Here is a 72089-nt window from a genome sequence, read left to right as displayed (position 1 = left end):
CGTGCTTCATGTGTAGCGGCAGCGGTCGGTTACTAGAGTTGACGTCACGAGGCGCACCGACCAATCACAGCCAGAAACGCGACGCGCGAGCTGGGCGGGTCCGCTTCTGCACTTTTCGTGGAAATAAAATATATTTGCGCTTTCTTTCGCTCAATTTCGATACGATATTCGAATTCGGAGGGTTGAAAACCATTATGTACAGATGTTCACTCATTTTTTCTGGAAAACCTTTCAGCTTCCCTTTAAAGTCACTTTCCCTGTGGTGCATACTTAGTCACCCAAACTGGCGTAAAAGACGTTTATTGAAGTGGCGCAGACAACCACGAGCACAAACCTAGTGACCCAAGAAAAGAACTACGCCTATAGCTCGTTAATAAATTGGCGCATGTATGCCCATTCACTTCAACGGAAAGTGCAGGTTTCGTGCCTACACTATTCTCTATGATAATGCAAGTGCTGACGCCGATTTACGAGGTGAATAAACGGATATGTGCAGATTGGATTTTCCAAAGAAAAGAAACACCTAAACCATTAACATCTCAACCCACGATAGGTCTATTCACGTCAACGGAAAGCGGTGGTTTGGCGCACACACCAACCACCACGCACGTCCTGACGTCTATTTACGTCATTAATAATCGGATAAGTGCGAATTGCCACAATGTTACTACAGATACATTTTACGCACCTTTGGGCGACTATTTCTTAATGCCCATTTGCAGCCACGTCACATCAGCTTCATAGAACTCATAACTCCACTGCTAACTCACTGACACAACCATGGCGCTCTTTGGCCACACCTGGCCCTTGCGCCACTAGATAACACACATTCATTACCCTGTGTCAGCAGGCGTTTGGTGTATTGCGACACCACGTACCAGAGCACACGAGGGTTGGCCCCTCCCGCGTGTAGCTGTGCGCGGGTCAGCCGTTGGTCCAACACTCAACCGATGCTGAGTGTTTGGACCTTTAAGGGCCCCCAGTGGAGGCAAGACACCCCTTCGGCCTCCGCTTCACATAGACGGCACCTCCAGAATGACCCAACGGGGGAAATCGGCAGTCACCTTTTCCATTTCTTGGCTCTCTCTACTCAAATCTTCGTCTTTATCTCTCACTTTTTGACCATTTCTGTCTTCTGCCTTTTGTTTACTTCCTTTCTCCACGGCGGCAAGGGTTAACCTTGTGTGGCTATCCTACCTTGGGTACACCATATTTGGTTGCAGTGACGGCGTACGACTGGCGTCGTGCGGACTTGTACACAAGCTCTGCCACGTCCACGTTTTGGGCTCCGTGGTGGGCGGTCGGCGCTGTTGCCGAACATACACATTTTTCTCATGTCAGCGCAAGCCTCTATTCTCTATGATCGGCGTCTGAAAAGATGCCGCACCGAAGCAACGTTCCAGTTCTCTTTTCGGAGCAATGCTCCATCATTTTTCAAGTTGTATGTACTGCACAGCGAAAACAACGTGCCAGTGAGAAAGCTCTCCCCATTCCTAGTGGCGAAGTGTCTAAAAGAAAAACTCGGACCTACATACAAACTTCAAAAATGTCTAGCGGGGACTTCCTCCTAGAACTAAATGACAAATATCAAGCGCAAAAACTCACAGAACTTACCAGTATTGGTAATGCAACAGTGACAATTTCACCACATAAAACACTAAATACAAGCAGGGGTGTGATATCAGAGGAAGACTTTATTGGCTTGAGCGACCAAGAACTGCTGGAAGGTTTCCAGGAACAAAATGTTACCAAAGTCCAAAGAATTGTCATCCGCAGGAACGACCGAGAAATGCCCACAAAACATGTTATACTCACCTTCGGAACAAGTGCAATGCCTACATCGCTGGATGCAGGTTATGTAAAGGTAAACGTTAGAGCATATATCCCGAAGCCCAGACGATGTTTCAAATGCCAAAGGTTTGGACATGCTTCACATGCATGTCGAGGACGAACAAATTGTGCTAAATGCAGCTTCAACGATCACTAAACTGACAAGTGCACCTCTTGCCCACTTTGTGTTAACTGCAAGGGAGATCATCCTGCTTATTCGCGGTCCTGCCCTTGCTGGAAAAAGAAAAAAGAAGTAATTGCTCCAACTACCAAAGAAAAAATCTCGTTCTATGAAGCCAGAAAGCGGCTATCGTACCTTCCGCGAATAAGTTACGCCGGTGTGACGCAGATGGGGGCAGCGTCACAGAGGTCTCTGGAGTCCTCTGAGCCCACGCGCAGTGGTCCCATAGTGACCCCTCCCGCCCCCGTGATGGAAGCAGCCGACGCTGCTCCATCCTCTTCTAAGGCCCTGCAGACACCAGTCCCGCAGGGCCCTAAGATCAAGCGAACTCCAAGGCCCGAGACACGCGTCTCGGCGCCAAACTCTCGGTCCTCCAGCGCCTCAGAGAAATCGATGGAGGTCGACACAAAAACCCAGGTGTCATTGACACCGAAAGACATGCGCTCTCTCGAGCGTGGTAAGAGGGACAAAATCCCAATAGCCACTCAAAACGAGAAAGCGATAACCTAAAGGTTGTCGTTCATTTGTACAAGTCTTTTAAATCCACGTCACCTAACATCTCACCTCTTATTCTTTCCGTAGTGCCATTTCTTACCTTTTGATTTCAAAATGGCTTTTATTATTCATTGGAATTGTAGAGGTCTCATACACAATCTAGATGATATCAAAGGTATCATCAACAGCTTTTCACCAGTTGCAGTATGTCTTCAGGAAACAAATCTTGGTCCAAAAAATAGTGAAGTTCTCAAAGGTTTCACCGTTGTCCGAAGGGACCGCGAATTTTCCAGCCGTTTGTAAGGTGGAGTGGCTATAGTCGTGCAGGGCGGCACGCCTACCCAAAATGTCCAATTGAATACATCTTTAGAAGCCCTAGCTGTCACCATTCTATCTTACAAAACCATCACAATTTGCTCACTGTATATTCCACCCCACACCCACCTCACTAATAAACAATTAGAAAATTTAATAGATCAATTACCGGAACCATTTGTTTTAGTAGCGGATTTTAATTCTCATTGTACTCTTTGGGGCAGCGTCAAAACTGACCAAAGAGGACAGCTGGTTGAAGATTTTATCTTATCCAATGATATCTGCCTTAAACACTCAGGTGTCTCGACGTACTTTTCACCATCTTCCCGCAGTTTTAGTTGTTTAGATTTAGCTTTTTGCTCACCATCTCTTTTTAATGATATTAAGTGGGAGGCCCTCGACACGTCATATCGTAGCGATCACTTACCAGCAGTCATTACACTCTTATCATCACCACCAACCAACCTTAACCACTAGGCCACGCCGACGGAAATTAAAGCTCGCTAACTGGCCGTTCTTTACGGAGAATTAGAAACTGGAAGATGTCTTTTCGCCAGACCTAAGCGTTCATGAACCTAACAAAAAATTCACCGAAGTAATAATCTCAGTGGCAGAAAAGGCGATACTCCAGTCATCGGGTATTGTGGGCAAAAAGCTAAGCCCCTGGTGGACGAAGGAGCGTACCAACGCTAAAAAATAACAGAATAGGGCCTGGGGAATCCTAAGGAGGTACCCCACCTATTGCAACCTCTTAAACTTCAAACAAGCCAAAGCCAAAGCACGATTCATTCGAAGACAGGCTGAAAAATAATCATGGCAAAAATATATATCTTCAATTAATAGTACGGTCACATCGAAACGAATGTGGGACCAGGTGAGGAAATTTAGAGGAGAGTACTCATCTTACACAATACCACTAACATGTCCAGGCACAGAAACACTACAGGACCAGGCCAACTCATTGGGTGAACACTTTTACATCTCCAGCTCAGCACACTACTCAAATTCGTTCTTAAAATGTGAATAATCGGCGGAGAAACAGACTTCCCACCACTGGGGCGTTAGCTAAAATGTACAATAATCCCCTCACAATACATGAACTGAACAGAGTTCTCTCTGCCGGTAAAAAAACGGCAACAGGTCTTGACCGAGTCCGCTACACAATGCTGGCACACCTATCTCAAGCATCGGTAGGGGCACTTCTTAAGTTTTTCAATAAGATATGGGAGTCTGGGGTAATGCCCACAAATTGGAAAAATGCGATAGTAGTGCATTTTCTAAAATCTGGTAACCCCGCAACATCCCCTAGCAGCTACCGACCCATTGCATTAACAAGCTGTCTAGCCAAATCCTATGAGAGCATCATAAACATCAGACTCGCATTCATCCTTGAAACAACACACCTAATAGACATGCACCAGTGCGGATAGAAAAAGGGCTGCTCCACCACTGACCACCTCGTGCGACTAGAACAGGAAATACGTGACGCGTTTCTACACAAACAATACTGTCTCACGGTTTTCTTCGATTTAGAAAAGGCGTATGATACGACGTGGCGATATGGAATCTTGAGGGACCTGGCTGACCTGGGGATCCGTGGCAGAATTCTAAACTGTCTATGTGATTTCATGTCAAATAGAACGTTTCAAGTTCGTCTCCGCACAATACTTTCACGCACATTTACACAAGAAAATGGCGTCCCACAAGGTTGCATTTTAAGCACGACACTTTTCATAGTCAAAATGAATTCTGTTAATAAGATCGTCCCATCCTCTGTTATGCGCTCATTATATGTCGAAGATTAGCAAGTGGATTGTCGTGCTTCAAATCTACTCACCTGCGAAAGACAACTACAAATAACTATAAATAATCTGACACAATGGACTGGGAAAAATGGTTTCCGTTTTTCAATACACAAAACTGTTACAGTTCTCTTTTCCCAGAAGCGTGGGTTACACTGCACTCCAGTTCTCACATCGCATGGTAGAACGCTGCCGGTCAAAGAAGTCTGCAAATGTTTAGGCGTAACTTCTGACAGAAAACTGAATTTCCTTGCCCACATTAACGCAACTAAAATAAAAGCAAATAAAGCACTAAATATCCTCAAGATCTTCCAGCAGATCCCCAGCACAAGCACCGGGGATCTGACCGAACATGTCTATTACGTATATGCCAGTCTCTTGTGCGTAGCATCCTCGACTACGGTAGTGTAGCTTATGGCGCAGCGAGGCAGTCCTACATTAAACGACTTGATCCAGTTCACAATCTTGGCCTACGACTGGCGAGCGGTGCCTACAGAACATCACCTGTCCAAAGTTTATACGTTGACTGCAATGAGCCGTCCTTACAGCACCGCAGAGCACCACTCACACTTTCCTACATTTCGCACTTTCTTAACACAGTGCAAATCACGGATACACTATACAAACAAACCGAACATGATTCGGCCACTGATCTTAGGACACGAAGAATACTGCAAGACTTATGAAGTGCCCATGAGCTCCTGCAGGTTGCTGAAAGGCCACCAAGATTGCCCTCATGGTACAGCTTTTCCCAGCTATGTGACTGGACACTAACACATCTAAAGAAAAAGACATTCCACAAGAACGCATAATACAAGAGTTCCGAGCTATTCAAACAAAATATAAAAAATTTACAATGACGGCTCCAAAACACAAGAATACGTAGGTGTCAGAATAAGGAAAACAGGCAAAATAGCATTCGGATAAATAATTTTTCTTCGGTGTTTATTGCCGAACCTTACGATTCTGCTGGGTCCCAAGTCATGTTGGGATACCAGGGAACGAAGCAGCAGATACATGCGCGTTCATGGCAGCGCATAACAACACTTCTATACAAAGACAGTATCCGAGCGTTTCATAAGGCCCTGACATCAAAGCGGCAACTAGAATGGGACTCTTGCATAAATAACAAGTTACCCACAATAAAACCCCTGCTTTCTGAGTGGAAGTCGTGCAGTCACCAGCAACGCTTGTATGAGGTGATCCTATGTCGATTTCGAATAGGGCATACGCACCTGACACACAATTTTCTACTTCAAAACGAAAACCCGCCAACTTGCGAAAAGTGCCATAAGCCACTTATGCACATTATGACATGTCCAAACACTGAAACACAGAGACGGAAGCTTTTACACAATCTCTACAATTTACACATACCTTTACACCCCGCCTTAATACTCGGGGATGAACTGCTAGTGCCCTTCACTGACTTGTTGAGCTTTTTAGATGAGACCAGTTTCTTGCACAGACTATAAATAATGCAGCTTTCGAGGCTGTAACTTTGATTTCTTAGTATATTGTGGCTGGCGCAGCATGGCCTTAGTAGCTTTTGCGCCATTAAACCCAAATTAACTAACTTACACATTCAGTCATTCATTTCTAGCTCGACTACTGATGCACACTGTACAGACAAGAACAATTTATTTCTGCGGCTTTACGTGCCAAAACCACTATCTGGCACGCCGCAGTGGGGGACTTCGGATTGACCATCTTGGGTTCTTTAACGTGCGCCTAAATCTAACTACACGAGCCATTTTAGCATTTCACTCTCGCCGAAATACGACCGGCGTTTCCGGGATTTGATCCGGTGACCACGTGGTTGGCAGCGTAACGCCATAGCCATGCGCCACGGAACCATGACGCGATCCCACTACATACATCGCGATACACAAAAAGCACGAAAGCAAGGTTGCGTACATCTTGCGCCTTTCGACCTTCTTTCCATAATGATAAAACCTCTATCCACGCTGATCTCATGGTCCAGCGTGCTTACCAGATGGCCAACGCACGTAGGGCGTCAGAAAATTTGGTTCTGTAGCCTAATGCTATTTCGTACCACGTGTTTTGTTCTAAAGACAGCTGGTCACCTTGCGCTGTTGCAAAACTCACCTTCTCGGCTGCTAAAAGGTGGCCCAAGTCAAAATTCGGCACCTCCAAGTGACTGGACAACACGAAAATCGTTCCGTGGCTACAGTTGGGTGCCAAATATGCGGAAGTACTCACGCGAAGTGCGTGAGTGTTCCTTTCTCCAATTTCCCGGAATTTCTACGTTTTAAGCAATACGCCAGAAAACATAATTTAATGGCACTTTTATTGTGGCGTCGCATAACGTTCTTCACAGCTCAGTTCTGAGTGCAAAACGCGGAAAGCAAGCGCGCACAAAACAGGTGGCGATTACTGTCCGAAGTCAAGATATGCCGCCGAGATTGTAAAGTTTAAAATTTCACTATACGATGCACATACATTCAAAACATCCCAGCTTCAATTTCGCTACTAGAGAACCTTCTGTAGTGTTGGCATTGTTAGACCGCTATAGAGGTGTTTGGTTACCTCGCGATAATCGAGTTCTTTATGTCAACCACTCGTATGAATATCCGAAAGAAAGTTTCGAAAGAGCGTCCGAAAGTTTTCACGTTGCCTGGAAACACTCCCCCGCGGCAGTTGGACGCAATCGTCGCAGAAAGAAAGAGTCAAAATCAAAAAGCTGGTTCCCAAGAACTATCCACCGAATATCGCGGTTCTGACTATTACCATATAATTTCCTTGATCTCCATCGCCAATCAAATTCCGCACCTTTTCTAACTCCGTTTCGGTACCCTTCCCAGTGTGTCCTTGCGATGTTGTTATCGATAACGTTTAAATCTTGACTTCTCAATGTGCACAGGTGAGCATAACGGAGCAACAACACAGCATCCCCAGGCACCAACGCAGCCTCCAGAGATGCCACCGAATCCAGTACAGTCAGCGCATGCGAATTGCCGTGGTTCACGTCATTGCTCACCGTTACCTCGATGTTCACCGGGAAGTGACGCGTCACCGACAGCGCCGGGATGCAGACCTGGCCTCCCAGACCGACCCTTTCCCCCAACAGGACCAGGACAAACGCCGACGGCCAGTATTCGAGGACCAGGAGGCGGGCCAGAGGCAGCAAGTTGCCTTGGCAGGCCAGCTGCAAGGCCACCTCGAACACAGGAACCCACAGGTTTGCCGGCATGGATCTATTTCCGTGACGTTCCCAAGTCCAGCAACCGTGCGGAATCGGGATCTTTTGTAGAGGACGCTTGGCCACTTTCTTGTGGCGCTACTGACACGTAGGCTCCAGCATCTGAGTGATGCATACTTTTTAGAGACAATCTTGGTGATGTTGCGCAATATGTGTGTTAGTATCATGACTCTCACCGGGGTTGTCATAGTAACGGTGTGTGCGTACTAAATAGGAGAAAAATACATCATACTTTGGCGAGCTCCTTCAGCTATGAACTTATTTACTGAGACCCATTTTATCACATTCACTATATAGTGCGCTTATAGCCCATTAGAAGGTCGGTGCAGCCAGATCCAACTCGGAAAGCGCTGGTTCGGCGCACACATCACTCCTCTCGGTAATCTTCGGGCTGACGCTGACTTACGCGATAAATGAAAGGATATGTGGTGACGCGATTTCCGGCGAGAATAGATAACCCACTACAATGTCGGCCCAACCAAGTCCACTCACTTCTGTCGAGAGTATTCGTTCGGCGTACGTAGCCTCGATTTCTACTGGGCTCCACCCTGGCGCTTCCTTCTGAACGCGTTGCGCCATCCAGTGGCGCCGCCGAAAAGCTCATGCGTGGCCTCCGAGACGATGTGCGTTCCGCGCCGTTGGGTGCGAAGGGGGAAAATTGTTCCCTCCCTTTTCGCACACCAAGGGGCCCATATTCAGCGACTACTAGCTGGCGAGAGAATAACTGAAGAGCGGAACAAAACCTTATGCATTCATGGCGCAGCTCGCTAAGCTACTGGCGTGAAAGACTTTCATAGAAGAGCGGCACATGGCAGTGCATTTGTCGCACAGGCTGCAAAAGCGGCGGGTTGTCATGTTTTGAGGTGCCCTTGTGACGAGCGATCAATTCCGCTCAGCATGCATCGGAAAAAGTTAAGCGATCCTATTTTTTGCCATTTTAAAGTCATTTTCTCTGTGATACATATGTAGTTACCAAAATTGGCATAACAGACGTTTATTGAAGTGGCGCAGGTCGTGCGGGGGCCTAGGAGCCTGCGTGCTCCAAACTCCTAAGTCTTACAATAAAGTTTTTATGATGATGATGACAACCACGAGCACGAACTTAGTGACCGAAGAAAAAAATAAGTAAGCCTATAGCTCAATAACAATTGGCACATGTAGGCCCATTCACTTCAACGGAAAGTTCAGGTTTCGTGCCTACACTATTATCTATTATAATGCACGTGCTGACGCCGATTGACGAGATGAATAAACGGATATGTGCAGATTGGATTTTACAAAGAAAAGATACACCTATTGTCATTAACATGTCAACCGATGATAGGTCTATTCACTTCAACGGAAAGCGGTGGTTTGGCGCACACACCAATCACCATGCACTTCTGACGGCGATTTACGTCATTAATATTCGGATAAGTGCGAATCGCCACAATGTAGCTACACGTAGATTTTACGCACCTTACAGCGATTATTTTTAGGGCCTGTTTACAGCCACGTCACATCAACTTCATAGAACTCATCACTACACTGCGAAGTCACTGACACTACCATGGCGCGCTAAATTTGGCCACAACCTGCCCTTGCGCCACTAGATAACAGACATTCATTCATTCATCTCTAGCTCGACTACTGGTGCACGCTGTACAGAGAAGAACAATTTATTTCTGCGGCTTTTCGAGCCGGAACCACTATCTTGCACACCGCAGTGGGTGACTTCGGATTGACCGTCTAGGCTTCTTTAACGTGCACCTAGATCTAACTACACGAGAGAGTAAAACATCTTTATTATTATTATTATTTGAATGGCGAGAGCATTGTGGGAGAAACACTCAGTCCAGGGTCCCTAAGACGATTCCGGCGATGTTTCGAGCCCAGTTGTATCACAGCTCGGAGGACCTCGGGAGGTCCGTCGCGGAGGGCACCGTCCCACAGCTCTTTGTTGCGTAGGGGGTAAAGGAGAGTTGGCAAGGGAGGAAATAGGTTTGCAGGCACTCAATCGTGACGTGGAAGATTGTGGCGAGCTGCCACAGCCAGGGCAACGATCTGCTTAACAGTGTGGGTAGAATTTATTGAGAGAGACAAGATTTGGAAAAGTTGCGGTTTGTAACTGGCGTAATGCCACTGCTTCCTCCCGCGAGAAGGACGGCGTTGGTGCGACGTACGTGCGACGAATGCGTGTATAATGACGGTGTATGTCTTTGTAACGGAGCAAGGGATCCCCCCACTCTGAACTAGTCGCCTCACCACGCCGAGTGCCCAGAGGGAAATTTCTCGCGCAACCGCATGTGCGCGTTCGTTACCCGGCAGCGAGGTATGACCAGGGGTCCAGATTAAGTGGATGCGGGGAGGTGCGGTTGGCGTATTTCGCGGGATCTGTTTGAGAAATTGGTGCGCCGCTCTCGGGATGCCATGTCCCGTAGGAACGTCCGGCATGCCTGTTGCGAGTCCGTCAATATATACACTTCCTCAGGAACACGGATGGCGTATCTCCGTAAGCGCCATTTGTTCCGCGCATTGCAGCAGAGTCTCTCAGGGATTCGGTGTCATCCAAAACTACCGAGGTATAGCCCTCTAGAGTGCGTGATGTGTCCGTGTATAAAGTGTGTGTTTCCGGGATGTTTGCAGGCATGCCGCCAATGTATCGTACACGTGCTTTGCACCGCCCTTTGTCATGCTCGGGGTAAATATTACGTGGCAATGGATGAATACTTAGTGCTTGGCGTATCGCTGATGACAGGATCGTTGGACGTGTTTCAGACTCAAAGGGTGGGACAGAGTATCCTGGCCGTGTGAGAAGATGGTGGCCAGTAGGAGTGAGTAGGAAGTGCTGGCGATTGCTTACCCAATGTGCCTCTAGCAGCTCGCCCAGTGTGTTATGTGTCCCTAAGTTAAGGAGACGGCGTGTGGAAGTATAATTCGGGATGCCGTGGGCCAGCTTCGTCGCGTTGCGAATCGTTGCGTCTATGCGAAGTTGTTGCGCTTGGGTCAACCGCTGAAATGGAAGATGGTATGTAAGGCGGCTGATCACGCATGCCTCCACCAAGCGCAGCAGGTCCCCTTCTCGAAGGCCCGAGCGCCTGCTGGAGACCCTCCGGATCATGGCTAGAATTTGCTCAATCTGTCTGGATAGAAGGGAAACAGTGTAGTTTGACCTGCCATCCGCTTGGACGTGTAGGCCGAGCATACGAGCACGATTAACCTGTGGTATCGGTGTGCCTTCCGCGTGCACAGTGATAGGGGGAGTAGAGGAACGGCTCCGGGGGCGAATGATTATGAGCTCCGACTTTTTCGAAGCAAATCTTAAGCCGCATTTTCACGCGTACTCGGAAACTGTATCGACTGCTTGCTGCAGTCGGTCCTGAATGGCTCCGTCGGAACCCCGTGTCGACCAGATAGTAATGTCGTGCGCATAAATAGCGTGGGCGATATCAGGGGTAGTCGAGTAGCCGGGGGAGTCCTGGGAGCGCGATATTGAATATAATTGGGGAAAGAACTGAGCCCTGGGGTGTCCCACGTCCTACAAGGCGAATCGTACCGGATCGATGCGGTCCCATTCCTACGGTGGCTGTGCGATCTCGAAGAAATGCGCGGATATAGTTGTACATACGAATTCCACAGTGTGAATGTGCAACATTGCCAAGGATGAGGTCATGTTCAACATTATCGAATGCCCCTTTTAGGTCTAAGGCGATGAGTGCTCTCGTTTCGGCGGACGATGGATGTCCTATGACCTCCTCCTGCAATTGTAAAAGCACATCTTTGGCAGACAGATGAGCCCGATATCCGAATTGAGACTTAGAAAAGAATGATTTTTCTTCGAGGAAGGGCTGCAGACGCCGCAAGAGTACATGCTCCATGAGCTTACCTATGCATGATGTTAGGGAGATGGGTCCTATGTTTTCAACCTTAACAGGCTTGCCCGGCTTGGGGATCAGTGTGATGTTGGTGTGTCGCCATGCTTGGGGAAGCAATCCTTGCGCCAGCAATCATTGAAGATATGGGTGAGATGGTTAATATCCGCGTCACTGAGGTTACGAAGGGTGGCGAATCGGATGTGGTCGGCTCCCGGTGCAGTGTTGCGGCGTAGGTCTTGTAGGACCACCCGCACCTCGTCAGATGTGATGTCTGCATTGAGCAATTTGTTCGCCTCGCCTACATAAGGATAGTCAGGGTACTGCGGCGGCGGGCCTGTGGATGTGAAATGCTTCTCTAGCTCTCTGAGGAGTGTCGAGACATCGTTCCTGTACTCGTGCATTAGGATGTGCAGCTGTTGAAATGTTTTTCTTTTTGTTGTGGTGGGATCTGTGAGTGAACGAAGAATCGACCACGTTTTTGCTGTGCTCAATGTGCCTGAGAGGCGATCGCAAAATCCTCGCCAGTTATTCCTCGTAAGGATCTCTGCATACTCCTGGGATTCCCGTGTAATTTGATCTATACGTTTCCTAAATGCGGTTGAGGCGTTGCCGTTTCCATCGTCGTGTCAACCCTCTGCGGGCGTTCCAAAGATGAAGTAAATGCGGGTCTATGTCTGGTGTCTCGGTTGTGGTGCGCAGTGTGCTCGTAGTCGCCTCTAGATCTTGTGCGAGAGAGTCAAGCCAGCGTTCGTACCCTTGGCGCTCAGGTGGGTCCTGGTGACGTTCCCTGAATTTCGCCCAATCCGTTATACGCACATTTCGCTCGGGCCTGCGTGCACTCTGTAATGACAAGGTGGTCGCCACAATGAAGTGGTCATTACCAAGGTGCTCCTCTAAAGGCCGTGCGCAACGACTGGGCCAGTATTGCGCACGAAGGTATGGTCAGGGCAGGTGTCACGAGATACGCTGTTGCCTATCCGAGTGTGGTGCTCTGGGTCGGTAAGCAGTGTGTATCTCATGTTACAGATGACATTCCATAAGCGGGTCCCTTTAGCCTGCAATTTAACGTAACCGCATGCAGTATGCGGAGCGTTAATGTCGCCGGCCACCACACAAACCCGTCCAAACCTACCAAATTCTGTTAGTAGGTGCTGAAAACAGTGCGTTCACGAACGGGGGGAACTGAATGCATTGAGTGTAAACAGACTCTCGCTGTGGTTACTTTGTGCAATTATTTCCAATATTTGGTGAGGAATGTCAATGTTAGTGGTATGCATGCGACATGTAACATGTTTCGAAACTAAAGCTCCCACAAGAGGAGAGACACCCGAGAGCGTGGTGTAGCCGGATAAAGAAAGGGTGCAATTGACTTCCTGTAAGAGGATGACATCGGGAGGGTTCGTGGATGTGGCGATATACTGCTGTAGGGAACCTCGTTTTCGGCGGAATCCCCTACAATTCCACTGCCACCCAACTAGTTGCTCCGCGTTACGCGGCGCCATCATTATCGCGAGAGGAAGCAGGCGGTCATGCATAGGGATGCGGGCGCCGGGTGCCCACATATGAAGGTTGCGGCCGAGAGCCTTGGTCGGAAAGCGCGCTGTCGTTGTTACCGCTACGCTCAGGAATTTGCATGCGTGCGAAAGTGCACTCTATACATGATTTCACTTGCTCCGTAATCTCTATTTGAAGGGCCTCCATTTGGCGTTCTATATATCCTGTCCAGAGCCGCCTGCATACTAGTGCTCATGTCGGCCACCAGCGCGCCCATTTGTTTTTGCAGGGGCTCACAGCGCGCCTCCATGTCACGACGTAGGCGGGCTATTTCTATTAGAGGATCGGGATTTGATAACGAATTGGTAAGGGGGGAAGGGGTAGGGAGAGGTTAACGGGGCGGAGCAAGCTGTGGGGGACCCTCCTCCCGACCTACCTCCCGAGGCGTCTCCATTGCTGTTTTCTTCTCCAGGGTCCGCTGCACCCCTGAAGGGACCAGGGTCACCTTGGCTGGGGTGTTGGTCTGCAGGGCCTTCTTGTAGGGTTGTTGGGAAGATGGGCAATGAGGGCGCCTCTCTGGGATGCGCACCGATGCCTCGCGGCATCAGGACCGAGACTTGGAGCGGGTCCGGAACTTGCGACGGTATCTCGAACGGGTCTCCGACCGGACTTGTCTGGTCTCCTTCGTTGGGGCGCGCGACGTTCGGGTCTCCGCCATATCTGTCGTAGTGGTCGGGTCGATGGGGGGTTTGCGTTCACGCTGCTCCTTCTCGAGAGCTTTCCGCACCCAAGCTTTGTTCAGTGTCTGCCTTGCACGCCGTGGGCAGTTTGGATCCGCTGTAGGGTGGGTCCCGTCACAGGATCTGCATTGTGGGGTGCATGGATGTGATGGCGTGGGGTTGTCAGTCCCGCACGTCGCGCAAATGACCCCTTGCGGCTTAGGACAGTAATCAGCCCTATGGCCGAGCTTGTGGCATATATTTCATACCAGTTGGCGGGGTCGATGGGGGTAGCGGCGGCGTTCTGCAACCTAGAAACGCACGTAGCGAGGCACTTTAAGACCTTCCAATGTTACCAACGCAACGTTGGTTTGACCCATCATTCATGCTTGAAGTATTTGAGTTCCAGGAGCCAAAAGCTCATCCACTAGCTCGGAAGACGGTGTACCGGGCAAAAGACCAGGAACAATTCCCTTGCACGAGTTGTCTAGGGCCGCAAAATATGTTGTGACGGGATAGACCCGCTGACCAAGGTTCAGCTCCCTCAACTTCTACAATGCGTCGGCTACGTGTGACTGGAGTGTGCTGATGATTGCCAAGTTCTGCTGAGGTCGCAGTCGGAATATGATGTCCTGACGATCGTCGGTGGTCAAGCCGGCTACATTCCATAGAGCACTGGCGAGTTCTGGGCGCGTCCACTTATAGAGGCAAAGTCCTCCATCACGCCGAAGAATTATCTTTTCGAGTAGAGTTGACTGTTGGGCTAGTTGGTCGTCCATATTTGAAGTAGTAGCTTAGCGCAAATAAAACCACGAACACAAGGGAGCGCTTGTCCTTGTCTGTCTCCCTTGTGTTCGTGGTTTTATTTGCGCTAAGCTACTACTTCAATTATCTTTTCATCGTGCAAAGGAAGTTGAGGCAGGTTCTGATTCCGATGGCGCTTGCGTACTGTAGACTGGGAGGCGTCCCGAATGCCCAAGATATTCTCGGAGTGTTGCGTCTTAGCGTGCGCTTGACGGATGCGTCACTTACGTATGACTGTCTTCCAACAGCCACTTGTGTCGTCGTCAGTTTTGTCGTCGTAAATGTTCGGGGTAGCGTCTTCCTCCATCCTTTCCCCGGTCGGAGTGTCTACCTTTCGTTGTTAGGAGGGAAAATTGGCGACGATGGGGTCGGCGGCCACACCCGCAGTATCCACCTCTGGCGTCTTCATTGTTGTCAAGGAACGAGCGGCGGCGTTCTCTGTCGTCGATTGCGTCTTCTGCTCGTTGGAAATTGACGTTGCGGTAGATAAATGCTCCATCGAGAGAGAGCGGTGAATTGGCCGAAGGCCCTTTGCACGCCCGTTTAGAACATGGGCCTCGGAAGAGCTGGTCGCTTGTCGCTCTTGGTTCATGGTGTAGAAAACACGCAAAAGCAGCTATGGCCCCGGCAGGGGCAGCCGCGTTGGAACCGCTGCAGAGCTGTAGAGGCGCGGGGAGCGGCAAAAATGTCCCGGGAAGGTCAAAAGTGTGGCAGTTTGGGCGAGTTGGTATGTCATGACTGTTTTAGGCTTGTAGCGCAGCTCGGAAGAGCAAAAAAGGAAGGAGGTAGAGGTAATCAAAGGGAACGGAAAACAGAGTGAGCGCTAACTTCCAACTGACAATTATTTCGTGCTAACAAGCTAATGAGGATTTGCAAACTCACTAATCCCAATAAGGTAGCTCCTCTTTCCTGTGACAAGAACCACAAAAATAAGTTTGTTAATTGCACACATTGTGTTGCTTATTGCTTTCCACTCAAGTGCGGAAAACGTTACGTTGGTCAAACTGGCCGATGTCTGAATGACAGGCTGCGCGAACATGGTTACAATGCCAAGAATTGTATTACAGCTGGGGGGTTTCTTGCGCAGCACTGCAAAACGTGTGGTTGCGAACCTGTCTTAGAGGAATGCGTCATTCTTGGTCGCAGTCGTAATCAGCTCACAAGAGAAATCATCGAAGCAAAGGCTATCATTGGTCTCGGCCATGCATGTGTAAGCTCACCTTCATTATCATTATCAAGCAATGAATTGGCGTTTCTCCGACTGTAGCCACAGGCTGTCTGAATATGTTACCACTTGTTTAATATCGGTTTTGTTGCTTCATTTCTTTGTTATCTCCTGATGTCATATGGTTTGCCGAGTGTATAAGTAGTCTTGTGTCACAAAATAAACTGTCAGTTGGAAGTTAGCGCTCACTGTTTTCCGTTCCCTTTGATTACCCCTACCTCCTTCCTTTTTTGCTCTTCCGAGCTGCGCTACAAGCCTAAAAACGTCCCGGGAAGGAAAGGCGGTCGGTGGGAAACGGCGAGAAAGACGCTTCCCATATAACTCCCGCCGAAAGCGGCCCGGGCAAGGGCGGTCGGTGAAGGTCGCGTAGTCTCGGTGGTTGCGGAGTGCGCCGACGACACGTCCGTTCACTTCCGCCGACTAATTGGAACTCCTACACGAGCATTTTCGCATTTCACTCCCGCCGAAATACGGCCCGCGTGGCAGGGATTCAATCCGTTCACCTCGTGCTCAGAAGAGTAACGCCATAGCCATGCGCTACGCAACCATGCAGCAAGCTCACGAGATATATCGAGATAGACAACAAGCACGAAGACAAGGTTGCGTGCATCTTGCTTGATTCGACCTTCTTTCAACAATGATAATAAAACCTCTATCCACGCTGATCTCACGGTCCCACGTGCTTACCAGATGGCCAACGCACGCAGGGCGTCAGGAAATTTGGTTCTGTAGCCTAATGCTATTTCGTATAACGCATTTTGTTCTAAAGACAGCTGGTCACCTTGCGCTGTTGCAAAACTCATACCTTCTCGGCCGCTAAAAAGTGGCCCACGTCAAAATTCGCCACCTCCAAGTCACTGGGCAACACGAAAATCGTTCCGTGGAAACTGTTGTGCGCCAAATATGAGGAAGTACTCAAGCGAAGTGCGTTAGTGCTCCTTTCTACAATTGCCCGGAATTTCTTCGTTTTACGCAATACTCTAGAAAACATAATTTAACGGCACTTTTATTGTGGCGTCGCATAACGTTCTTGACAGCTAAGTTCTGAGTGCAAGACGCGGAAAGCAAGCGCGCACAAAACAGGGGGCGATTACTGTTGGAATACGAGCTATGACGCAGAGGTTGTAAAGTATTCAAATTTTACAATAATTGTACACCCATTGATAACATCCCAGCTTCAGTTTCGTTACTAAAAAACCTTCTGTAGTGTTGGCATTGTTAGAACGCTATTCACGTGTTCGATTACCTCGCGATAACAGTTCTTTGTGTCAACCACTCATATGAATGTGTCCGAAAGAGTGTCCGAAAGTTGTCACGTTGCCTGGAAGCACTCACCCGCGGCAGTCGGACGCAATCGTCGCTGAAATAGAGTCAAAATCAAAAAGTTGTTTCCCAAGAACTCTCCGTAGACTATCAGGTATGTAACTATTACCAAATAATTTCGTTGATCTCTATCGCCCATCAAATTACGTACCTTTTCTAACTGCGTTTCGGTACCCTTCCCAGTGTGTCCTTGCAATATTGTGATCAATAACGTTTAAATGTTGACTTCTCAATGTGCACAGGTGAGCATAACGGAGAAACAGCACAGCATCCCCAGGCACCATCGCTGCCTCCAGAGATGCCACCAAATCCAGTACAGTCAGAGCATGCGTATTGCCGCGGTTCACGTCATTGCTCACCGTTACCTCAACGTTCACCGGGAAGTCACGCGTCACCGACAGCGCTGGGATGCAAACCAGGCCCCCCAGACCAACCCTTCCCACCAGGAGGACCAGGACAAGCACCAACGGCCAGTATTCGAGGACCAGGAGGCGGGCCAGAGGCAGCAAGTTGCCTTGGGAGACCAGCTGCCAGGCCACCTCCAACACAGGAACCAACAGGTTTGCTGGCATGGATCTATTTCCGTCACGTTCCCAAGTCCAGCAACCGTGCGGAATGGGGATCTTTTGTAGAGGACGCTTGGCCACATTATTGTGGCGCTACTGATACGTAGGCTCCAGCACTTGTGTGATGCATACTTTTTATAGACAATTTTGGTGATGTTGCGCAATATGTGTGTTAGCATCATGACTCTCACCGGACTTGTCGTAGTAACGGCGTGTGCTACTAAAAGGAGAAAAATACATCATACTTTGGCGAGCTCCTTCAGCTATGAACTTATTTACTGAGACCCATTTTATCACATTCACTATATAGTACGCTTATAGCCCATTAGAAGGTCGGTGCAGCCAGATCCAACTCGGAAAGCGCTGGTTCGGCGCACGCATCACTCCTCTCGGTAATCTTCGGGCTGACGCAGACTTACGCGATAAATGAAAGGATATGTGGTAATGCGATTTCCGGCGAGAATAGATAACCCACTACAATGTCTGCCCAACCAAGTCCACTCACTTCTGTCGAAAGTATTCGTTCGGCGTACGTAGCCTCGATTCCTACTGGGGTCCCTCCTGGCGCTTCTTTCTGAACGCGTTGCGCCATCCAGTGGCGCCACCGAAAAGCGCATGCGTGGCCTCCGAGACGATGTGCGTTCCGCGCCGTTGGGTGCGAAGGGTGAAAATTGTTCCCTCCCTTTTCGCACACCCAGTGGCCCATATTCAGCGACTACAAGCTGATGAGAGAATAATTGAAGAGCAGAACAAAACCTCATGCATTCATGGCGCAGCTCGCTAAACTACTGGCGTGAAAGATCTTCATAGAAGAGCGGCACATGGCAGTGCATTTGTCGCACAGGCTGCAAAAGAAGCGGGTTGTCATGTTTGAGGTGCCCCTGTGACGAGCGGTCAATTCCGCTCAGCGTGCATCAGAAAAAGTTAAGCGATCTTATTTTTTGACATTTTAAAGTCATTTTCTCTGTGGTACATAATTAGTTACCCAAATTGGCGTAACAGACGCTTATTGAAGTGGCGCAGGCAGCCACGAGCACAAACCTAGTGACCCAAGAAAAAAATAAGTAAGCCTATGGCTCAATAATAAACTGGCACATGTAGGCCGGAAAGTTCAGGTTTCGTGCCTACACTATTCTCTATTATAATGCACGCGCTGACGCCGATTTACGAGATGAATAAACGGATATGTGCAGATGGGATTTTCCAAAGGAAAGGTACACCTATTGTCATTAACATGTCAACCTATGATAGGTCTATTCACTTCAACGGAAAGCGGTGGTTTGGCGCACACACCAATCACCATGCACTTCTGACGGCGATTTACGTCATTAATAATCGGATAAGTGCGAATTGCCACAATGTAACTACACGTAGATTTTTACCCACCTTACAGCGACTATCTTTAGGGCCTGTTTACAGCCACGTCACATCAACTTCATAGAACTCATCACTCCACTGCGAAGTCACTGACGCTACCATGGCGCGGTTTGGCCACAACTGGCCCTTGCGCGACTAGATAAGACATTCATTCATTCTCTCTAGCTCGACTATTGATGCACACTGTACAGACCAGAAAAATTTATTTCTGCGGCTTTTCGAGCCAGAAACACTATCTTGCAGGCCGCAGTGGGTGACTTCGGATTGACCGTCTAGGGTTCTTTAACGTGCACCTAAATCTACCTACACGAGCATTTTCGGATTTCACTCCTGCCGAAATACGGCCCGCGTGGCCGGGATTCAATCCTGTGACCTCGTGCTCAGAAGAGTAACGCCATAGCCATGCGCTACGCAACCATGGCGCGACCTGACTAGATATATCGAGATACACAAAAAGCACGAAGGCAAGGTTGCATGCATCTTGCTTGATTCGACCTTCTTTGAACAATGATAATAATACGTCTATCCACGCTGATCTCACGGTCCCACGTGCTTCCCAGATGGCCAACGCACACAGCGCGTCAGGAAATTTGGTTCTTTAGCCTAATACTATTTCGTGTAGCGTCAGTTCTTCTAAAGACAGCAGGTCACCTTGCCGCTGTTGTAAAACTCGAACCTTCTGGCCTGCTAAAAAGTGGCCCATGTCAAAGTTCGGCACCTCCAAGTCACTGGGCAAAACGAAAATCGTTCCGTGGCAACTGTTGAGCGCCAAATATGAGTAAGTACTCAAGCGATGTGCGTTAGTGTTCCTTTCTATAATTTCGCGGAATGTCTTCGTTTTACGCAATACTCTCGAAAACATAATTTAATGGCACTTATATTGTGACGTCGCATAACGCTCTTGACAGGCCAGTTCTGAGTCCAAAACGGGGAAAGCAAGAGCGCGCAAATCAGGTGGCGATTACTGCTAGAATACAAGACATGCCGCAAGGGTTGTAAAGTATTCAAATTTTAAAATTACTATATACACATTGATAGCATCCCAGCTTCAGTTTCATTACTAAAAAACCTTCTGCAGTGTTGGTATTAGAACGCTATTCACGTGTTCGGTTACCTCACGGTAACAGTTCTTTGTGTCAAGCACACATATGAATGTCCGAAAGAAAGTTCCGAAAGTGTCTCCGAAAGTTATCACGTTGCCTGGAAGCACTCACCCGCGGCAGTTGGACGCAATCGTCGCTGAAAGAAAGAGTCAAAATCAAAAAGCTGCTTCCCAAGAACTATCCACCGACTATGGCGGTTCTGACTATTACCATATAATTTCCTTGATCTCCATCGCCCATCAAATTCCGCACCTTTTCTAACTCCGTTTCGGTACCCTTCCCAGTGTGTCCTTGCAATATTGTGATCAATAACGTTTAAATGTTGACTTCTCAATGTGCACAGGTGAGCATAACGGAGGAACAGCACCGCATCCCCAGGCACCATCGCTGCCTCCAGAGATGCCACGGAATCCAGTACAGTCAGGGCGGGCGAATTGCTGCTTTTCGCATCATTGCTCACCGTTACCTCGACGTTCACCGCGAAGTCGCGCTACACCGACAGCGCCGGGCTGCAGAACAGGCCTCCCAGACCGACCCTTCCCGCGAACAGGACAAGTACAAACGCCAACGGCCATTATTCGAGGACCAGGAGGCGGGCGGGGGGCAGCAGACAGCTTTCGAAGACCAGCTGGAAGGCCCCCTCCAACACAGGAACTAAAAGGTTTGCCGGCATGGATCTATTTCCGTAACGTTCCCAAGTCCTACAACCGTACGGAAGCAGAATCTGTTGTAGAGGATCTTTGGACGCTTTATTGTGGCGCTACTGATACGTAGCCACCAGCATCTGAGTGATGCATACTTTTCAGAGACAATTTTGATGATGTAGCGCAATATCTGTGTTAGCATCATGAATCCCACCGGCTTTGTCGTAGTAACGGTGTGAGCGTACTAAATAGGAGAAAAATAGATCAGTCTTTGGCGAAATCCTTCAGCTATGAACTCATTTACTGAGAAGCATTTCATCTCACCCACAATAAAGTGCGCCCATAGGCCTTTGAAAGTAAGCCAATAGCCCATTAGAAAGTCGCTGCAGCCCGATCCAACTCGGAAAGCGCTGGTTCGGCGCACACATCACTCCTCTCGGTAATCTTCGGGCTGACGCTGACTTACGCGATAAATGAAAGGATATGTGGTGATGCGATTTCCAGCCAGAGTAGATAGCCCAATAAAATGTGGGTCCAAACAAGCCCACTCACTTCTGTCGAAAGTACTCATTCAGCGTACACAGCCTCGGTACGCAGCCTTCTTCCTGAACACGTGGCACCATCCAGTGGGGCCGCCGAAACGCCCATGCTTGGCCTCCGATACAACGTGCCTTCCGCGCCGTTGGGTGCGAAGGCTGAAAATTGTTCCCTCCCTTTTCGCTCACCAACTGGCAGATAATCAGCGACTGCAAGCTGGCGAGAGAATAATTGAAGAACGGAACAAAACCTGATGCATTCATGGCGCCGCTCGCGAAACTACTGGCGTGAAAGACGTTTATTGAAGAGCAGCACATGCTCAATGCATTTGTCGCGCAGGCTGCAGAAGCGGCGGTTTGTCATTTTTGAGGAGCCCTTGTAACGTGCGATCAATTCCGCTCAGCATCGGAAAAAGTGAAGCGATCTTTTTTTTTCATATTAAAGTCACTTTCCCTGTGGTACATACTTAGTTACCCAAACTGGCGTACAACACGTTTATTGAAGTGGCGCAGACAACCACGAGTACAAACCTAGTGTGCCAAGAAAAAAGGAAGTATGCCTATAGCTGATTTATAAATTGACGTTTGTATAGGCTCATTCACTCCAACGGAACGTGCAGGTTTCGAGCCTACACTATTCTCTATGATAATGCACGCGCTGACACAAATTTACGACATGAATAAACGGATATATCCAGATTGGGTTTTTCGAGAAAAAAATACAGGTAAGCCTATAGCCCACTAAAATGCTGGACCAGGCTGGCCCATTAATTTTTTTTAAAAAAGCGCTGGCCTGGCGCAAACACCAAATTTGGCGAAAATGCATGCACGGACGCCGATTTACGAGACGAATCAACGAATATTGCAGATTGGTATTTTCGAAAAACGGTAAGCCGTAGCTTGTCAACCAAGTACAGGTCGACTCGTTTCAACGGAAAGTGCTGGTTCTGTGAATATACAATCTCCTGATGACACCTTTTTACACAGTTTATCAACAGCTATATGCAGACTAGCTTTTCCGAAAAAGAGGTAAACTTGTAACACTTTATTATTTCGACTCAGGTATGTACATTTACTTTAACGGAAAGCAATGCCTAGGCGCATGCGCCAATCTCCATGGTGATGCTCGTGCTGCCGCCGATTTACCAGATGAATAAACGGATATGTGCAGATTGGATTTTCCAAAGAAAAGATACAGCTATTGTCATTAACATGTCAACCTATAATAGGTCTATTCACTTCGACGGAAAGCGGTGGTTTGGCGCACACACTAGTCACCACGCACGTGCTGACGCTGATTTGCGTCATTAATAATAGATAATTGCGAATTGCCACAATGTTACTACACGTAGATTTTACGCACCTTACAGAGACTATTTTAAGGCCCCTTTACAGCCACGTCACTTCAACTTCACAGAACTCATCACACCACTGCGAAGTGACTGACACTGGCTTTGCGCGCTTTGGCCAAAACTGGCCCTTGCGCCACACTCATTCATTCATTATTCTCTAGCTCGACAACTGATGCGCACTGTACAGACAAGAAAAAATTTATTTATGCGTCTTCTCGTGCCAGAACCACGATCTGGCATGCCGCAGTTGGGGATTGACCACCTTGGGTTCTTTAACGTGCACCTAAATCTAACTACGCGAGCATTTTCGCATTTCACTCCCGTCGAAATACGGCCGGCGTGGCCGGTATTCGATCCGGTGACCTCGCGCTCAGAAGTGTAACGCCATAGCCATGCGCTACGCAACCATCCGCGGCAGTTGGACGCAGTATTCGCTGAAAGAACGAGTCAAAATCAGAAAGCTGTTTCCCAAGAACTCTCCGTCGACTATCGCGGTTCTGACTATTACCAAATAGTTTCCTTGATCTCTATCGTCAATCAAATTCCGCACCTTTTCTAAATGCGTTTCGCTACCCTTCCCAGTGTGTCCCTGCAATATTGCCATCAATAACGTTTAAATGTTGACGTCCCAATGTGCACAGGTGAGCGTACCGGAGCAACAGCACAGCATCCCCAGGCGCCATCGCTGCCTCCAGAGATGCCACCGAATCAAGTACAGTCAGCGCGGGCGAATTGCTGCTGTTCGCATCATTGCTCCCTGTTACCTCGACGTCCAGCGCGAAGTCTCGCGTCACCGAGAGCGCGGGGATGCAGACCAGGCCTCCCAGAACAACCCTTCCCACCAACAGGACCAGGACAAACGCCGACGGCCAGTATTCGCCGACTACAAAGAGGCGGGCGAGTAGCAGCGAATAGCCGTGGGAGACCAGCTGCAAGGCCACCTCCAACACAGGAACGAAGAGCCTTTCCTGCATGGATCTATTTCCCTGACGTTCCCAGGTCCGACAACCGTTCTGAAGCGGAATCTTTTGTGGAGGATGTTTGGCCACTTTATTGTGACGCTACTGATACGGAGCTACCAGAATCTGAGTGATGCATACTTTTTAAAGACAATTTTAGTGGTGTTGCACAATATGTGTGTTAGCATCATGTCTCCAACTGGACTTGTCGTAGTACTGGTGTGTGTGTACTAAATAGGACAAAAATACATCAGACGTTGGCGAACTTCTTCAGTTATGAACGTATTTACTGAGAGACATTTTGTCACAATCTCAATGAAGTACGCCCATAGCCCATTAGAAAGTCGGTGTAGCCAGATTCACTCGGAAAGCGCTGGTTCGTCGCGCACGTCGCTCTTCTCGGTAATCTTCGTGCTGACGCTGCCTTACGCCATAAATGAAAGGATATGTGGTGATGGGATTTCCGGCGAGAATAGTTAGCCCGCTAAAAGGTCGTCCCAACGAAGTCTACCCACTTGTGTCGAAAGTATTCCTTCAGCGTACACAGCCTCTGTTCCTGCTGGGCTCGGCCCTCGCGCTTCTTTCTGAACACGTGGAGCCATCCAGTGGCGCCGTCTAGAAGCCTGTGCGTGGCCTCCGAGACTATACGCGTAGGGCACCGTTGGAAGCGAAGGCTGAAAATAGCTATAGACCAATCGCTGAGTATAGACCAAGTCTATACTCAGCGACTGCAAGCAGTCGAGAGAATGATTGAACAGCGGAACATGCCTGATGCATTCATGGCGAAGCTCGCCAGACAACTGGCGTGAAAGACATTCATTGAAACGCGGTACATACAGAGTGCATTTGTCACGCAGGCTGCAAAAGCGACGGGTTGTCATGTTTGAGGAACCCTTGTGACGTGCGATCGATTCCGCTCAGCATCGAAAAAGTTAAGCGATCTTTATTTTTTTTGCCATCTTAATGTCGTTTTCCCTTTGGTACATACTTAGTTACCCAAACTGGCTTAAAAGATGTTTGTTGAAGCGGCGCAGACAACCACGAGCACATAACTAAAGACCCAAGAAAAGAAAAGTAAGCCTATAGCTCATTAATAAATTGACGCATTCTCGTCAACCGAAAGGTCAGGTTTGGTGCCTACACTGTTCTCTGTGACAGTGCACGTGCTGACACAGATTTACGAGATGAATAAACGGATATATGCAGAATGGCTTTTTCGGAGAAAAGTGAGCATATAGCCCACTAAAATGCAGGTCCAGGCATGTCCACTAACTTCAATAGGAAGCGCTGGCTTGGCGCAAACACCAATTTTGACAATTCTTGCACCGACGCCGATTTACGAGACATACGAATCAACGGATCTTTGCAGATTGTTTTTTTTTTCGGAAAAGGTAAGCAGTAACGTACATGGTCAACCAAGGATAGGTCGATTCATTTCAACTGAAAGTGCTGGTTCGGCGCATACACCAATCTCCTGATGACACCGTTTTATGCAGTTAATCTACAGGTATATGTAGATTGGCTTTTATGAAAAAGAGGTAAGCCTATAGCCCTTTATATTTCGACACAGGTATGTGTTCCGACAGAGGATGTCCATTTACTTTAACGGAAAGTAACTCTTAGGCGCACACACTGATATTTATGCTGATGCACATGCTGATACCAATTTACGGGATTAATAAACTGATATTTGCAGATTAGCTTTGTCGCAAAAAAGGGTAATCCCATTCATATGTCAAACCAGGACCCATTCATATGTCAAACCGGTTCGGCGCATGCACCAATTTCCATCATGCATGTACTGACGCCGATTTACGCGATTAATAAACGGATATGTGCAGACAGGATTTTCCACAAAAAAAGCTAATCCTATAGCCAAATGTATGTCAGCTCAGCACAGGTCTACTCACTTGAACGGAAAGCGCTGACTTCGCACATGCGCCAATCTCCATAGTAATGCTCCCGCTGACGCCGATTTATGAGATGAATAAACGGATATATGCAGACTAGATTTTGCAAAGAAAAGATAAATTGCCATTAGCCTATAATGCCTATATTGCCTATAATGCCTATATATAAATGCCTATATTGCCATTAGCATGTCAACTCACGATAGGTCTATTCACTTCGATGGAAAGCCATGGTTTGGCACACACACGAATCACTATGCACGTGCTGACGGCGATTTATGTCATTAATAATCAGATAAGTGCAGATTGGCGTTTCTGAATAAAAAACGTAAGCGTAAAACCCATTAACATGCCGGCCTAAGTAGGTCCACAGGAACCGCTGATCATTGGTCCTTGGCCAACATACTCCTTGCAAAGACGAGCGTTACTGGCCCTTCAAAGATTTCTAGAAGCGAGGTCAAAAATGCATCTGTCTTTCAGCGGAACGCCAGACGGTGTAAGTCACGCATGTCCGACTTTAGACAGTTTGTCTCTACGCACCAATTCCCCATTATCGTGATTTTCGAGCCCAACATGTCAGCTCTCATCAGACTGTCCGGTTATGAGTGCTTTATGTTCTCTACCCACGGAGAGTGCAGCAAGGTTGTGTTTACACGCCGTGACTTGACTTATGTGCATCACCCAGTGCCTCCTGACGAAGTAAATCAATACGTTTGTTCAACAGTGAAGAAAAAGCTAACGTTCACAATTCTTGGAGCTTACTTATCTCCAACAAGTCGTCCAGATTGTGAGTGCTTACGGGAAATTTTGACAGCGACTCCACTGTAATGCCCATCATTACCTATGGGGAAGCTCCAAAGTGGACTCTAGTGACGGAACGTTGGTGTCCTTTGCCTCTGAACGCAAACTTTGCCTGTCAAGTGACGGAACCCCTACTTATCTACATGGATCAGCGTATAGTAGCTGCTTGGACCTTACCTTCGTTTCACGTTCGCTTTCGAGAAGAGTGGACTGTTTTTCGGATTTAGAAATGCGGAGTAGCAACCACATCCCAACTTATTTGAAAATCGAAGGTTTTACCGAAGGTTTGACCTCCAAGTCCTCCGAAAACGTCCAGCGCACCGATTGGGCTGAATACAAAATAATTATGCAAGACGGTTGTCGTGACGGCACCTCTTATAACATACAGGGCGCGATAAAGGATGCCATACAAACAACCACGCATTCGGTTTTGAAGTGTTCTGCCTGCACCGATTTCGACACTGAACTCGAGAAACTTCGGGCAATTCGCCGTCGTGCGGAACGAAGATATAGACGCACGAAGTCCGATCCTGCTTTGAGATTGGCTAGACGAACACAAAAAAAAATACAGCGTCACATGGACAAGCTGGCTTCACGACAATGGGTACCCTTTTGCGAGTCCCTGGATCCGCGAAAACTTTTGTCGCTTATATGGAGGACTGTTCGTGGCCTTCGCACAACCTTTGGTAATCTCTGACACTCCATCTACAATGTAGATATTCACGTCACTGGATCTTTCTGCAGAACGCCTGCTGGCGAAGCAAATTCCGATGGAACAGGTACGGGAACGCTCGACCACCTACTGTTCTCACGCGATCCCCGCATGGATTGCCCTCTTTCTATGGAAGAACTAGAAGCTGAGCTGGCTTTGTGCAGGCGTTCTTCAGTGCCAGGACCTGACGGCATTACATACCGGGCCCTGTGTAACTAGGAGAACAAGCTCGGAAGGCACTCTTGCTCCTATACAACGACTCCTGGCAGACGGGTACGGTTTCGCAAAAATGGAAGTCAAGTTGCCTCATTCCACTTCTCAAAGCTGACAAGTCGCCTTTGGACATTTCCTCATACCATCCGATCGCACTTACCAACTGTGTCGGCGAAACAAAAAAAAGAATGATGTTAACACGTCTGGGATGGTACTTATAGTGCTATGAAATCTATCCACATGCTATGGCCGGATTCCAATGGGGCCGTTGGTCAACAGACAGCGTTGTTGACTTGATAACATTTGTTCAACACCAAAAGGCCTGTAAACGACTATCTGCTGCTCTGTTTCTAGACGTTAAAAGAGCTTATGATAATGTCACCCATGAAGCCATCCTTAGCAGGTTAGAAGCCGTAGGACTTGGTGGTAAGATGTATATGTGGGTGTGCAACTACTTACAGAGGAGATCATTCTACGTGCACACAAAAAATGGCCCGACATCCGAGCATTATGGCAACCGAGGAGTGCCTCAAGGCGGAGTGCTTAGCCCGACGCTTTTCAATCTAACCCTCATTGGATTAGTTGACAACCTGCCAAGGAGCATACGACTTTCCATCTATGCGGACGATATCTTCATTTGGGCATCAGGTGTAACACCACTTCAGCTTCGCGCTCGGCTTCAGAAGGCAGCCACAATAACATCACACTACCTTCGCCAACAAGGTCTTTAAATTTCATGTCGGAAAGTGCGCAATGGTGGCATTCACGGGAAACCAATGTCTGCTTGCGGCATATCAATTAACGGACAACTTATACCATACAGCAGAGGTCACAGGTTCTTGGGAGTCGTATTTGACAGAGACCCTGTCTTGGACTCCACATGTGAATTACGTGAAAAAGCGGCTGACTGCTATTTGTCACCTGTTCAGGTTTCTTGCAGGAAAAAGTTGGAGACTATCTATACAGGCTATGTTACAGCTGTACATGGCGTTGTTCGTTGGATTCCTGCGGTACAGCCTGCCTGTTATATCCAACTATCCTGCAAGACTAACCTGTGTACGAGTCAGAGAATTCAAGCCTAAGCCCTTAAGATATATCTTGACTTACCACGCAATGCGTCACCGGCTGAAACCATTGCCTTTGCGCAGCATTGCCCAATCACGACGCACGTTACCGTTGAGACAAATGCGTATGCACCTCAGACATTATGCTAGGACCCCATCCGACCACCTGGCGAGCCTCACTCCTGAAAGGCCCTGCTCGACATTTAGCGGTATTGTCAGTGCACATCGTGCGTCGTATACTTCAGGGTACACACCTGCGGCCAAGCCAGTGTTTCCTCCATGGTGTTTGGGCCGTCCACAAGTACATAAAATGATTCCAGGCCTACGGAAGAAGTCAGACCTACCTGCTCCTGCTCTAAAACAACTGAGCTTAGCCCTCTCGCATGAAAAGTACAGCAACAACGTGCCCATCTATACCGATGGATCGACTAAATTGTCCAGTTCTGGTGGTGCGGTGGTTATACCAACCCAAGGAATAACACTGCGGTTCAAGACATCGCATGTCACGACCTCAACGGCGGCAAAAACTAACGGCTCTGCGTCGTGCACTGGAATTCATTGATTCTGAAACACCTAGACAATGGGTTGTGTTCTCCGATTCAAAACCGGCATTACAGTACACGCAGTTAGTTCTCCGATGCGGATGCCATGAACAGCTGACATACGAAATCGTGAAACTTCACCATCACGTCTAATAAAAATGGCCACGAGGTTGTCTTTCAACGGGTACCTGGCCCATTGTGTAATCAGTAGCAATGATTGCGCCGATAACGCTGCTCTCACATCACATCAATAAAAGCACAGCGTTCCAATTCCGCTTTCGAGGACAGACGCCGCAAGGCAGCTTCGACACCTGGCATGCAGTCTCTCACTGACCGAGACGAACTCGCCAAACTTAAGACTTACACGACTGCATTGGTTAAACCCCTCACTGCAACTACGACCTCCAGTCGTACTTCCTCGACGTGAAGCTACCCTTCTCTGTCGCCTTTGGTTAGGAGTTGTCTTCATAAAGGCATACTCTACATTAATTGAAGTGACCGACAGTGCAGCATGCGATGTCTGTGGCACTGAAGAAAATATTGACCACCTGTTGTGTGACCACGGGCCTGTGCGAACGTCTGTGACTACTGTGTGACGTCTGTGTGCGATTACTATTAGATCACACGCGTCAGCAAACTCACCGCTGGTTTCCTTCTGTCCTTCCCTCCTCTCTCTCCCTGTCATCTTTGTTTTAAAAATAAAATTATGGGGTTTTTCATGCCAAAACCACTTCTTGATTACGCGGCACGCCGTGGTGGAAGACTCCGGAAATTTCGACCACCTGGGGTTCTTTAACGTTCAGCTAAATCTAATTACACGGGTGTTTTCGTCCCATCGAAATGCGGCCGCTGTGGCCGGGATTCGATCCCGCGACCTCGTGCTCAGCAGCCTAACACCATATCCACTGAGCAACCACGGCGGGTATGTCTTCGTTTTCCCCTGTCCCATTCCCCCGGTGTAGGGTAGCCAACCAGACGTTGTTCTGGTTAACCTTCCTGCCTTCTGCTTGTCTCTTTTCTCCTCCTCCTAGAAGCGAGAAATAAAACATTGAGTAAAGTGTTTAAATGTGATGAAGCATTCTATGTTTTTTTTTTCTTTTATCCGACTTTGGCCAATCCAATGCCTGGTTTTTGTACCTTCATAAGAATCTATTCCATGATTTCTGATGTGTCCTTATTTCAGTCTAGCTAAGTGACCGGACTTTGTGTTTACTTTAGTGCACATATGTGACTGGACTTTATGCTGCTGTGTTTCTGAGTTGACTTTCAGTTTTAGCGAGGCATTAGTCTACTTACGTGACTGGTAGGACGTTCTTGATGGCTAGTTGGTTCCTACTTGAATGTAGTTTAAAACTGCGCGAAAAATGAGGACAGCGAAAGAAACACGCAACACACCACGAGCGCAGTGTTGCGTTGTGTGTTTCTTTCGCCGACCTCGCTTTTAGCGCAGTTTTACCCTACCTTACATGACTGGATTTTGCGTTTTTATGGCTTGGAGTTGTCTTCCAGTTATGGTGTGACATTCATGTACTTTTATTATTCCACTACTTTTGTTATGATTTTTCCTTTCTTTAAAAAATCATTATGTTAAAAGGAGTAGCCGGCACCAATTAAAGGCGACAACATCTCCTAAATACCACACAATAAAAAGAAACGCTGGTTCGGCGCATACACCACTCTCCAAGCTAGTGCACGTGCTGACACAGATTTACGCGAATTATAAACATGTATGTGAAGATGGACTTCTCCAAAAAAAGATAAGCCTATAGCCCATTATTATTTCGGCCAACGTAGGTTTATTCACATCAACGGAAAGCGTAGCTTCAATGGACACGCCAATTGCCATGCTAATGCACATGCTGACACCAATTTGCGCGATCCAGAAACAAATATGTGCTGGTTGGCTTTTCCGGAAAGAAAGGCTCACATGCATGTCGGCCTAGGTAAGTCCATTCACTTCAACGAAAAACCCTTGTTTCACCAATTTCAATGATAAAGCGCACGCTGTCGCCGATTTACGAGATGAATAAACGGACATACACAGATTTCCTTTTTCGGAAAGAAAGTAAGTAAAAAAAGTAAGAAAGTAAGAAAAGAAAAACTATTGCCAATGGCGTCTTATGGGTCTACAGGGTTCACAGTCAGATGTCCCGTAGCCATTCCATCCACCCCCTAGGTTCCACAGGCCCAAAGGTACGAGACGCCGGTCTCGTTGCCTTGCTCTCCATCATCCAGTGCTTCAGGGAAAGCGATGGACGTCGACCCCAAAACGCCGGTGACATCGGAGCCCAAAGAAAAGCGCTCTTTTGAGCGGTCTAAGAAGTACAAGCTCCTACTAATTGCACCGAAAAAGGAGCAGGTAACCTGACTGTTCCCACCCTTCAAACGAGTATTGTTCTTTAAACCGTGTCACCTATAACATTTAAGTTCACACATATAAGTACATTTTTTTCATGTCATAACCATGGTCTCCGTTGTACACTGTAATTGTACAGGTCTCGGACGCAATCTGGGTGACATCGAAGACATCATCAAGAAGATTTCGCCACTGGCACTTTGTCATCAGGAAACAAACAAAGGTCCAAAAATAGTCTAATTCATAAAGGTTTCACCATTGTCTGTAGGAACCGCGAATGTTCCAGCCGTTTGTGAGGAGTCGCTATAGTTGTGCAGGGCGGCATTCCTACCCGAAATGTCGAATTTAACACATCTTTCGAGGCTGTAGCATTCACCGTTCCGTCTCACAAAACCATGCCCATTTGCTCAATGTATATTCCAACCCCATGTCCATTCTGCCGTTAAACAACTAGAAAATTTAACAGAACAGTGACTGGGGCCTTTCGTTTTGGTAGGAGATATTTTAATGCTCATGGTACTTATTTGGGCAGTGACGAAACGGACCAAGGAGGGCAGCGGATTTGGCGAGTTGGTGTTCCATGGTTACAATAAAATTCAAACAGCGCTAGATGACAGGACCAGGAAGAGGAGGAGACAAACACGGCGCTGAACCACATCTATGCTAAAACCAAAGCACGAAGCCGGTTTCCCCTTGGACCTAAGTTATGCCTCGACCCTGGTCTGAGAACTGTTGAAAAGTTGGCCTTCGCCCATAATGTGCCATCTAAGGCTCAGCCCGAGGACAGAACTAGGTGTGTATCAGAGTGTGCTGATGCTGTGGCCAGTAGTAACAGCCCTAAAGTCCGCAGCAATAGATTTCGATTGCTGGTGGATTACTTGTGCGAGAGCCGTTTGCGCGTCGTGCAATCCGACAAAGAAGGTTACTTTGTTGTACTTTCTGAGAAGCAGTTTTCAAAAAAGGCGCTTGATGCAATAGGCAAACATTTTAAAGTGACTAGTAAGGAACCGGTAAAAAATAAGAAGGAAGCCGTTTCATTATTGAAGGCATGGGACTTCTATGTTTGGCAAATAAAGTTAAGGATGCAGAGCGATGTTTGCTTGAAATTTCCTTCTCGGCAAAAACACATAAACCCAGCATTCCTTTTCGAGCAATGGTCTCTGAACGCCAAACTTGGCAATTGGTGGTATCATCTTACCTCAATAAGCATTTGTCAGCACTTTCCGTAGCTGACCCGTTTGTTGTGCCTAACTCGGAGGCAGTTGTAAAGTTTCTCTTGAAGGAGAACCCGGCTTCGTGCTTTGGTTATAGAATAGATGCAGTTCAGCGCCGTGTTTGTCTCCTCCTCTTTCTGGTCCTGTCGTCTAGCGCTGTTTGAATTTTATTGTTACCAAGGAGGGCAGCCCATCGAAGATTTTTTTCACTCCAATGATATCTGTCTTTTAAGTTCAGATGCACCGACACGCTTTTCAGAGACTTGGCGCACATTAAGTTGTTTAGGTTTGAAGTTTTGCTCACCAGCTCTTTTCAGTGATCTTAAATGGGAAGCCCTCAGCACGTCACATGGTAGTGATCCCTTACACGCAATCATCAAAATTTTGCCATCGCCACCAATCTTGAGCGCTAAGCTCCGTCGGTAAAAATAGCGACTCACTGACTGGCCGGTTTTTATGCAGAATGCGGAACTTGAAGTTGTCTTTTCGCCAGAATTATTAATATTATTTGTTTTGATAACGTATATATATTTTACAGGAAAGGAAAAGCGAGCAACAGGCTGGTACTGCCAGCGGAAGAGGCACAACGCCTGCCTACTCTTCAGAAGGGAGGTGACAGCAACACAGAAATGAAAGCTAGGAAGGAGGGGAAGGAAGAGGAAAGAAAGAGCAACAGCACGAATCTAAAAGTATAAAGTAGAACGCATAGTACAGATCACACACAGTACGGCCGGTCACTGAAGGTCACGCAACTACAGAATAGTAAATAGAAGAAATAGCATCGACGCTACGAACATGAACCCAAGTTTGTTAACTCTAGAAATGTAAGTAGAGCGCGGTGAGTCTGATCACGTCGAGACGCACAGCCACTGGGGTACAAGCATTCGTCGAGTGTCTTACACCGCAGGCCAAGGAGATGATAGTCTCTCACTAGCGACATGCGCTGCACATTGAAAGAGGGACACTCAAATATCACATGCTGAAGTGTCTGGCAGCGGCCGCAAGACGTACACAATGAACTGGCCCCGCGCCCTTGTCTGTATAGACATTCCATTCCCACACGTTCACAAAGTAAGCCCTCAGCTTGAGTAGTTGCACTCTAGCGCGACGAGGCAAGCCTCGGCCGCCAACACGGGGTGGGAACGTTCCGTTTGCGACGCGCTGCTCTGGATGCTGCTTGAGTAGGTGGCAACGAATCAGCAGACGAGGGTCATCAAGCTTGCACAAAATTTCAGGGCAGACACAGTTGTTATGAGCGCAAGTTGAAGACAGTCGATCAGCCTCTTCATTTCCGGCAATTCCTACGTGTGAAGGTGTCCATTGAGCAACGAGAGATACCCCACATGATGAAATGTTGTTTGTAGAGTCAGTAATGCTACGCACAACTGGGCAATCAACGTGACTGCTGAGCGTTCACGAACATAATGAAAAGTTCATTCAGGTTATAATCTCAGCACCAGAAAAAGGCGATTCCTCAGTTATTCAGTGTTGTGCGCAAGAAACTTAAATCCCTGGTGGACAGGCGATTTTACTGAAATTATCGAGAAAAAATACACATTTCCAATTAATATTTCGGTCACATCTAAACGAATGTGGGACCAGGTGAGAAAGTCTAGAGGAAAGTACTGATCATGCACAATACCACTACTTACAAGTCCAGGCACACAAACATATCAGGCCAACTTATTACGCCAACACTTTACAACATCTCAAGCTCAGCGAATTATTGAAATACATTTTTAAAATACAAAGACTCGACCGAAAAACACAGATTGCTCACTAACTGTACTTGAAGTAAACTTGATAATGACTCTCTTAAAGTACAGGGATTAAACAGAGTTCTTTCTGCGGCTAAAAAGTGGCAAGAAGTCTTTACCATGCCTACTATCCAATGCTAGCACACCTATCTCCAGCATCGGTAAAGGCACTCTTTCCCTTTTTCAACAACATATGCGAATATGCGATTCGCTGATGATATGGCCTTGCTTAGTAACTTAGTTCGTTTCGCGGTACGAAAAGCAATCGTCAGCGAATAGATGGATGTTACCAAGTAACCGGGAGGACAAATCGTTTACGTATATTAAAAATAAAACCGGGTCCAAAGCACTGCCTTCTCGCACTCCATATGTAATAGGTGATAAACTGGAAGCTTCGGTCTGAATATACACGAATTGTGAGGCAGCACACTCATGAGTGCACTCACTCGCAATCACTCGCACTGACGCCTTTTAAATGAGTGACTTCCCACCACCGAATTACATCGGCACCATCCCTTGAATGCTAATCGCATTAGCACTAATTTAAAAGGCGTGAGTGCGAGTGAGTGCCAGTGAGTGTGAATAGATATGAGTGCGAATGCCAGTGTGTGAGTGAGTATTCTCCCACATTGGCCGACCTATGGCCGCTGGGTATCCATCTGCCCCAAAAGACAAAATGTTGATGGCTGCTCTCACATATACATATATATAGTTGAAGAAACAGAGCACACTTACGAAAATTGCATTTTTAATGGTTTAACGTTTCGGCCGTGGCACTGCCTTCGTCAGAATAAACGCAGATACAAGTACGCACCCGCTTTTATGGGCATACGCACGTGGGCATAATCAGCAGTGCATGCACGTGTACACTTGCAACTAACAGAAAAAGTGCAGCAGAATGTATAACTCAGGCACGATAAATGATATGTATGAAATATCATTATGATATCACGATGAATACACATGAAGTTACAGAATGACATCAAGTGCGACATGGCAAAACTAGCAACAAATTGATTTGGCATGATTTGTCAATGCTGTACAAGAACAAACACATCAAGATATGGCAGAAAGGCACGACATTTTTCCTACGCTTTCGTTGATACCAGATGAAACAGTGTTAAATTTATGAATGAGAAAGGATTCCCTTACTTCTCTATAATGGTGTGATTTGAAACCTGATTGTATCACTGTTATTCTGATGTTGTCAAACGTATGGCCTGGCAGTCGAACATGTTTAGATAATGGAAGGTGCGGCAAGCTGTTAACGTGTGCTTTCTGGTTGTTGAATCGGATACGAAAAGATGTTTCGGTCTGACCGATATACTGCATCTGACATACTGAACATTCAAGAAGGTAGATGACGTTAGTACTGTCGCATGTGAAGTCGCGTTGATTTTAATAGAAAAATTGGATGCTGTGCTTCTAGCAGTCTTTTACGTGGTCATATGTGTGCAAACTTTACAACGGAGCTTATTGCAGGGATGACAACCAGCAGGAGCAACGGCTTTAGTCTTCGAAGAGGTTACTAGGTCACGCAGGTTTCTAGAGCGGTGATAGACCACTCTTGGTGATTCCGTGAAAATATTTTAAGACGGTCGCTCTGTGTTAGTACGTTATAGTGATTCCTAAGAATGTGCGACACGTTAGGAATAGATGCAGAGTGTGTGAGCATAAGATTCGTTCGTGAAATAGGCGCCGATCCCTTGTCCGTGCAGATCAGTTCTTTCCGGTCGAGACAGTCGGCCCATTTAAGGGCATCGTCAATTATTTGGGAAGGGTATTTCTGTGCGATTAGTGCGTTACAAACCTGGTTACAGTTGCGAGTGAATTCACCGTCGTCCGAACAAATTCTTTTGAACCGGACAGCTTGGATATAGAGAATGCTCGTTTTACAATGTTTGACATGGCTGCTTTAGAAATGCAGATATCGCTGTCGGTCAGTGGGCTTTCTGTAAAGATTTGTCGTTAAGTTACCATTGCCCAGAGACACCGAGACGTCAAGGAAGTTCATGCTGAGTGATGAATAGGAATGGGAAAAGGAAATTGCCGGCGCGGCGTTGTTAAAGTCAGTAATGAATGAAACAATTCAACTTCACCATGGTGCCAAAATAGGAAAATGTCATCGATGAAGCGTTTGTAATAGAATGGTTTGAGGTCACGAGTAGCGAGGAAGTTCTTTTCTAACATGCCCATAAAAATATTAGCATAATTGAGGCCTATTTTTGTACCCATGAAGGTACCACTAGTTTGAACATAAGTTCGCCGTTGAATTCAAAGTTATTAAGTTCAAGAATTAGTGTTAGAATTTTGCCAAGGGTAGAATCATCGATCGGTTTGTCATCTACAGAGTGGTTATATGCCTGGAGTACAGACTGAATCCCACCAGTATGGGGAATGTTCGTGTACAGCGATGCCACGTCTAGTGTGACTAGAAGGGCATTACTAGCCACTTCCTGTCCGATATCGCTGACTTGCGTGTCCCAAGCAAAGTCGCACATTCTTAGGAATTTCTATAGCTTACTGACACAGAGCGACCGTCTTAAAAATATTTTCACGGAATCACCAAGAGTGGTCTATCGCCGCTCTAGAAACCTGCGTGACCTAGTAACCTCTTCGAAGACTAAAGCCGTTGCTCCTGCTGGTTGTCATCCCTGCAATAAGCCCCGTTGTAAAGTTTGTACACATATCACCACGTCAAAGACTGCTAGAAGCACAGCATCCAATTTTTCTATTAAAATCAACGCGACTTCACATGCGACAGTACTAACGTCATCTACCTTCTTGAATGTTCAGTATGTCAGATGCAGTATATCGGTCAGACCGAAACATCTTTTCGTATCAGATTCAACAACCAGAAAGCACACGTTAACAGCTTGCCGCACCTTCCATTATCTAAACATGTTCGACTGCCAGGCCATACGTTTGACAACATCAGAATAACAGTGATACAATCAGGTTTCAAATCACACCATTATAGAGAAGTAAGGGAATCCTTTCTCATTCATAAATTTAACACTGTTTCATCTGGCATCAACGAAAGCGTAGGAAAAATGTCGTGCCTTTCTGCCATATCTTGATGTGTTTGTTCTTGTACAGCATTGACAAATCATGCCAAATCAATTTGTTGCTAGTTTTGCCATGTCGCACTTGATGTCATTCTGTAACTTCATGTATAATCATCGTGATATCGTAATGATATTTCATACATATCATTTATCGTGCTTGAGTTATACATTCTGCTGCACTTTTTCTGTTAGTTGCAAGTGTACACGTGCATGCACTGCTGATTATGCCCACGTGCGTATGCCCATAAAAGCGGGTGCATACTTGTATCTGCGTTTATTCTGACGAAGGCCGTGCCACGGCCGAAACGTTAAACCATTAAAAATGCAATTTTCGTAAGTGTGCTCCGTTTTTTCAACTACCTATGCACCGGACCTACAGAACTATTCCTTGTATTATATATATATTAGAGAACTTGGGTCACTGGATACGTGCGAAGGTATGCGTCCGAACACACAACTTACATTCCCACAATTACATAACAATTAAAATCATTAAAATTTCATCCAATAATGAATTTCCCACCACCGAATTACATAGGCACCATCCCTTGAATGCTAATCTCATTAATGTACATAGTCATCCGTAAAGGATGCGTTCTGCCTGATGCTTTTCCAAATTGCAGATCCATCGACACCAGGACGAACTCGATGGAAACCGCGAGGCTACCACATGCAACAGACACAATCACTGAAATCACTGCTGAAAAGATGCATCACTCGATCGGCGGATAGTCTCGTTCCAAAATCTCAATAACGTTATCTAAAACCCAAGAATCGTCTTCGGCAAAAGGCTCCGCTTCCGTAAAGTTGTCGGGCTCGGTGACATCATGGAGATGGTAGGTCATTGGCGAGACTGGGTATTCAGCACGCGGTGGCGCTGGCGTCAGTTCCTGCGGTCGAAGCGGCGGTTCGGCTGGCCTAGCAGGGCCGGCCACATTCACTTCCTCTCCTCCTCCTGGTGGTCCAGCACTGGCCTGTGGTGCTCGTGCTGGTTGTGCTGGTGGCGAGAGCTTTCTCGGGCGGCCGCGCTTCCGTCCTCGCGCTGTCAATGGCGCGGAGCTTCGCGGTGAAGGCTGAGGAAGCAGCGAGTCATTAGGCGAACTGTAGAGCTGCTTCCCCGACGGTGCCGCTGTGATCGGTGGCGTCGTCCAAGGCTGCGACACTGGAATGTTCCAGCTTGATGTTTGTACGAGCTGCCCACCTGCGCACATTGAGCGGTCACCACTGGAACGTTACTCAATCGCATCACCATTGGTTGCACTGACAAGGAAACGAAAACGTATCACAAAAGCCAAAGGATATACGATGAGCATAAGACGTTAGAGCATTTGTTGGTGGCATTCATGAGCACAGTTGACGCTGGACAGTTTCGTTCGTGGCCCTTCTGCGATGAAGTTATAAGCCAGGTTTAGCGTTTCAACTCGTTCTTTAAGCGCAGTTTTCCTAAAGTGTAACAGACGAGGCCTTCGCGTTAAAATGACAATTTTTGCTGGTTCGCCTTCATTCCAGTGGCAGACATAAGCAGTTCGCTTCAATCACGAGTTAACTAAATACGTAAATAGCCTTTTAATATTAAACATCATTCCTGATGTATTAATGCTGAATTTGTTGTCAAGAACGCTAGGCCACGTCACAATATAATTATTGCATAAAGGATATTATGGTACTGTGCGCTACGTCAAAAATAGAAACAAGAATTAGCAATTATTCCAATTTTTGTTTACGTCAAGGCGAACCCTTTTCCAAGTTACTCAGTAAATTTGCACTTCAATTTAAGCCGTGTTCCACCTACTTCGAAAATATATGCGGGACCAGCAAGACGGCACGAAGAGCGACGTTTACGAAGACGACGTGGTCGGTGCGCTTCGTCTTGGCTACGGCTCATTAGCCAACGCGCTACGAAGTCCATCGTAGCCGGATTGAGAGAACGCACGAGCCGCAAGTGGTCGCGCCGCTGCGGGCCCGAGGGTTTTGAGAGAGAGAGAGAGACGGAGAGAAGTGGTTCTTGTGGGAAAGGAGGAAAGACTGGCACTATCTACTGCAACCTATGTGGGAGCACGGCTCAGTGGCCGCAGTGTGGGGGAGATGGGTTTAAAAGAAAGAGAGGGTAGGAGGGCCGAGCTCACGCTGCAGCTCGGCCTTCTCACAGAATTTGCCGAGGGATCAAATGCATGAATATAACTGCATTTCTATTGCCAAGGATGCTGCTAACGAATGCTTGGACGCTACGCACTGTCAAGACAAGTAAGATATGTATTTCTTTTTCATAAGAAAATATGTTCTTATGTCCCAAAAATTGTGCCAGAAATAACGGATATCAATGCTTCCGTGTTTTTCGTCTGTTTAATAAGGAAATATCACATGAACGTTAGAACTATACCAGTGCGAAACCAGCAAAGCAGTGTATACCATTGATATGATAAATGTAAAGGCCGTGAAATGAACAAGTTGAGGACAAATATTTCAATGAAAATTTGTCATTGAAGAACCTTGTTTAAATTTTTGTACATATGCAATGGCCAGGGAGAAATCTCAGTGACGGTGTTCTTCGTTCAAATTTACAGTGCAGGAGGAGCTGTCACCGGTCGTGTATTGTAATTGCGTCGAAATAGCAGTCGCAAGAGACATCACATATAAAAAGCAGCAGTTCTGCAAAATATACGTTAGAAATCCGAAGTACAATGGAATACACAAATGCGAAGATGAAGCCTGATAAAAAGCAATAAAGTGTCTCTGGAAACAAAGTTCACTGCGCGTATAAAAAAAACCTCTCAACAAGATATTTAAATCTACGTATAAGTATGCAATAAATCTATAGGTATCTAAGCAAAAGTAACTGTATACAGGGTGTTTCGGTTAACCTTAGCCAGAGTTTTAAAATATGCCGATACACTTTAAGACGACGCGACCAAGCCCATGTTGCTCACTTCTATATGTAGTGTGTCGCGCTATTTTTTGCATTTCGCTCAATTAGATTTTTAGTCAAGATTATTAAACCAACTTCTGAAGTAACGAAGCTAGGAAAAAATTCTAATTACAAGATTGCACAGCGGTTTGTAAAACGTCCGAATAAACAGTTTCTGTCTTTCTATATATCTATTAAGTATCAGTGCATTTCAGCTTACTAATGAAGCCCGCGAAGTACAAAACACCACGTGACATGCCCACTTGCGCGTCGTGATTACACTGCTCCCAAACGTTCCGCGCACATACACTCATAGGCGCGCTGCCGCTTAAAATTCGACAAGGCAGCGACGTAGGCGTTAGCTGTGCCATTTACGGGCCAGCGATGTGCTCCCCTCGCAGAAGTTCGTTATAACTTTAAGCCGACAAAGCTGTTATCGCTTGTTCTGCTCGAAGTAACAGGTCCGTCATTTCGCGATAGCTGTAAGCAAATTGAACATCCCTAAATAAAAAAAACTCAGTTCTCAGAAGGCTGCAAATGGTAGAATAAGAGTATCCTAACTGAACAGACGCAGCCTCACTAAATTTACGTTTATTTTTCATGCGCTTTCACAGCAATCACTCAGAGAGGTCACCTTCTGCAGCGATACAACACTGGGATCTTCTGAGATAGCTTGGTGTCGCTGCCTTGAGCATCGTCGGTGAAATGCTGTGGCAGTCTTCAGTTATCATCATCATCTTCATCAGCCTCGTTAAGCCCACTGCAGGGCAAAGGCCTCTCCCATACTTCTCCAACAACCCCGGTCATGTACTAATTGTGGCCATGCCGTCCCTGCAAACTTCTCAATCTTATCCACCCACCTAACTTCCTGCCGCCCCCCGCTACGCTTCCCTTCCCTTGGAATCCAGTCCGTAACCCTTAATGACCATCGGTTACCTTCCCTCCTCATTACATGTCCTGACCATGCCCATTTCTCTTATATTTACAGTTATATTCACCTGTAAGGCTTCTGGAGTCGTCCCTTCCGTCGTGTGTACGTGACCCTAATATAGCCCCACAAGGAAAAGTCAGGAGGGTTAAATTATGGGGTTTTACGTGCCAAAACCACTTTCTGATTATGAGGCACGCGGTAGTGGAGGACTCCGGAAATTTCGACCACCAGGCGATCTTTAACGTGCGCCTAAATCTAAGTACACGGGTGTTTTGGCATTTCGCCCCCATTAAAATGCGGCAGCCGTGGCCGGGATTCAATCCCGCAACCTGGTTGGTGCTCAGCACTCCAACACCAAAAGCCAAGAGGGTTGAGGTCGGATGACCTTGCAGGCCACGGGACAGGCTTGTTTCGCCCTAACCATTGCCCTGAGAAGGTAACATCAAGCTACGCTCGTGCTTGACTGCAGCTGTGGGCTGGGGCCCCGTCGTGCTAATACCACATTGCGTCAAGCTGGGCTAGTGTCATGTTGCAGCAGAAGTCTTCAACCGGCTCTTTGAGTAACTCACTCTTGAAGGTCAGAGTGTTGTTAGAAAACACTGGTCCAATGACTGTGCTATCATATATTCCGCACCAAACGTTAAAAGACCGCTGATAGTGATGGCGGGATATTCCTAGCCAGTGGGGATTTTGCTCGCTGCAATAGTGTGCGTTGTGGATATTGGCAATTTCTGGAAAAGTTCGCCTCGTCAGTCCAGAAACCTTGGTGAGAAAGTCAGAATCCTGCTCCTCCTGAATCAAAATTCAATTCGCCAAGTCAGGACCCTTTTGGAGATCCTTTGACTCCAGGCATTCATGCAACTGCAGGCGATAAGGGTGCCGTCCAGCTGTTTTCAAAATCATCCAGGCAGTTGAATTGGACACATCTAACTGTGCGCCACGCTGCACGTGCTAGCGTCGATTAGCCGCCATGAAAGATAAAACGTTGGAGCGAACCTCGCTATTTATGAGTGAAGCTTTCTGCCTCTTTCCTGTGAAGCTGCCGGCTTCCTTCAGCGACTCGTAGGTGTTGAATACTGTCATCGAGCTTGGTCGCGTACCCGGCTGCCAGCTTCAAGATATTATTACAGCCTGCCGTCCCTGTTCGCTTGCAGCTCCTAGGGCAAGGTCTGCTTTTTCCTAGTTGGAAAAAGGCATCACGAAATTGATCGCACTTTAAAACAGCCGATGCACAATAGTCTATTTATCGCTGTCTGGAACTACCATCTTTCATCACCACCACATCCGTCAGTCGCTTTACACAGCGCAGGAGATAACGGTTGCTAGCCTAAATCGAACAGCCAACGCTTGCGTCGCTGCCCTGTCACTTTTTAAGCGGCAGCGCACCTATGGCTGTTTGCGCGCAGAACGCTTGGGAGCAGTGCAATCACGACTCGTAAGCGGGCATGTCACGTCGTGTTTTTTTTTTTTTTTCGCGGACATCCGCAGTAAGCTGAAAAACACTTAGAAAGCAAAAACTGTTTATTCGGACGTTTTGCAAACCACTCTGCCACTTTCTAATTGGCATTTTTTTCCTAGCTTCGTTGCTTCAGAAGTTAGTCAATTAATCTTGAATAATTATCTAATTAAACAAAGTACAGAAATAGCGTGAAGGACTGCATATCAAAGTAAGGAACATGCATTTGGTCGCGTCGTCTTAGAGTGCATCGGCATATTTTTAAACTCTGGCTAAAGTTATCTAAACACCCTGTATAACGCGTCAAGCAAGGCAAATAAGCACGTTGTGCAATCACAGATTCACAGATCACAGAACACCCGGCGTGGTTGCTCAGTGGCTATGGTGTTGGGCTGCTGAGTACGAGGTTGCGGAATTGAATCCCTGCCACGGCGGCCGCATTTCGATGGGGGCGAAATGCGAAAACACCCGTGTACTTAGATTTATGTGCACGTTAAAGAAACGCATGTGGTCAAAATTTCCGGAGTCCTCCACCACGGCATGCCTCATAATCTGAAAGTGGTTTTGGCACGTAAAACCCCACGATTTTAAATCACAGAATCCTAAGGCCCGCCCACCCTCCCTCCACTCTCCCGATGCATCGCGCGAGACGGAAGGCGGCACGCTTCCTCCCCGCTTTTCTCCGTTGCGCACACAAGACTGGCCCACCATTGTCGGCTCCCCCCTCCCCCCCTGCACATTTACTCGCACATACAGCATGTGGCGCGTGCAGCCGATGTTATCGCCCTTGGACTTCATACGGAACATGACGGCGACTGCAGGTATGCGCCTGAGTGTCCATATAATTGATATCGCAACAATATAATAAGAGTATCCGGCAAATGAAGAGTGTTGTGGCCCATTACTTTTCGTAAAAGAAGTAACAAAATCGAACTTTCTCCATGCGAGAATTCGCTGCGCCGCAATAATGTCTTTCTGTGTGCGGGGGGAGGCGGGGGTGGCATCGAAATGACGAAACGCAAAGGAAAGTATGTTGGCCACAATCGAATGCCTACCTGGGGCACCCAATGTAGCTACCCAAGGAATATCGAAGAAAACCTGAGACGCATAGTCCACAGAGAAACACATGTATGCTGCTCGTTAGCCTACACTGGCGAAATAAAAGACTTTCCGTAGACGTTGCGATAACATCGAAATGATGGTGATGCCCTTAAGCGAACGCGTTGCAATCTGTCGGGTCCCCATGCACAATGGTGGCGGCGAAGGACCAATGCTTCTTTTTGTCGTCTGCTAGCGAGAAAGCGTTCAAAACTCTCCGAGGCCAAAATCCACTGGGCCAGAGAAAAACGAACGCGCACCAAAGTGCGCCGCGTGGTTGTCAGGGCAACACGGGAAAAACGCATGACCTCTGATTGGCTCTGGCAGTCCGCGGGTAGCGAGAACAATAAAATTGAAGAGCCTCAATGTGTCCTCACGAATAAAAGTCAAAGTTGAATAAAATAATAAGAACACAGTTACCTTTGCTGGCTTTAGCGTCATCACATGAATGTTGTGGCGCAGGTGAAAAAAAATGTTGATATTTTTTTTCTTTGACATGATGGCACAAATGAACCATCACAACGCTTCGTCTCATCGGACCTCGATGTGTGCTTTGTCAACTTGTCCGATAGTGTGTTGATTTGGCTCGTCTCATTGTATGGTCCGATGTGCGACTTTAGAAAAGTCAATGCAGCTTTAGCATCAAATGTTTATAAGAACAGTTAACTCACAAAGATCCGGAATTGAAAATGTAAAGCACGACTTTGGAAATGTCAATGTACCCTTCACATCAAAAGTTTGTGACCTTTATATCCATAAAGTTTCGGAATTGAAATCCATGCAGTCCGTAGATACCGCAGCCTCTGCGAGATGCCGCGACGAGCCCACTCGCCATCAAAGCGCCCATAAAACTTTGTGCTCAGTTGGGGATCTTTGCGTTATGTAACTCCAGGTGCGTGGGAGTTGCCACGAAAACCAGCCCGAGTTCACAATCTTCGTGCCGAAATGTCTTTCCGAGCGTAAAAAATACATTCTAGATGAAATCCAGAATGATTTTCGGCGCCTGGAGCCGTTTGGTCGGCGGTGCATCACAGCCCGAAAAAATTTCGGGGGGGGGGGGGGAGGGGCGACTGAAGCCCCATGCCCCCCCCCCCCCCGGCTACGCCCCTGGCTGGAGCGCTTACCTTTGTACTCACGCGCAACAGCCCAAAGGGGATATAGAATGGCAGAAAGAGAAGACAGAGAATGCGTAAAATCCAACGCCGTAACCAAATGGGTGTTAACTGCATCTCCACTTTTCGCTCGTGGCAGCTTGCATAAATGGTAGTATCGCGTAGGAAGGGAAAGGCGCCGTCAGAAAGCATGCTTCGTGTGAGGCCACTTCAGTAAAGGAAACGCTACTACTGGACATGGCAACAGTTTCGGACAAACTGTAAAAGCTTTAATTCAGGGTACGGTACAAATTTCTGCTATTTCTGAAAAAATAACCACCGTGCAAGTTTGTCGATGCGGACAACTGACACAGCGTGTGCAGACACAAAGCGTCATTGAAGCACCGACGGAGTGAAACCAACAATACGCGCCAGTGGCTGTCCAACAAATCAACACTCAAGTCACGATGCGATACTTCGTGTGAAGGAATGGCATTGCTAATGTTATCAATGGCGCGCAACAATGCCTTGAGAAAACATGTCTCGCTTAGTGTGTACTACACGTAGACAGGAGGTATTCAGAGACCTGGGTTGGGAAGAATTGGGGATAAAAGTTAATGGAGTAACTTGCGATTCGCTGATGATATTGCCTTGCTTAGTAACTCAGGAGACCAATTGCAAGCCATGCTCACTGACCTGGAGAGGCAAAGCAGAATAGTGGGTCTAAAAATTAATCTGCAGAAAACTAAAGTAATGTTTAACAGTCTCGGAAGAGAACAGCAATTTACAATAGGCAGCGAGGCACTAGAAGTCGTAAGGGAATACATCTACTTGGGGCAGGTAGTGACGGCGGACCCGGATCATGAGATGGAAATAATCAGAACAATAAGAATGGGCTGGGGTGCGTTTGGCAGGCATTCTCAGATCATGAACAGCAGGTTACCATTATCCCTCAAGAGGAAAGTGTATAATAGCTGCGTCTTACCAGTACGCACCTACGGGGCAGAAACCTGGAGGCTTACGAAAGGGGTTCTACTCAAATTGAGGACGACGCAACTAGCTATGGAAAGAAGAATGATAGGTGTAACGTTAAGGGATAAGAAAAAAGCAGATTGGGTGAGGGAACAAACGCGAGGTATTGACATCTTTGTTGAAATCAAGAAAAAGAAATGGGCATGGGCAGGACATGTAATGAGGAGGGAAGATAACCGATGGTCATTAAGGGTTACGGACTGGATTCCAAGGGAAGGGAAGCGTAGCAGGGGGCGGCAGAAAGTTAGGTGGGCGGATGAGATTAAGAAGTTTGCAGGGATGGCATGGCCACAATTAGAACATGACCGGGGTTGTTGCAGAAGTATGGGAGAGGCCTTTGCCCTGCAGTGGACGTAACCAGGCTGATGATGATGATACGTAGACAAATTCAGGTGCTGCACGAAAGGCAGCATTTAGCTATCTATGCCGTCAACATCACCACCAAATAGCGCCAACGAACGCAAACAGAACAGAAGGATTCACTTACATCGATTCCCCCAGTGCGTGGGACCGGCATAAATTTTTTTCTCTTCTCGCTTTATTTATTACTATAAATTAACGGTATATGCCTGAGCACGATAGTTTCTGGGCTTTCGTAGATCTGCTGGGCCGCCTACTTACAGTGATTTGTAGAAAGTACTCTACTGTATGAAGACTCAATTCCATGGCAGCTTTACAAATGAGACCTTCACAAACCGCAGCGCGGCTTCATATTTCGGGCGTGAAGCGGGAAATCTAAAACCGGAAATCGCCGTCAGATGGCTTCACAGATAAGTCAAGCGGGGTGACATACATAAAGCCTGTTTGAAGTCAGAAAAGAACAGAGCAAAACTGGTTTCCAGGAAAGACTCAGGAACATGGATGAGAAAATTTCGGCAGAGACACTCAAGACTGGTTACGTGTGGGGAACGCGAAAGCATTATATCGTTTGTAGATCTCGGAACTGTCCTGAACACGCTCATTTTATACACTCATGACGTGACGCTATCACCTCCCCGTTGGATGTGCCGTCACGCGCGCACTAGGCCTAACGTTTAGTCAGCCAGACGGCTGCGACGTGACGTGTGCAGTGACGCACGCACTAGGCCTAACGTTTAGCCAGCCAAATGGCTGCGACGTGACGTGTGCAATGACGCGTGCGCTAGGCCTAACGTTTAGTCAGCCAAATGGCTGCGACGTGACGTGTGCAATGACGCGTGCGCTAGGCCTAACGTTTAGTCAGCCAGACGGCTGCGACGTGACGTGTGCAGTGACGCAGGCACTAGGCCTAACGTTTAGTCAGCCAAATGGCTGCGACGTGACGTGTGCAATGACGCGTGCGCTAGGCCTAACGTTTAGTCAGCCAGACGGCTGCGACGTGACGTGTGCAGTGACGCACGCACTAGGCCTAACGTTTAGTCAGCCAAATGGCTGCGACGTGGCGTGTGCAATGACGCGTGCGCTAGGCCTAACGTTTAGTCAGCCAGACGGCTGCGACGTGACGTGTGCAATGACGCACGCACTAGGCCTAACGTTTAGCCAGCCAGATGGCTGTGACGTGACGTGTGCATGACGCACACACTAGGCCTAACGGTTAGTTAGCCAGAACCATGGCGCCATCGTGGAGTCAGGAAAAGCGTGCTCGTATCGCATCCCGGAGGCCCGTGTTCGATTCCATCCCCGAACGATATGTGCCAAATTTTCTTTTCAAAGCCATTAATTTGCTTTATTTACAGGAATCTCACAGAGAAATTTGACGTCAATCCGAGTATTGTTTGACGTGTTCTTACTCTTTGCGCCATCGGCCAGTTTTGGTACCATCTTTCAGTCACGTCGAGTACGACAGATTCTTGCGTAATCGGGCCTAAAATGCTTTCGCATTGAAAAAAATTGGCGGTTAAAGCGCACAAGCATCCTTACCTCACAAGCGTGTGCACGAAATGGAGAAAGAGGTCAAGAAAGCTTGGCAGCGCAGCAGTTGAAAGTGTAGACAGACAACGCAGAGTCGCCAAGAAATGCACCATAGAAGCAGCGAGGGCAAAATATGTGCAAGGGACGAAACAAACAAACAAATAAAGCTCATAGAAATTTGCAGTAACGGCGTGAAAGTAATTAAGAGAGAAAATTCGTGCGCTAACACGAAGGACAAATGCTTTGCTCTTTGAGGCCCGAGCAGGCTGCCCGAGAGCAAAAACATACCGGAGCAAATACTATTCGCAACTGGATGAGGTTTTTGGCCTGCTGGAGACGCTCAGCCCATCGTAATTGAATTGACGACTATTCGCCCAGCGAGAACTGCATAGGGAATGTTCACCTTTCAGAAGAGTTGGGATTGAAATCAGACGGAAGCAAGCAGTCCACGGCCGACATAAGCAAAATACGTTTTCTGCATAGGGAGAAAATCCGAGAAGAGATTGATAGAGCTGAGGTTGTTACAGGCATAGGTAATTGCGCAAGGTAGGGATAAAGGTTTTTGTGAATAAGAAACCGAACAAGTATAGCGATAAGCAATATGCTAAACTGCAATTGATGTAGTAAAACATGGTTAGCTCAAGTGGGCTAGGTGCATGTCTACTTCTCGTGTCCCCAATACAACGAGGAGGCCAATAGAAATCATCATCGCCGGGCTCCAGTCAGTTCGGTGCAAGGGTAGAAGGCCACACAACCATCATGTTGCGGAAAGCTATTAAACGCAGAAAGGGCGAACTATCACAATCAGCAGTGATTGGACTCTGATTTCGGCAGCAAGTGCTTCTGCACGCGCGAGTGGTGCCTGGTACCACGAGACCACCACATTAGCCTCCGGTGACGTAAAATGTGTTTTGCCTGACGTCGGACGGCATGCTATGCACTATGAGAGCGTTGTTCGAACTGCGCGCGTGACAGCGGAATTGTGATAATTTTGATAGCTTTCTTTTTTTTTGGAGGAGGAAGAAGACGAAATGTTTCTCTTGCAGAATCGAATGGAATGGAATGGAAAACTTTATTGACCCTTTTAGGGTTTTAGCGGGTCGAGGCCAAAGTCTTCATTCTTGAAGCTTGGGTCCTCTTCAGCCATGGATGGGCCCCTAGTCCAGGGCTCCACTGAGCCGGGCCGCCTCGCACGCGTGCGCTATTAGAGCTCTTTGAGTCTCTAGCTCGCGGCTGGTGAGCCAGCTCTCCCATTGCTCCGCACTTGGTGTTTTGTGTTTGTGGAATGCCTGGTTTCTTGTACACTCCCATGTAATGTGATATAATGTTGGTTTAGCTCCAAACCACGGACAGGTTGCGCTATACTGCGTGGGGAACATCCTGCTTAGTATGTGTAAGTTTGGGAAGGAGCCCGTTTGCAGTCTCCGCCATCCTGCGGCCTCCTCCTTTGTTAATGCTTTATGTGGTGGCGGATATTGATATCTTAGACCCTTATAGAGGTTTAATAGCTCTGAATAGCTGTTCCCGCAGTTGATCTGCGGCCCCTCTGGGGCGGTTGACGTTCCTGCTCGGCTGGTCATCCCTCGAGCTAGGCAGTCCGCCCTTTCGTTGCCCCTGACCCCTCCATGGCTTGGTATCCAGATAATGTTATGTGTGGGTTGTCCCTCAGTGACTGGAACTCTGCTGAGGATCTTGAGCGCCGTGTTACTAATTCTGCCTCTTATATAGCTCCGGCACGCTTCTTGTGAATCTGTTAGAATATTGAGGGATATTCCTGTTCTATAACCTTCTTCCGCTGTCAGCGCGACAGCAATTTCCTCTGCCTCGGCTATGTTAGCCACCTCGGCCGTGAGTCCTGTGATTAATTCTCCTTGATTATTTACTACTACCGCTGCCGCGTTGTTTTTGAGTGCTTGTGAGTATAGGGACGCATCGGTATAGACTGTATTGTCCCGATGTCCCATCGTCTTTTCGTAAAACTACCCTAGCCTGTCTCCTACTCGCATGGAGGTTTGTGTCCATGTTGCGAGGGATAGGTTGTATGCGTAGTTTCTTTCTTAGTGGGTCTGGTATATATTGTGGCCCTGCTACTTTGTGATTTTTTTACTTCCCGACCTAGCTTTTTCAGGAGCGCCCTTCCCTTTGTTGTATTGCTGAGTCTTCGTACTTGTGCCTTGAGCTGGCATTCCCTTAGTTCTTCAAGAGTGTTGCTGATTCCAAGTTGCATGAGTTTGTCGTTGCATGTGTTCCTTGGGAGGCGGAGAGCTGTTTTATACGCTTTCCGGAGGATGGTCTCCACTTGCTCTTTTTCGGTTTTGGTGATTGCATGGTACGGCAGTGAGCACGTGACCCGGCTGACTATCAGGCTGTTGACCAACCTGAGTGTGTCCTCCTCTTTCATGCCATATCTCTTGTGTGCTACTCTGCTAATCATTCGGCCCACCTGTCCTGCTGCTTTGTTTGGCAGGCAGATTGTGCGGCTGCATTTCCGGCTTCCTCGTAGCCACATGCCGAGGATTCTAATCATCTTTCGTTGCGGGATGTTCTGTCCTTCTAGCCTTACTTCGAGCGGGGCATAAGTGGGGTGTCTGCCCACCCTGAGGAGTTCAGATTTCTCCGTGGAGCATCTGAGGCCTCCTTGCTGTGTGTATTCTTCGATGCAGGCGGCAGCTTCTTGTAGTGCCTCTTTTCGCCCGTCTCTGTGCTTTTCTGGACTTCTCACTGCACCTGTGGGGTCTAGCGCCCCTTACATCACGGTGATGGATGTACAACACCCCGAGGTCCCTCCCGGTTCCCGTTCACCCACGGACATTGGTTCGGGGAAGCTAGGAAATACGTCAAGTGATAGCGAGGATAGAGAGCTGTACGCCATCAAGTGACGAGTCCTCGGAAGACAGCCTTCGATTTGTGCAATACCGCAAGGCCAAACGAAGAATTATCAACGGATCTTCGGCATACAGCTAGAACACCGTGAAAACGGCGCCTCAACGATGGCCTCACTCCATCCTGTTTGTGCCACAGAACGCTACTGACAACATGCGCATCCTCAACAGGCAAGCACTCTCCGTGTATCTAGAAAACAGAAGTGCGCTTCAAGTACTGGACGCCCTAAGTTCGGTGCTGGCAAACCTTGAGTAGATCATGGCTCCACAGCTACTGTCTTTTACGGATGAGGTCCGACAAGCAGCTATTTTTCAGTGGAACGCCCGCGGACTCAGAGCGCACCTTTCGCATTTCCGTCGCTACGTGTGTGCCAATGTTTCCCATTATCATCATTTGCGAGCCGAACTTATCGAACACGACCAGGCTTTCTGGATATGAATTTTTTATGTCGTCAACTGTTGGTGAAAATAGTAAGGTTTTGGTGTTTATTCGCCGTGAGCTCACCTACATTCATCAGCCTACACCGCCTAATGGCGATAATCAATATATATGCCTAAACGTAAGGAAAAAGAATTTGGCCTTTGCTCTTGTGGGTGCCTGCCTATCTCCGTCAAGTCGATTCGATCACAAAAGACTACGAGACATCCTTTCCTCAACTCCCAATCCCTGGGTCATTATTGGAGACTTCAACGCCCATAACACACTCTGGGGAAGTCCGAAGATCAACTCGAGAGGCAGAGCTGTTGTATCTTTTGCCTCCAGTAATGAACTTTGGCTGCTGAATGATGGAAGTCCTACGTTTTACGTGGCTCCACATACAGCAGCTGTCTTCACTTCGCTTTCGTCTCATGAAGCCTTGTCAGACGTGCGGGTGGTTTGCGGACATAGAGACGAATGGAAGCACATACGTCAAGATCAGAGGATTGTCCCCTTCCGAAATACGGGATACGATCCAAAGAGTGGACTGGCCTAAACTTCAGTAAATCATGGAAGAACACTGCGACGCCAATCCATCTTTCGACTTGGAAGAGGCAATCAAGAGCGCGGTGCAAGACACTATGCGTACTCTCACATGCTCTTCGAAACTGACCGAATTTGATGTGGAACTAGAACGACTTCGAGCAATCCGATGACGTGCTGAACTAAGATACCGACGTACGAAGACAATGGACGATTTATGGACCGCCAGACGCACGCAAAAGAAGATCCAGCGCCGATTATACAAGCTCGAATCGCAACGTTGGACTGCCTTCTGTGAGTCGCTAGATCACGCAAGCCTTTAGCGCAGCTATGGAGAACGGTGCGCGGTCTCCGGACACTCCCCTTACAGCGATTCCCCTTCAAGGCTCTTGCCCTCTCTCAAAAGAGATCGGAGATTGACGTGGCAGAGGATTTCTGCGCCAGATTATCCGGCCAACTCACAGCTACCAACTCACAGCTACCAACATTCCATCGCCTTCGAGTAGCCCGCCACCACGTGATTACCGCATGGATCTACCATTCTAAATCCATGAACTTAAGGCAGTATTAGCTTTGTGTAGCCGCACATCAGCGCCAGGACCTGACCGAATTTCCTACCGGGCTCTGTATCACCGGGGGAGCGAGCGAGAGGTGTTCCCTTGAGTTGTACTTGCAGAGATGGCACGATGATAGCTCCGTATCAATAGATACGGGGCTATCTCTCCATGCGATCCTTTTTTGTAAGCACCGAGGAAGGCCATACTTGTCTACATTATAGCTACCGCGGCGTCCCCCAGGGCGGTGTACTTGGCCCTGTGTTATTTAATCTAACCCTAATTGCTCTCCTTTAGCACGTGCTAACCACAGTCCAGGCTATCAATGTCGTCCATTTGCATATGGTATCAATGTCGTCCATTTGCATATGGACGTCTGCAGTAACACGCCTACAGTTGCGAGCGAGAATTCATAGAGCCGCCACCCAAACTGCTATCTACCTCCGTAATCGAGGCCTGGAAATTTCCTCCGAAAAATGCGCACTGGTGCCATTTACGCGCAAACCCATGACAAACTACAGCGTAATGATAAACGACCAAATAATATGACGGGTTCCACCGTACAAGTTTCTAGGTGTCATAATCGAAAGGGACTTGTCATGGAGCCCTCACGTATCATACGCGAAAAAACAGTTGACAGGCATCTAGCTGCCACCTGTTCGTTTTTTTGCTGGCAAGACCTGGCGAATGTCGACCAGTGCCATGTTACAGCTGTGCAGGGTGCTTTTTCTGGGATTTCTGCAATAGAGCTTGCCAGAAATAACCAACACAGGTAAAACGAATTTACGCACAATACAAAGTCTTCAGGCTCAAGCGCTCCGGATCTGTCTAGGCCTGCCTCGGAGTGCTTCAACAGTGTGTGTGTGTGAAAACTTTTATTGTCATGAGGTCCGGAGGCTCGACTTCTCAAGCCAAGGCGGGCCGCTCCCACGTTGGCACTGTCAGGCCAAGCCTTTCAGCGGCTACGATAGCAATCGCTAGAGACCACCTTGTCAAGACCCACATTGAAATTGAAGTGCTCAGGACGCATATCCTTATATGCGTCCTGAGCACTTCAATTTCAATCTAGCCAGGACTCCTCGTCACCATTTAGCCTCTCTACCAGCGGACAGATCACACACATCTTTCAGACAAACGATAGCCGCATATGATGGATCATTGCCAGCTTGCTTCACTCCGGCTGCGAGACCTTCGATTCCTCCATGGTGCCTCGCTCAGCCAAAAGTCAACATCACAATACCTGGCATCTCAAAAAAAAAAGCTGATCTATCATCACCTGTCCTTACACAGCTCACCCTACTATATTTGTGCAAGAACTACCGTGACTCTACGCACATTTACACTGATAGATCTGTCCTTCCAAACAGCTTGGGGGCGGCAATCGTCATACCAGCGAAAACTGCAACAATCAAATTTAAGACGACCCGCGCGACAACACCGACGGTAGCAGAGCTCGCAGCGCTCTTTACTGCGCTTCATCACATTGGTGATGAACCGCTACACAAGTGGGCGGTATTCTGAGATTTGAAGGCGGCGCTGCAATCTCTATATACTGTCCCCTTTATGTCGCGGACCGCACGAACTAATATTTCATATTACAGAGACGTTACACCATATAAGTGATGCAGGCCATGAAATAACCTTCCAGTGGCTTCAAAGTCACTGCGCGATTATCGGCAATGAACGGGCGGATCAAGTTGCCCGCTCAGCCCATACTGAGGAGCGCCACGTCCCAATTCCTCTTTCTAGAACTGACGCAGCACGGAAGCTCCGCCTACTTGTTCGGCAGTGCACGCCGTCGCAATGGAACGAGCCACATTTAAGAAATACGCGACTGTACTCACTTCGTCCCACATTAAGTCTTCGAGCGCCATCACAGCTTCGCCGTGGAGACGCCACGCCTTTATATCGACTGTGGTTGGGCATTGCCTTTTCTAAAGCCTATGCGTTCCGCATAGGGATGACCGACACCGCAACCTGTGACCACTGCGGTCATGAAGAATCGATTGACCATATTTTGTGAGCCTGCCCGAAGTGCAGTCCACAGAGGGAATGCCTTCGCCACGAACTTGACCAGCTGGACGACCAACCGTTATCGGGAAAAAGAAGTTTACACCACCGAAAGGACCTACAGTCACAGAAGAAGGCCTTGCAATCACTATAGCGCTTTTTGCGATCTACCAGCCTTTGTAAACGTCTTTAGCTGGAAGGCCTCTAGCGCGCCTGTGCCTCCGTGTGTGCGTGTATTTTTTAACGTTTTCCTATCTGTCCTCTTTCTAACCCCTATCTCCCAACCCCAGTGTAGGGTAACAAACTAGAGACTGATATCTGCTTAACCTCCCTGCCTTTCCTCTTTATCTCTCTCCCTTGACAGTTTTTTTTTGCAAATAAGCTTAGTCACTTGAGTAGATCCTTCTCGCTTTAGCAAAGTTTCCAATTTATTAGTGAACTTGAAACAACTTCATCGTTGGAGATTGCAGAGACGCGACTTCCCGCGTCTTCACCCGCATCGGCCCATTGCGCGTTTATATAGAATGGGGAAGTTGGATCACTCGGGCGAATGATCCATATGGAATCCCACGCCGTGGGTACAGCCCGCCGTGATTGCTTAGTGGCTATGGTGTTGGGCTGTTGAGCACAAGGTCGCGGGATCGAATCCCGGCCGCGGCGGCCGCATTTCGACGGGGTTAAAGTGCGAGAACGCCCGTGCGCTTCAATTTAAGCGCACGTTAAACAACCCCAGGCGGTCCAAATTTCCGGAGTCCCCACTACGACGTACCTCATAATCAGATAGTGGTTTTGGCCCGTTAAACCCTATAATTTATTTTTTGTTATTTGCATACATATAAAAGTAAACGCCCAAGAGTATTAATTATAGGTGCTTCTTCAAACCAGTGGAGCACTACCGCTTTAGAATGCGTGATTTAAGAAGAAAACTTTTTATTGGGAGAAGTAGTGCCACCCCCCTCCCAGATAAAAGATATAATGTATAAATATTTTTTTTGTAAATAAGCGACATTCAACGCACACTGTTAGCAGCCAGCACAGTCACGGATCGTCGAAATCTGTTCTACACACCGATCAAGTACAGCAACTCTTTGTACATACGTGAAACGTCACGATTGCCAGCGCAAATCGACTAATCGCTGGTGTGCTCGTCTACGTGCAATCTGGTAAACCACTATCCGTGTCCAGCGCGCAATCTCATTAGCCAAGGTCTTTGGCTACAGAATCGGCGAGCAACGTGTGGGAAATTGTGGATACATGTAGGCGCGACTAACGTCCATGCCTAATAAGCTTGCTTCCTTCGATATAAGTAGCGACACCTTCCTCCTCCAGCCCATCGCTGCCAGTGTCGTCGGCCTTCTACACTCGCAAAACTTCGCATGCACACAACTTCGAGTACACCCGCCGTGGTTGCTCAGTGGCTATGGTGTTAGGCTGCTGGGCAGGAGGTCGCGCGATCGAATCCAGGCCACGGCGGCCGCATTTCGATGGGGGCGAAATGCTAAAACACCCGTGTACTTAGATTTAGGTGCACGCTAAAGAACCCCAGGTGGTCGAAATTTCCCGAGTTCTCCACTACGGCGTGCCTCATAATCAGAAAGTGGTTTTGGCCCGTAAAACCCCATAGCTTAAAAAACTTCTGGTAGTCCACGGCCGTTTCTGCATCGCGATAGATAACGCGGAGCAAAGAAAAGTTTAAAAAGACAGACCGGAAAAGGCATTGCATTGTGCTGCCAAGACCAAGGGCCGATTTGTGTGCTATCGGTGGTCGGCGAAGCGCACGATGAGTGTTAGATTTGGCGGCATCTTTTTTCGGCGATCTGCAATCTGAAATACCATTGTTAGCGTGCTTCCTTGTCAGCGGCTTTGGACACGTCAGAAATGACATGGCGGACGGAAACAACTTCCAGCTGGAAATCCAGGGCCAACGAGGCTGAGTCCGAGGCAATTCGAAGGCTTTTCGCTACATGGCTGCTTTTTTAAGCGTTTGCAGAAAGTTTAGGCACGTCTTGCACCGATCGACAACTCCTCGCAGTGGTTCGCAGCCAATAAAATCACAGAAGACGAGAGCGCAATGAAATATACGGGTGTCAGTGTCGTGTGCTACAGCGGTTGTCTGTACCAGACGCAGGTTGGTTCTCCCGAAACATTGGGCTTTGTGGCAGCCTTGTGAGGCTGCGCGGAGGAACGCGAGGGCTGAGAAATAATGCGACAAGGGTTAACGATATAGCATACGGTGGCGATGGCAGTCTTCAGTTGGCAGCAAAAAAAAAAAAAAACCATGAATGGTAATAGCGCCGTATACCGCGTTCGTCTCCTTGCAATGGAGGTGTTTGGAGGGAAAATTAAAAAAAGCTGCAACGATTGTACGCTGTATAAAACCCGAGCGCTTGGCCGTAAACATTATATTGAGGTCACGCTAGCTGCGATGATGAGCAAAAGCTTTCTTAACAAAAAAGACCCGTAAGAACGCTCGATTTAAAATAAACCGGAAGTAAAGGACACTGGCTTCCCCCCAATACGACATTCCGCCCAAGAAGGTGGAATGTGATAGAAGTTGCACTGCAAAGCTTTCTCTGTTAATAAAAATGAAAGTACTGATGCCTCGTAGACTGAAATGCACCTGGGCGTGGGAATGTCATCTTTCCACGCTTCTCAAATGTCCGAGGTCGTAGACTGTTCGGAGAACAGCACAATACATCAAGACGAATGGCTAACAGTTAGCGCCGCTGCATAGCGAAATAGAGACCACGTCATTTGGAGAGAGGATTGTAGCGCAGCTAGAGAAACTCTACCTGCACTAATTACACCCTAAAAAACAAAGTGGTCGCAGAAAGTAGTACGGAAGTGATCGGTGCCCCTCTAATCGCGCTCATCCCCTACGCACGAACGCTTTCGAAATAAAGCAGCGGTGTATAACGACGAGGACAAATCGTGTACTTGTGCACAGCGTTGTGTAGCCTGCACAGAAGTTTCTTCGTTAGTACGAAGCCTGGGATCATAGAAACACAGGTTTATAACATCGCCGTTTATTCTTGAAGCAAAGCTTCCGCTGCCTACTTCTCTGAGTGTGGCATGGCTGCGTGGCTGCTGGGTTGGTCGATATCTCGCTGGAGTGGCTTATATAAATTTTACATGCTGACCAAGGGATCGCACATTTGTTTGGGTAACCAAAAGATAATTTTCTGGATAAAATCTGAACATTTACTTCGGCTAACCGGCATCGCCATAGGACACCCACCTGTTAATTAAATTCTTAATTGTAGTTAAGCCTCCTAATTGAATATTTAGCTCGCGCCCAACTTCAATGCCGCCTTTTCAGTTACATGCAAAGCGCAGGTACGCTTTTATGATATAACCACTGATCCAAGTTTAATTAAATATGCTGCATTTGAGAGTAATGGTTTATTCCTAGTGACTATTAGAAACGACATTTTATTTTAGGCCCCTTAATGTTTTAAAATATATCTTCAAAAATATTTCTAAGCTTCAAATATATAGAAGCAAGAAGTTTACAAATTCGTAGCTCTGCAAGAAGAACAGGCATCTCAGGTCTGTAAACTGCATCCGTTAAGGCATCCGAAGCGGACGAATTCTATATATTAATTTATATCTAACGTGAATTCGTTACACTGTTTACAAGTGTTTTGCAAAAGTACTACTCACGTGTAAGCGGTCTGTTTGAGAGCCATGTGTAAGATATATGCTTTGTCCACTTTAGATGTCGTGTTAGATGCAATTTACTGGATTGTAATATCGTTTCTTATTGCTGAGTTAGAGTTGTAAACATGATAGTTTCGTTTTCTGAAACTTCGCGATCTTGATCAAGTCTTATTTACAACCTAAATCGAAAATTCACTACGCATAGTCACTAGTCTTTAATTCTATATTTTAACAGAATGGACAACTGGGCTAATTGGTTTACTTTTACCTTGAAACTGTATAAGCGCACTTTCAGATGCAATCTTTTAAATGCAACAAACCTAATCAAAGCTGGGTCAGTGGTTGCCGAGAAAAATGGTTCCCCCTTTCCCAGGTAGGAGCCCCCGAGCTGAAGCTACCTATTTACGGATTCTTTTATTTACTTTATAGTTTCTCTGATTTAGCCACTCAACACGTGGCACTGCGTGTGCATGCCCGTTCTTGACCAATCTTCCCGAATCGGCGCGTCCCACAACGATTTCTACATAAAATCAGCTAAACCAAACCAAACCAGCCTTTGCACATGCATCAAATAGGCATGAATAATGCAGCGGTGTCAGAACCGGCAGCAATTTGAAGAGCCCCGCATATCGTGTGTCACCACTGCGAAAGACGTCTGCCGCTACTGCTTTATCTGCGTGCTTGTAAAATGCTGCGCGTCAACCGAAGTAATGACAGTCAAGCCACGTTCACTCACCGGCTGTACGCAGGGGTCCGGAAGCAGGCATCGGTCCGGGAGGAGGTGTCGGTGCGGGATACGTCGGTCCCCCTGGCCAGGAGCTGGGCGGCAGCTGGCACGGCAAGAGTGCGGCGGGGAAAACGTTGTCCCCCACGGGAAGGCGTCCTCCCGACTGCTGAAGCGCGGGCGAACCTGGCGTTGAGGTCGACGGAAGTGCTGCCTGTGAACCGACGCTAGCGTTCGCGTGTGGCACCACCCACAAGGTGCCGTTCGCCGAACTCTGAATTTGGCGAGGTAAGCCCGCGACGGCGGTCGGCTGCGCCAGAGCCTTTCGGCCTCGGCGGATCGGCCCCGCGCCGCGGCGGTCGGCTTGCTGCCACTCGTGTGGCCACTGCACCTGCCCCGATCCCGGCTGCGGCACTGGCTCGTGCTCCTGAACCACGAGCACGGGCGGACGACGCATCGCGTGTTGGACATCGCGACCCGTGCTTCTCCCGCGGAGTGCCGTGTGCGTCTCTTGCCGCGTGACGTTCGCCGGATGCACGGTGTTGAAGCTTGCTCCGTGCACTTCCATGAACTGCTGTCGGCCGGCACCGGATAGTTTCATCTCGACTGAAGCGAATGCGGGCGGCCTCGCTTGTTCTGGCGCTGAGCGAACGCTGGCGGCGACACCAAGCCGCATTTGCCCACCGAAAGCCGTCGCCGTGGCCGCTCTTGGCATTTCGATAGGCCCTACGGGCGCCCCCGTATCGCTGAGACCATACTGTCCGGGATTGCCCTGATGAAATGAGGTGGACGGATTCGAACAGTGCGGCGTGTTGCGTGCCACCGGTGGCAACGTTACCCTCACCGGTGCGTCAAACGCATGAGGTCGCGTTGCCGACTGTGGGAATGAGTCACGGGACGTGCGAATCGCGAGAATCGCTGTGATATCTACATCCCTATTCGCGACCAGCGGAGGCTGCTCCAATGATGACCTCATAATCGGACACGAGCGGGACGCTAGTGGCCCTTCTTTGTTGTGACAGCTTTCCTCGTGCGAGTTCTGCCAAAAGGTGTCAAGACGAGGCTTTGGAATCGCCGGCGGCTCGCTACCGGGAAATGACAGCGAGGGTACTTCGTACTTTCGGTAATCGCGTGAACGGCTTCGGCCGGGCGCATTACCGGACTCGTCGTGAAGCCCTGCCAACGTCCATGCATAGTGTGCTGCTGATTGCGTTAGTTCGCGGCACGCGTTTGCATCGGTACACGGCACACTCGGGACGGATTCAAACGGAGCGGCGGCGTGAGACTCATTGCCACCGGAAGCCTCCATTTCTCGACCCGCTTCTCTGTGCGTAATCATTGCTTGAGCAGCTAAGCCGGGCAGAGGGCGTTGCGTAGGCGCGTCTCCCGCACGAAGAGCATTGAAAAGAAGCGGGGATTGCTCTTCCGACGCCGGCATCCAGGGAACGGTCGGCTCGCACCGAGCGGGCGCAGGTCCGGTACGTGCCTGTACCTCCCCAGCGGAGTAACAGTATTGGTCGCGAAAATCTAGGGATCCCGCTAGCGTCGAGGCAGTGTACGAAACGCACGTCAACTCGTTCCTGCTGTCTTGGCTCGCCGCGCTCGGTTCGGCTGACGCAAGCCCTTTCGGAGGACCTGATTGAAGGTATTCCACGATCAGCGCTATTTCCCGCTCTTCAGTGGAGTGCGATCCGTCGGTATGTCCAAGGTCCTGTCGTCGTCCATCGTTGGGCATTTGTTCGCCCGCCATTTGTACAGTGCTGTCTGGAGAGCGGCTTTCGACGTCGCCCCTTGTTAGGCCGCAGGTTCGACGCACCTCCGACGGGTCTTCATTCGCAGCAAAATCCATGCGAATCAACTTACTTTGATCGGGTTGTCCTTGTCCGGGCAGGCTATGGAGACGCTCCCGCCGCTTGCGCCGAAAGGCGCATTTGGATTCTCCGATCGAAGATAGCAGAGAGTTTTGCCCTGGTCCCCGATTCGCCGACTGCGATGTCGAGAGACGCAGCACGTATTGAAGTTTGCCGCCTTCATCCACCAGCAAAGCGTCAGTCTAGAGATCAGTGCCAGAGCTAGAGACCAGAGATCCACAAAAAAATTCTACACTGGGGAACTACTTCTAAAGCAGACGGCAACCAATAGTGATGTTTGACATATTGCACGCGAAGGCGACCAGCCATTGGCAAACAGCGCATATACGAATGAAAGTTTTTTGAAGTCAGTCACTGTCGAGCTTTTCGTACTTCGCCAGAATGTTCACAAAAGGCTGCATGCCGGCTTCTGTACGCAGTCTGCCTTTTTTTTCACCCTCTCATCTCACTGCTCCCCTCTGCTCTTCTCCCAGCATATAGTAGCCAATAAGACAGCTTTCAGATTAACATTCTTTCCTCCTCCCGTTTTTCACGTTATCTCGCTTTCTATTCGCGCGCACGAAACGAATGATCCCGTGCCGTGTTTTTTTTTTTTTTTGAAGGGGGGGGGGAGCTTATGATATGCTGTATCACTGAAATTTTTTGGGCGAGGAAACAACATTGATTAGCGTCCGCGCCTCTTTTGTCCTTCAGTACAACATGGTTTTTTTTCCTAGCTTCTTGAAACTATCATGTGCGCCATTTTACCCTATACATGCGTGAGACATATATTGCACAGCCAGAATTCCAGCACAACAAAAAAAACTTTTTTTGTTAGTATATGAGATAACACGAAAATCTTCAATATAGCCGGATGGCAGCCGTCCGCGGATATCACTGGTGAGGAATCGCCGTTTTTATCGTCAGTGCCCAAGGTAATCAATATACTCAGTCATTTGCCTGTGAGTAGTGGCAAACGGCCAGCGTCATGTTTCTCCTGAATCAAAAGTGCTAGTGATCCCTGCACACCTTCCAGCCTGTATAATGGTTCGAGCGAAAGCCCCACGTAGTACGATATATAGATGCCCGTGGAAGCAGCTTGATGTCGTAAGATCTGCAGAATAGCTAAGGAGATAAAAAAAAACATTGGCTAACTGCGAAAGCCTTTTGCAAAACTTCCATTCCAGCTTGAACACCTGATCAATAGCGGTCGAACAAGAGACAACAGTTCGGCAAACAGGCTTGTCTTCGTCAGCGCAACAACTGCTTTCGCTGGCGACCGCTCTCGCGGGAGCGACGCCAGTGATGATGACAACTTCTGTCGGCAATTCGCATTAAAATGGGTCTGCGACAAGTATTACGCCAGCCTGCTTAAGCTAATCAGGTTTTACTGCACACATTGCAGTCTAGCAGGTCCATGTTTTTTTTTTTTCCACCGCTCCAAATCCCAGCACTTCTGGAAGGTGGGTGTTCCCTACAGCTCTTGCCATGGGTGAATATCTTGGCATTCCATTAAGATGGTGCCGCGCCGTCTCCAGACTTTTGCGGCAGGAGACATGCGCATCATCATGTCGCGAGTATTGGCAACGGTGTGTTTTTTTGTTCTCAGGACAGTTGGCTCGGGCCTCGAAGAGCGAGGCACTGCCCTTTTGTGGTATCATACAGACTTTCTCTCCTGATTTCGTGCTTGTCCATATTTGGCAAATCACCATGCACTTCCTTGTTTCCATCATTCGCATACGATTCACCGCCTAGGTTTGTTTCTAACGTTTCATCACTTCGCGATTTCGGATTGTCTATTTACACGCTCAGCAGCACTTTTCATAATTGTACAGCTAACTTTCCTGCGAATTAGTTTGCCCAACTAATCGCAGTGTGGTAGTTTTTGCAAACAGCAAGTAGTACAGCGTGATTATGCTTTCTTTAAACTAAATTTTAAATTATGCTATCACATATAAAATGCAGACGTGGCTCTCGTGATGAAACCATGCGCAACAAATTAGCCATGACACGTGCAGCTATGGCGCTCCCTCTTCATTGGAACGATAACTGGTTCGCCATTATAATTAGTTGGACAAACGTGCGGTGCGGGGAAGCGCAGTTGCATGTCTGCGGTCTGGAGCTTAGTGCACTTTGGACGCTGTTAGGATCGGCCTGCAGGGTTACTGCTGCAGGTGCGTCCACCGCAGGAGCGTCCGCCACAGGTGCGTCGACCGATCCGGCGAGGACAGCGCTAACTAACCGTGAACTTCCTTTGAAGAACTTGACTACGGCGGCGTGCATTCCCCAAGCGCCTCGTTCGGAGAACAGGAGAAAGCCAGCTGTGGAATGCAGAGGCGCCGGATGGGTTCGGGCGTGACCATCTGACTACGGGAATGCAGGACAATGGATAACACGACGGCCGCGCTGCAAAGGTCATCTGCCTTCGGAGGGGGCACTGAAACGGTGTGCGTGCGCGTGCGGGTGCGTGCGGGGGTGCGTGCGGGGGTGCGTGCGGACAAAGATACCAGACAAAGATACCCCGCACACACGCAGCCCTCAAGAAAGCGGATAAGCCTTGACCTACTCAGAAGCGGCCGGCGGACTCTTCGAGCAGTAATCTGAATCTTATCCTTGCTCTCCGAGCGTTTCCTCCCATTGTGGCCGCATTTTAAACAAGCACCAGATATCGACCAAACGCGACCGCCTTAAAGGGCCCCTCACCAGGTCTGGCAATTTTGAGCTGACAAGCGCAGAACAAAGCGCAGAACATAGATTGCGCGATACCGATCGCGTCTGCCAAGTGCTGCATCGCTACGCGCCGCGGAAAGACGTGAAAATTTCAAGCCGAACGCGATTTTCCCTTCTCCTCGTGGCCGCCGCGCTCCAAGCCGGAGGATAAGGTACACGTGATAGCGTGCCTACGTACACGCGTTTGCACTAGCTGTGACCTCCAGGGTGTCTACCAAGTTGAAATTTCCAAATTCCCCGAGTTTTCGAGGTCTGCCCCGAGTGCTTTTGCGAAATTCGCAAGTGGCACAGAACTTTGTTTTATGTCAAGGCGCGGTGACAGGCATGTTAGAAAATAAAGAAAAAGACGACTTAATCCAGTTTGAATACTAAGGAGTAGTGTTTATTTTATCCAAAAAGGATATAGAAGGGACAGGTTAGTAAAATGCACAGCGAATAAAATATATTCGAAAAAGAATGTTAAAGCCCATTGCAAATCGAGTCGAGCATTTTCAAATACAAATAAAAAGATGCATACAGAAGCAAGTATTTTCCAGTATGAGCTATTTCTATCACTAGATAGCAAGCTCATTGATATGAGGCCCGAACTTTGTCACATGTGGGATTCTCTCTCAACAGCTGGAAAGTCAACCTCAACTGTACCTTCATACTCTCAGTCCACGCGCATCGCCTCAGTGTTGCGTTCCGATGCTTTAAAGAGTTTATTTTGGTTTGGATGACCGCCACTTGCACCTCGGCGTTAGCCAACACTGTATTTTGGGATGAAGCTCCTTCAAAGAAGCGGCGGCACATGCTTTTTCTTTTGCTTTTCCGTTCATTCCTCAATGCGTCGGTCCTTTGTGTTCTCGTCCTCCTTCCGCCACGCGTTGGCCCCGCGGACCATTTGAAGTATCCTCTTGATCTGTTGCACAGTCAACGTCCAATTTTTCGGACTCCCTACGGGCCTCGAAAACGTCCGAAAAAATGAATGCAGGAGGAGGAGCAAATAAAAAGAGAAGGCAGGGATGTCCAGCAGAAATGCGTCTGGCTGACTACCCCACTCTGTGGAAAAGGAAAGAGGGAATAGAAAGATAAGAAAAAGGGAGAGGAAAGCCGCGGTGAGCTCATGCACAAGGATGCATGTCTTTTATTGTCCTTAAGGGCTCAAATCGCCACAGGCACGTCCAAGAAAGCTCTGAAGGCCTCCCAGTGCACTTATTAGGCATATCGGTGCTCGTACTGTGACGATACATACTGTATCAATCTGACGATACATACTGTGCTGTGACGATACATACTGTAAGGAATATATACTGTATCCCGTGACAACAAAGTGGCCGCCGCCACACACCTCGTGCGAACAAGAGAAAAGAAATGAAGGAAGACAACGTTACGAGGCTGATACAGGCGTACGCGCTGAGCCACATAGCGTACGTCGCCGCGTACGCCGACTGGAACAGGAGCGAAACCGACAAGCTGAACGTGGCGATCCGCAGGGCCTTCAAGACCGCCCTGGGAGTACCCCAGCACACGCCAACCCACAGACTCCTCGAGCTGGGCGTACACAACACGCTCGAGGAGATCGCCGAGGCGCAGAGAATCCCGCAGCTGGAGAGGCTGTCGAGCAACAGAGCGGGGAGACGAATCCTAGACCTGCTCGGGATTCGATATCACGAGGCGCGGCGACGGAAGGAAACACTGCTACCGGGAGTCAGGGACGCCATACAAACGGAAAACATGCCGAAGCCCATGCACCCGGTGCATGACGTGCAAAGACGTAAACGCAGGGCAGTAGCAATCCTCGGGGAGCACGGAAGACGAGAAGGCGTCCTCTTCGTCGATGCAGCCAGGTACCCGCGGCCAGCCGGTGACCGTGATGGCGACGAGGGACGACGACCATCACCGCCACTACAACAGAATGTTCGAGACGAACTGGAGTTACCAGCACCACCATCACTACTACTACTACGACAAAAACGGCAATAGCAACAGCGGCAAGATCGACATGGCCGGCCGACGGCGGCGGCGCCCGCCTTCTCCATGGCAGTCGTAGATACAAAGAGAAGGATCCGAGTCACGGCATCAGCGAGGCTGCCGTCGGTCGAAGCAGCGGAGGAGATGGCCATAGCCCTCGCGATACTCCACGGAGGTGCGGAGGATCGCCTGATCATTAGCGACTCTAAATCAGCGATTCGGAACTACACCAAAATTGGGTGTCCGCGGATGTGGCGCGCATGCTCAACGCCAGGGCCGGGGACTTCGGGCCCGGCACGATTACAAACAAGTCCCTCAAGTGGTTCCCCGCGCACGTCGGGGAGCTTGGCACTAACAACAACAACAACACACACGTCAGAAGAGAGACTTCTGACACACGTCAGAAGAGACTTCCCACACGTCAGAAGAGGGACTTCAAAGACTTTTAGCTAGAGGACTACGCCTGTGTCTAGGAGTTCCACGAGCGACTTCGAGTTCTCTTGTAATAGCTGAGGCTCGCCAATCACCATTTCCAGTGATGCGAACTACAGAAACATGCCGGCATTATTTCCGCCTTCAAACCCAGCATAAAAACCACCCATTGGCTCTAGACATAATGAATCGAGATAGAAGTTATGTTCATATAGAAATTCAAGAAAATCTTCACATATTGCCAGAAAATGAATTTTGGAACTCAGACATCGAATATCCTCCATGGCTGCTTGCAGTTCCAAAAATTGAATTATCAGTAGAGGGGATGTTCAGCAAAAGAGACATGTTCATTCAAGCTGCTCAACAACTAGCACTATACCAGATATATATGCGGTATTCAGGATACACACGTCTATACAGACGGCTCCAGTACAGCAACCTCTTCAACTTCATCATTCATTATACCGCACCTCAACAAACAAGAATCATTTAAGTTATCTCGTGCGACTTCGTCCACAACGGCTGAACGGTTCGCAATCCTATGTGCGGTAAAATTTATATTGTCAGTAGCAGAAGCGCAAAAATGGGTAATTTTCAGCGATTCACAGGCGGCACTAACATCACTCTGCAGCACAAAGGGGAAAACATTCAGCGACAGTATAATATATGAAACACTTAAATACCTCACAAAGGCAAGCGAAGCAAAACATGCAATAGCATTCCAGTGGATACCAGGGCATTGCAACATTCCTGGCAACACAGCAGCTGATGAAGCAGCACGACAAGCGCACCTGAAAGATGATACGGCTCCGCTCCCAATATCAAAGAATGAATTACGCTGCATTATAAGGACAACGTCTTTCAACATGTCTAGAAACACTTGGTTTGACCAGAATTCTAAGAGCTCTGACTTATATCATATTGATCCATTTATTGAATTCAAATTTTCATTGTCATTAGATAGAACTATAGAAACGCTTATTCATCGATTAAGGCTAGGCACTGCCTACACAAAGCATTTCTTACACAGAATTGGCCGAGCGGAAACCCCCGAATGTGATTGCGGATTTGTAGATGAAGATATATATCACCTCCTTCTAGATTGCCCATATCACGACACACCAAGATGCCGACTTAAATCAGCGCTAAGTAAATTAGACCGCAGACCTTTCAGTTTAAGGAAACTTTTGGGCCCTTGGCCAACAACGGCCTTGCAGAAGAGCGCTTTAAAAGCACTAAAGACTTTCTTTGAAGACAGCGGCATCGCTGGACGCTATTAGTGCTTTCATTGTTTTGTTCATTTCAATGTGCCTCTATATATCCATCTGTTTGGGAATTATGTTATGTTGACTGCTTTGTTGTGACTGTGAATGATTGTTTACACGATGTATATACCACCCGCTGACTAGACAATGTGCTATTAGGCAACAGTATCGTTTGTACTTTTGAGACTTTCGACTACATAAGTGTGGAGACATTTGCCATGTATACTGTATGTACCCGCGACCCGCTGACTAGAAAATGTGTTATTAGGCGACAGTATCGTTTCTACTTTTGAGACTTTCGACTACATAGGTGTGGAGACATTTGCCATAGTCTTCCTGTGGAAACGTTGCTTTATAAGTCCTGGTGCTTGTGTGAAATGATTATTTGATATGTAACCGTGAACCCTGAATAATGTATGACGGAACCACCCAAGAGATAAGGAGTAGCCGGCGCCTTAAATTGCGCGCCAACATCTCCTTATATCATATCAATAAAAAAAACAACAGCCGCGACGATAACCACAACTACAATGCTAACGGCCGAAGACGCACCGACACCCCGCCCAACCACAACGAACGCGCCCAGCTCGTCGCGACGCAGCTTTCCCGCCGCGACGCGGTCACCCAGAGGGCAGCCGCTGCGGTTGTTGTGCGGGAGCCCAGCGGAGGAGTGACGGTGACGGCCACCCCGTCCGGCGCCGCCGCTGTCACAACCCAAATCGCGGCTGACGGAGCTGGGGACCACGGGGTGGCCGTTTAAAGCCTAGAGAAATGATAAAAACACACAAACTGAATGTCTGCAGACACCGAAACTGTCAATTTTTACCGTGTTCCAGCGCGGGATCATGCTCTGTGATCCGCTCGTATCTGCGTCAGTATTCGTGTGGCACTGGCTTATGCCGCTAGTGAAGTGTCCTCGTGCACAGCGCGCAAACAGCTCGAGCGCGACGCCGTCAGCGGAAGTTCACCGCACCTCAAAAAAGTGAGGAGACAAAAAAATGAAGGCGGGGCTCGTGACGTATGCGGCACACGATCCTCGAGTTCCGGTATCGGAGAACACAGGGCAGGAATTTCGCTTGCGGAGGGTAGACGGGCCAAGTGGAGAGAGTGTCCCGCTTGGCAGTGGAGCTCGCCTCCTGAAATCTTGGGTTCGCGGCACTGACATATTTCTATCTCGGCTATTATTGAGCCAGTTTGAAATTTTCTTGCGGTAGAACGCTCCAGGCGGACACGTAACAACTTTCAACGTATAAGCGAAATTTGCTATGGGGCCTGGTGAGGGGCCTTTAAGGATGTTTTCAGGGAGCCGCCAAAAGATTGGTTGTCGCTACTCACGCAACCTGCGCCATGTCTTAACAACCTCGAAAACAATTAAGCCTTCTATCAACTCCTCCTTTCGCCCAAGCGATAAACCCCGTCGCAAAGTGTTCGCACATACGACCACAGACCACCGTCAGTAGTGTCTCGAATTTTTTCCCTAATAGGCAAAGAAAACTTTACTTGCGACATCAGAAATGCCATCTACATGCTTGAGTGCTAAACGTATCATAAGCAATACATTGGTCAAACCGAAACGCCACTCAGCTTCCGTTTCAACAAACACAGGGCGCATGCTTCTACCCTTCCTCAGCTTCCACAGTTCAATTAATGTTCCGTCCTTTTACGTGCCAAGACCTCGACTACGTGAAGGCACTACACGCACAATATACACGGGCGTCTTTACGTTTCACCGTCGTGTAAATGCGGCCTATAGCGGCCGGGATTTGATTCCGCGATCAACCTCGTGCTTAGGAGTGCAGCGCCAAGCCACTAAGAAAGCACAGTGGGTACCTTCCACTGCCAAAGCATGTCCAAATTCCAGGTCCCTCTTGAAAGAATCGAAGCCACGATACTGCAACCCGACTTTGAAACACTTCACTCTGGAGTTGTTGAATCTTTTTCTGATCAATAATTTCAACCCTCTCCCAACCCGAAAAAAAAAACTGAAGCGTGAAAAAGTTACTTTTCTTTCTGTGCAGCAACATTAACTGCCTGCCATGCTTATATTTTTTTTCTTACTTTTTATATTTTTTCTAAGTTTGCTTCTTTCCAAGATTGCTGTTAATTCTTGCGTTTTTCTGTAGCGACTTAAGATATTAGACAGTTTTAGTTACACGTACGTAGAGGCTTTGCGTACGTAGAGCTTCTAGGTGTCAGCAGTGCGCATGCGTAGAACGTAACGGGCGCGCGCGCGTCTCAAGGACGTACGTGAGATTAGATAGCTGACTCTTAATCGCAGTATTTTTACGCGTCTTGCTGCCAGTACGGCGAGCCGCTTATCGCAGCTCCTCACATGTTGTAAACCTTTTACTCCGGCGGCTGCTGCGTACAGCGCGGCCGCCTTATCCTGAAAGCGATCTGCGATGTGTAGAAGATGCGCCGAGTGGTAGTAGCTTCGTATGCGCTGTGCTTTCGACGCTTGGTTCGCGTTGAAGCGAGAGACAGCACGAAGGTCAATTCGCTCGCTGCTGCTGCTGCGCTTCCGCGATCCGGCGTTTTGACAGCCAGTTTCCGCGGTCATGGAGTGAGATACGTTCATGTTTACCTGTGCGCGCGTGACACGGTGCTTGCTAATTTAATTGGTAAGCGAATGTTGACAACTTTATGTGGCCGATAAAACTACTATCCTTGCTTCGTGTAGCTGTCTACTATAAATTGCTATCGCAATCGATGTTTCACCTTTTGGGCGAAACTGCGACTTTCTTTTAGCGGTTTAATCATTGTAGTTGCTTGCAAGCATTACTGTGCGTACGCCACGTGTACGCAATCCGATTTTTGATATTTTGTTACTTACTGGCTGATTTTAAACGCTTCAAGATGTGCTATAAATGCAGCTATCGTTTCTTGTGGCGTAATTTGCTCTTTTATCATTTTCCTTTTTTTATTTTATATTAAGAGCGGCTTATTCCTTACATTTTCGCACTCTGACGAAGGCCCTGCCTTCGTCAGAGCGCATATTGCCGCCACAGCGCATATCGCAAGAGGGCTACCTCGCGGCTACATTCGTATATCGCCGGCGCGCAAGGAGGAAGCGCGGAAATATGCACGCTTGCAGTATCGGAGGGACGCGCATGCGTGCAGGCGTCGGTCTCGACACCAGGGGTTCACCGCTAGAAGGGGAGGAGGGTCGCCTTGCCACGCGCTCGCACAGCCCGCAAACTTTTGCTGTTGACTGTACCTGCGGCGGCTGCCTGATCCGTATTTTCCCACTTCAACATTGTTTTAAATTTCCACTGTAAACACCCTGCACATATACAACTTATCTAAGTAGATATATACACACAGGACAAGGTTTGTTACATTTTTGAATGAGATGGAGCTAGCGTACTAAGAATTATTTCTAAAGGTATGGATAGCCTACACCTAGATAATGAGTATGTCGCTTTACGTTCACCTCGCTTCAAAATGCTTTGCGCGCATTTTTCGACCCTGAAAAAAACCTGGGGACTCAGTGACCCTTTCAGCAGAGTATTCTATCAACGGCGTGTGAAATGCACGTGAATGATTTGTGTCTCAGTATCGCTTCTCTTTCCAGTAAGCAAAGCTAACGACTAATAAAAAAACACTTCTAATAATTTACAACATTTATCAGGGATGGAAACATCGTCACTTGCATGCAAAGATCATAAATATATACAGGGTGTCGCAATTAACTATCATACACCAAGATTTAAAAAGAACAAAGCGTTACTAGAAGAAAACTTAGTGCATATTGTTTCCAGCACAGTGGAGTAGCTGCCCGTAATTTTTTTGCTACTGAGATTTAATTAAGTAATTGTAATTACTAATCTAACTCGAGCCGTACTATAATAATTATAAGAGTGTCAATTCGTAGGCACAGCCAAGGGACATCTAACTGCAGTATTTTCAGTGACGTACAAATTGCGTACTAATTTTTTCCCGACTGATAAACACTGCGAAACATGGCGAATACTACGTGATATTATGCGAATACTACACTTTATTATGCGAGCGCTCCCACTCGCATAATAAAGCAGCGCCCTCGAACAGGCTCCTTCTGAGTTAGCGAGAACGAAATGAAGGAAATAAGGAAAAAAATCACTGCCCAAGCACTCCTTGACGATGGTTAACCAGCGAAGCTGAAAGGTGCGGCCCCGATGTTTATCACTGGGTTAATCCCCATGGTTCACAAAACGACGGTTCGGTAGCCTACCGGATCCTCGGTACGCAATTGCTCCTTGCAATCGCCTGCACTTGCCTGTTCTTGTGGCCGGGCTGCAGCATCGGGACGGCGTAGACGAGCTCGTTCCCGGTTGTGCTCGCGGCGTTGCTGGTCGAAAGCTGTCTGCTCCTCAGGAGTACGTATGACGCGTCGCCTATCCGTGTCGGAGAGGAACTGCTGCGCGCCCGCTCGGCTGCGACGAAGAGCAACGACGTCACTACTTGCGCTGCCAATCACGCGCCTCTTTAGCTTTACTTTTTCGTGCATTCGCATGGACTTTCGTCGGAGTTTTCAGCGTATAGGCGACAGATGGACGGACTGTCGGACGAATCGGCTACCCATATTACAGCTTCGCTGTAAAATATCGTGATCGAGCTTGCCTATCTGCCGCGCCGCGGCCGAAGTAACACGAGGCATTTGGTGTTTGTTGGAAACAAGCTGTGATAGCTTCATCTTAAAACTTTTTGTGCGCAAACAAACAGGGACAAAGAATAGAAGAAACACAAGGACGAGCGCTTTCTAACAACTAGTTTTATTTTTGCAGAACCGCCTGCTTAAATACCCACAGATCTGCGCGATCTAGTCAACAAAGCACGCCTATAGCGCATATAATACACACAGATCTGTGCTGTCAAGTCAAGAGAGCACGTCTATAACACATATTGCACTTTGTAGACTAGATCGCGCAGATATGTGGGTATTTAAGCAGGTGGTTCTGCAAAAATAAAACCAGTTGTTAGAAAGTGCTCGTCCTTGTGTTTCTTCTATTCTTTGTCCCTGTTTGCGCACAAAAGTTTTAAGATGAATCTGTTCCAACTAGGCCGACTCGCAGTTTTGCTTCTGTGATAGCTGTTGTTTTAGCGATAAAGTGCACGGATGTTATTTTCTTTTATCACAAAACATATCACCACAAAAGCGAATAGACAACGTCAGTGCAAATGTTAAGAGGGACACTAAAGATTAATATTAGGTCAACGTGGACTGTTGAAATACCATCCCAGAAA

At 48.0% G+C, this 72089-nt stretch overlaps 2 protein-coding genes across 3 annotated transcripts in view; one reads left to right on the top strand and one right to left on the bottom strand.

Annotated features, from left to right (window-relative positions):
* Positions 1-24075, top strand: part of LOC139061246 (putative uncharacterized protein DDB_G0268364) — a 36260-nt gene extending 12185 nt beyond the window's left edge. Inside the window, exons 3-6 of the mRNA XM_070540952.1 lie at positions 7508-7825; positions 17508-17825; positions 20655-20972; positions 23485-24075. Coding sequence (XP_070397053.1) covers positions 7508-7825; positions 17508-17825; positions 20655-20969 — 951 coding nt within the window. The 3' untranslated portion in view covers positions 20970-20972; positions 23485-24075. The remainder of the gene's footprint in view (positions 1-7507; positions 7826-17507; positions 17826-20654; positions 20973-23484) is intronic.
* Positions 24076-35973: 11898 nt separating this feature from the next.
* LOC139061245 (proline-rich protein 36-like) lies at positions 35974-71597 on the bottom strand. Of its 2 annotated transcripts, XM_070540951.1 has the most exons (4): positions 71341-71597; positions 71122-71278; positions 58646-60620; positions 35974-38640 (listed from the first exon to the last, which is right to left on the bottom strand). In XM_070540951.1, the coding sequence occupies exons 3-4, from the start codon at positions 60480-60482 to the stop codon at positions 38153-38155; spliced, it is 2325 nt and encodes a 774-aa protein (XP_070397052.1). In that variant the 5' UTR covers positions 60483-60620; positions 71122-71278; positions 71341-71597; the 3' UTR covers positions 35974-38152. The 2 variants fall into 2 exon arrangements, with proteins under 2 accessions (XP_070397052.1, XP_070397051.1); XM_070540950.1 differs by having other exon boundaries at positions 71122-71597.
* Positions 71598-72089: the final 492 nt, after the last annotated feature.

This window comes from Dermacentor albipictus, chromosome 6 (assembly GCF_038994185.2).
Source record: "Dermacentor albipictus isolate Rhodes 1998 colony chromosome 6, USDA_Dalb.pri_finalv2, whole genome shotgun sequence".
Lineage (NCBI taxonomy): Eukaryota > Metazoa > Arthropoda > Arachnida > Ixodida > Ixodidae > Dermacentor > Dermacentor albipictus.
The sequence above is the reverse complement of the archived record's forward strand: the minus strand, read 5'-3'. Positions and strand labels throughout refer to the sequence as shown.

What these genes read in the sequence shown, in the direction of transcription:
- LOC139061245 (XM_070540950.1), bottom strand. Translation starts at nt 71,358, where the DNA reads ATGCGAATGCACGAAAAAGTAAAGCTAAAGAGGCGCGTGATTGGCAGC. An exon ending in CAGCCCGGCCACAAGAACAG is followed by an intron (nt 60,621 to 71,121) that starts GCAAGTGCAGGC and finishes TCGACATCGCAG; the next exon opens with TCGGCGAATCGGGGACCAGG. An exon ending in CGGACCCCTGCGTACAGCCG is followed by an intron (nt 38,641 to 58,645) that starts GTGAGTGAACGT and finishes CAATGTGCGCAG; the next exon opens with GTGGGCAGCTCGTACAAACA.